Below are 72,089 nucleotides of genomic sequence, written 5' to 3' on the forward strand. Positions count from 1 at the left end.
AGGCTCACATCCCAGGTACGTAACACATATTCATATCTCTGCCTCTCTACTGTTTATAGACTGCAGATATCCATTTTAGTGATCAGCATGATATTTGCTTCAAAACAAGTCCACACATGACAGGTTTCCCATTTCAGGGTTACCTAGGAGGAGTAAGGGGTCCCAGTGGCTTCCCATATGACCTGACATAGGGGTGTCTGGACTTGAAATGTTAGGAATTATCTGAGGAAACTAAATATATCAATATTATGGCTATGCTATGATTACTTTGGAAGTTATAAGAAATGTTGAGGGGGGCGTGGCCGAACAGTGTAGCAGGGAGGACGTGTGGAAACAGAGCTCCGCACAGAAGGGTTGAATCCACCGCCATCCCTGCTCTAACTTCCGCGGGCGACGATAGCCACGACCGGGGGAAGCTTCAGTGACACCCGCTCTGCCATCCTGAACATTTTCTGCCGCTTAGAGCTCTCCCTCGCCGCCACGGCGATCCCGGAGGGGCCAGCCGCACAAAGCGCTCGGCGCCATCTTGCGGCCTACGCTCTGGCCGGACGCACACAACACCCGTGGCCTGTATGGATCTCCGATCTGGGGACCACTTTCTACCGCCTATCCTACATTAAAAGCCAGCGGCGGACATCCGACAGACACCGCCGGCAGGCGCTGACGGCCCGCTGACTGGAGCTGCTTTGCAGGCCTACGGACCAGGCCTTCTCCCCAGGACGCAGTGAGTAGGAGAGCTAACTCACCCCCCCCCCCAGATAGCGGTGGAGCCCACTTCTGTCCCCTGTCAGGATTACCGTATCTGAGCAAGGGCAGGGAACCCCTGAGTGGCTATAACCCCCAGGAAAGTCCGAGGCTTCGGCCTACCTCCCCATATCCGGCGGCCATCTTGGTACTCCTCCTACACCCAACCCTAACAGCAACTAATTATTTCCTCAGCAGCATAATTTGGTCTTAATCCATCCTTGAAATATCTGACTACCACCCCACTGCAAGAAAGGTGCAGAGTCTTCTGGTCTCAAAGCAGAATGGGGATGGGCAGATTGCCCTGGGTCCTGTGGTGGGACAGCCTCAAGGTGCCTCACAGACGGCGGTCCCACCACAGGACCCAGGGCAATCTGCCCATCCCCATTCTGCTTTGAGGATAATACACACCCTCTATCTATTGCTGCAGCCCTCAATCCCTACCGAGGTGGCTAATTGCATGGCACTCTAAAAATTTTGGAGGCCGTGGCTTGACACGCAGTGTACATAGCTATGATGTAACAACGCCCCGGTGTTCCGAGGAGCCTGAGAACTGAAAACAGACCGACAAAGGAGAATATGTCCACACACCTGAGGAGCAGCACACACAATCATACCCTTCGCTCCCTAGGGACTCCTAAAAGAAAACCCTCACCTGGGAACCTAAACAAATTTAGATACAGTGGCAACAACAAAACCCATAAGATGGCCCCACCACAGAGGAACAATATTGAGGATGACTTAGATGATGACGAAATCTCACTACCAGCATCTGAGGATTCGGTCGCCGGTAACAAACTCGACCAACCGCTAATGTATGCCGCTATGACAGATATCGCAGCTGACATTAAAAACTCTCTTTCTGCCGCAATCACAGACATGAAAACTGAATTGCTGAAAATAACAGAACAAATGGCATTAGCGGAACGTGCAGGGAAAAGAAGGGACAAAGCTCTGACCAGATTGGACACCATCACGAATTCGCATTCCCAACATCTGATCGATATGAACAGACAAATCGAAGACCTAGACAACCGCGGCAGGCAAAACAACATCAGAGTCAGGGGTGTGCCTGAAGCGGTTCCCCCTGACCAGATCAGACCAGCGCTTACTGCCATCTTCAACAGCCTCATTGAGAGGCCTGAACAGTCCCCTATTGACTTCGATAGAGCACATAGGGCTCTCAAACCTAGAGCACAAGATGGGAATGCCCCAAGAGATATCATTTGCTGTTTGCCCAATTATGGCCTGAAGGAAGACATTCTTCAAAAAGCGAGATCTAAAGCGAATCCTGTATGCGGACGCTTCAATACAACTTTTTCAAGACCTCTCACCTATCACACTCAAAAATAGAAGAGCTTTAAAACCCCTACTGGAAGTGCTAAGACAAAAAGGCATCAACTACAGATGGAAATTCCCCTTTGCACTACAAGCTAACTACTTGGGGAAACAACACCTGCTGAGAGTCCCTGATGACCTGCTAAAATTCTGTGAGGATCTACAGGTGGCACCGATAGACCTACCGGACTGGTACGCTGAATTCTGTACTCCACCTGAAATTAACAACCCCCAGGCCTCTCCAGGACCACCCCACGCACAATCTCCTTACCAGCGCGGAAAACATGCCAGACATACAGAACGAGGCAGCTTTGTTTCTCCAACCTCCTCTAAAGCCACTAAGGCCCCAAGAGCAAGGGAATCCTTAGGATATTGAATTACTTTGCGATATAACCAGTGACAACCTTATTTACCAAATATCTACATTGAGCACTTAAACCCACTTGTGTTTTTTGGCCTACCTCAAGATTGGATCAACCCACAGGCTGAAATGACAGTGAGGCCGGTTTAAGGCAACACTTGACATGAGCTCTCTGTTTTGCACTAAAGGGTTTTTTTTTTTTTTCCACCCCCGAAGCAATGGCCTCAAGATAGCTTACGGTAGGTTATGAACGCTGCTCCCCGGGATTGTTATCAGCTTGCACAGACTCTGATAAGACTTTCGTTTGGAGCCCTCACAGTGTAAGTAACCTGGCCTGACCACTATGCTACACTCAACACATAACTCAACACATTTTCTCTCTGCACCCAAATGGAAATGAGAAGCCAGAAACAGGTAGACTACCTATCCTTTTCCTGGCTGTACTAGTTCTCAACTCAAACACTGAGGGAACATATCTGTTGGGCTGTGCAAACACCCAGGCCTCAGGAGAGGATTGATACATTTCCACCCTTCTCCCCCCCCCCTTTTTTTTTTGCCACTGGACATTCTCAGGTTATGGGTTAAAGGTCAAAGTTGACCACTATGACAACTAATGTAAAGTTCAATGTTTAAGTTTAGCATTTTTTTTTTATGACAGGTTATAGAACTCTTGTAATGTTTATGCATCTTGTGAACTGCTTTGTAATATCCTCTGAGGCGTACCTCCCTCCAATACAGTGACAATCATATTTGCCCAAGATATGACATAACAGCATAAACGGTCTCAGACATACTAGTCACAATTGATACTACATAACTGTATACTCGGGCTCCTCTGGACCTGACGAACACCCCCCACAAAAGTATTTCCTACTGTTACAAATCATATGACGAGATTGCTTATCTTTATTACCACCATTGCCACCTACGTGTCTCCCACTACCTCTCCAAAAGGAAGGCAAAAACAGGCAAAAACAGGAAAAAAGAGGGGAAATAATACCTCAACCTTCCAAACTCTATATACTAGCATCATTCATTACTTATACACGGACAACAGACAACTATCCTACTTACCACCCTGCCGAGTACCTAACCCCTTTTATCACTCCCCTTCCAAATCCCCCCTATCGACCCTCCTTCATAACTTCCCCCTGCACCCCCCACTGACTATAACCTCTTCCTTGGTTATAAACCCCCCCGCCCCCGTAGCATACCCTACTGTAATTGGTTACAAAGACCTCTATCTGATCTAGATTTTCAAATCCCTGACCTCACCAGTCCCCTGTTTCAACCATGGCGTATGCCTTTTTGGGGAAAGCACCAACAATTATTTCCCATAATGTAAATGGCCTGAACATACCAGAGAAACGAACCAAGCTTCTGAGAGAACTCCAGAAAGTCCGCCCCTATGTCGTATTTCTTCAAGAAACCCATTTTAAAGACAAAAACATCCCCAGACTCATTGATAATGTCTACACGACTGCCTACCATGCTACCAATCCCCTTGCCAAAACCAAAGGTGTGTCCATATTAATCAATAAAGATGCTCCCTTTGAACTTAAACAGCAGCTTATTGACCCTGAAGGTCGATACATAATCCTCAAAGGCTCATGGGAAGGGACCCCAATCCCACTTGCAAATGTGTACTTCCCGAACACCGCCCACATCACATTTTGCAACAAAATAATAGAAGAGCTTAAATGGTTCACAGAAGGCTGCACCATCCTAGGAGGAGATTTTAACATCCCTCTCTCCCCACTTAAAGATACTTCCACAGGACACACATTCATCACTTATAAGATCCTCAAACGAATCAAATCCCTACTACAATCTCTAACACTGATCGATACATGGAGATCCACACATCCCACAGAGAAAGACTTCACGTTTTACTCTTCTCCACATAAAAGATACTCAAGAATTGACCTTATCTTTATCTCACAAAGAGACCTGAACAAACTAACTTCAGCTGAGATCCGCATTGTAGCCTTCTCTTAACCACACTCCCACGGCCATCTCATTGAAACTAGATACACCCCACCTCACCTCCTTCAATTGGAGACTCAATGCAGCACTTCTCACAGACCAAGAAATAAAAGATGAAATACACAGTGCTATAAATACCTACTTCAGCTACAACCCCGACGCCGATACAAACCCACTAAACAACTGGGAGGCACACAAAGCAGTTATAAGAGGCGAACTTATAAAGTGGGGCGCCAGGAAAAAGAGAGAAAGGGACAGAGAAATTGAAACACTATCCCAGCAAATTGCCAATCTGGAACTACAACACAAACAATCTCAATCAATCATACTGGAGGAAAAATTGACACAAAGCAGGTTATCCCTGAGACATATTCTAGATTTAAAAATCAAAAAATCCCTTTTCTTTAAAAAAAACATATTTTATGAACATGGAGACAAAAGTGGGAAACAATTAGCCAAATCTTTGAAAGACACAACTATAGCAGGTCACATTCATGCCATCAAAAACAAGGAAGGAACGCCAAAACACAAATCCCAAGAAATCGCAGACATCTTCCATAAATTTTACTCCAAATTGTATGATCTCCCATCTCAACATAAACCACCCCACCTAACACAATCTAAAAGGGACATAATACAATCCTTCTTGGAAGACAGCAAAATTCCCTCCCTATCAGCAAAGGACTCAAATAAACTAGAAGAACCCATATCCATAATTGAGATTACCGAAGCAATATCCGATTTAAAAACGGGGAAGAGCCCGGGCCCTGATGGCTTTACCTCACAATACTACAAAACTTATACTCACCTACTTGCAAAACCCCTCCAATCCACCTTTAATTATCTTGCAAAGAACAAAACCAATTCTAACTCCTTCCTCATGGCACACATAGCTGTAATCCCCAAACCCGACAAGGATCATACAGATTGCGCAAACTTTAGGCCTATCTCACTCCTAAATATTGACCTCAAACTCCTTGCCAAAATACTGGCTAATAGACTAAAACCCCTTCTAACAAAGATTATTGGCCCTGAACAGGTTGGGTTTATGCCTGGTAGAGAATCCCGCGATAACATTACGAAAGCCCTGAACTTAATTCACTTTGTCCAAAACTCTAAAACCCAAGGAATACTACTCTCCACGGACGCTGAAAAAGGCTTTTGACAGAGTCTCTTGGGACTACATGTTTTCCACTTGTACCCACATTGGTTTAAACGAAAACATGCTAACCTGGATCTCTGCCCTCTACCACAATCCCCAAGCAAAAATTAAAGTAAATAATACTCTCTCCGAACCCCTAAGGATCCACAACGGCACCCGCCAAGGCTGTCCACTTTCCCCCCTACTCTTTATTATAGCATTGGAACCCCTAATAAGGACAATTAACTTAAATAATGACATAAAAGGATTCACAGTAAACAGGGAATACAAAATGGCCGCATACGCGGACGACCTGCTATTCTTCGTATCCAACCCCCATATCTCCATACCTAATCTCCATAAAATCTTTGAAACTTTTGGATACATCTCTAACTTTAAAGTAAACCAATCGAAATCTGAAGCACTTAATCTCACCCTTCCCCAAGAACAATTAACGATGTTAAAAGATAACTACCCTTATAAGTGGGAACAAAATACACTTAAATATCTAGGGATATATTTAACAAACAACCTTGACTCATTATATAACACTAATTATAAGCCTTTACTAGTCGCCATAACGAAAGACCTACGTAGATGGACCCCAAAGATGTTCTCGTGGTTTGGTAGACTTTCAATCCTAAAGATGACAATACTCCCCAGACTCCTCTACCTGTTTTTAACGCCCTACCCATTAGAATCCCAGGAACCTTCTTCACAAAACTCCTCACGGTACAAAGAAATTTTCTCTGGGCAGACAAAAAAACCAAGAATTAATTTCCGTCTCCTAACATTACCCAAAAATAGAGGGGGTATAGGACTACCAGACTTCAAAAAATATCATCAGGCTTCGCATATCACCAGATTGATAGACTGGCATTGTCACGGCCCAAATAAAGACTGGGTTCAACTGGAAAACAACCTATCCCCATACCAACTCCTCTTCTATCCATGGACACTTCACTCCAAGACAAACAAACACATAAACCACCCACTAATTGCAAATACAATCTATATTTGGCACAAAATAGTAGGTCCATATAAAATTGCCTCCATACCGGGACCATTGACACCCATCGCTAACAATCCTGATTTTGCACCAGGCCTGCAGCATAATATACCAGGGAACCTTCTCACCTCACATTGCATGAATGGCCCGAACATTAAGTCATTTGCAGCACTCCGCTCTGAGGTAGGCGAATCATTTCCCGGCTTATGGTTCTATACACAACTGAAGGACTTCCTGATCAACGGCAAACACAAATCTCAATACCGCCTTCCATTGACACACTTAGAGTCCCTATGCCTCAAAGGATCACAGGTATCGAATACCACATCTCTTGCATATGCTTGGCTGAATCAGATAGCACATGCTGATAACTATAAACATAAGAGGAAATGGGAACAAGATCTCAAAATTAAGATCTCAGAGAAGCAATGGGAAAAGGCGTGTATTATGACACACAAATGCTCTCTGAGCTCTAGATATCAGGAAATATCCTACAAAATCCTTACGCAATGGTACATAACGCCACAGAGGGCCGGGAAGTGGTTCCGCTCAACCTCGGACATATGCTGGCGTTGTAAGACTCACACCGGATCCTTCTTGCACATCTGGTGGGAATGTCCATCCATTCGGGCATACTGGGATGAAATTACATTCTGGATAAAACACGTCACGGATACCAAACTTGAACTAAATGCGGCCGCATGTTTAATTAACTTAGTACCCACTACTTTAAGCAGATATAAAAAATCACTCTCACGACACCTACTTACTGCTGCCAAATCTCTCATACCCATTTACTGGAAATCCACAAAAGTCCCAGGAATCAAGGACTGGGTAAATAGAGTACAATATATCTTTAAAATGGAAGAAATTGTGGCCATGAAGAGAGAAAACAGCTTAAACTTCAATAAAACATGGCAACCTTGGTTGTTATTCACTCTATCTCCTGATTACCAATTACTTACCCAATGATTTACCTACCCCTATCAATTCCCAAGTTTACAATAAGGTCATAAATGAATGAGGTCTGAACAAGTTACCATAACCAAAAACCTTTGGTGCAATACACCCCCCCCCCATTCCATAAACTCCCCAATCTGTCAAGAACATCATTCCATATTCAGTCTTAATGACTCTGATGTTAACTGTATATATCATAACCTAGCATTTACTATGTCATTGTCCAGACTCTATATGACATTTGCAAGACTTGTACTTTTACCAATGTCACTATTTTCTTTGTTATTAAGGACGGCTATTTTTATATTCTTTATTGTAACACTGAATATGCTTCAATAAACCTTTGATTGAGAAAAAAAAAAAGAAATGTTGAAGTTTCAAAACTTTACTAATCTGTCTGCACTCTATGTGGTTTGAAGTATTTACGACGGGTATCTGTTGGTTCTCTGAATGGAGAGGGTGACAGTTTTATGACAGGCCTGAATATCTTGCCAGGCAACTTGAGCCTTGTTTATTGACCTAGCCTGGTTCTGCTTCCTCTGCTGAGATAACCTTTCTTTCCTTTTGAAAATTTTAAAAGCTTTGGATTCCTAAAACAGGGAGGGGGGAGTTCAGATTATTCTAAGGTTAGCCAAACTTTCATGGCTGCTTTCCAAACAACATGGAAACTAGTTACATCTCCTGTCCCGGACATGATATTGTTACAATATATATATATATATTGTAGACATGTCACTGGAGAAGTGGTTGAGGGGGTGTACATCTCACCTAGGTTGCTACACAGTGTGAGATGGTAAATCCAGGATGGATCAGTTTCTCAGCAGCGATATGCTGCTGAGTTGTTATTTAATTTTGCCGGGCCTGGGTTTATATGGAATGGCAGGTAGGTTTGGTAGAGGGACCTGTCATTCCACATCCCCCGATCCAGTTCTGGGTTTGGGATCAGGTGAGCTTTGATCCTAATTAGCCTGGGAAGCTAAAGGCACTGCAGGGTCTGCAGGTGGTTGCTCTCAGCCAGGGAATGAACAATCTGTGTGTTGAAGGAAGCTGCAAGCACAGCCACTGCTGAAGCTAAAACTCACCCTGCGATATCCAGGCGAAAGACGCTGTGTTTGTAAGTGTCAGATAGGTGAGCAGAACCTGTTAGTAAGCGCCCAGCCGGGCTAGGACTTTTATTTTTGTTGTACTTAGAAAGCACGGTGTTGCTGTATATTTTGTTTGCTGGACTGTTTGTACCACGAATAAACGCCAAGATCTGCTTTATAAATTCCAAGTCTGCTGTGAACTGTGTCCAAACACACCCTACCCCGGGAAGATCCCTTACAATATATATATATATATATATATATATATATATATTTAAGATAAGGACACACATGCAGGGAACAGGACTGGATGACAGGATAACAAATGGGGTGCTGGAACAAAAGCAGGTACTGGCAGGAACAAGGGCTAGCAGAGGAATTCTGAAGCACTGAGCATAGTTCAGGGCGGGTCTATATAGTCCAGCAGACCCATGACAGGTGTGCTTGATGGCATGTCTGAAGTCTGAGCAGGCAGACACCCGCTGGTGGCTACTGGAATTACACACTTTGGTCCAGAACGTAATAGTGCCACCAGCAGGTGAAACCAGAAATGACACCGTTCCTGACAGTTCCTCCTCCTAAAGGAGTGGCCTCCGGACGCTCCATTAAGCCCTGGGTACGACCATCAGAGTGGGTGCAGGAACACCCTAAAATGTTTTCCTACGGACTTAATCTCACTTCCAAGGCCAGAGTCTTTTAGTTCACTGGGGGACTTGCCACCAGAGTCTGAAAATAGGACACGCACCCCACCACCCGGGTCAGGAAGTTTGGATCCGGAGATGAAACTTAGCAGGGTAACGGGAAAGAAACCATCAGAGGCAGACCACACGGGGCATTACATTCAGGCTGGGTGACAAACAGGATTGACACAGCGGCAAGATGGGCATCAGTCAGGAACAGTTTTAGCAGGCACCATGTCATCAGGCTGGGAAAAGGGCACCAGGTCATCAGGCTGGGCAGAAGGCTCTGAGTCGTCAGGCTGGGCAGCAGGCAAAGGCACATCAAGCTGGACAGTGGCACATCAAGCTGGGCAGCGGGCAGAGGCACTTCAAGCTGGGCAGCGTGCAGAAGCACCTCAAGCTGGGCAGCAGGCAGAGGCACATCAGACTGGGAAGCTGGCACATCAGGCTGGGAAACAGGCAGGAACACCTCAGGCTGGGAAGCTGGCACATCAGACTGGGCAGCAGGCAGGAACACCTCAGGCTGGGAAGCTGGCACATCAGACTGGGAAGCTGGCACATCATTCTGGGCAGCATGCAGGAACACCTCTGGCTAGGCAGCAGGCAGGAACACCTCTGGCTGGGCAGCAGGCACATCAGACTGGAAGGACGGCACATCAGACTGGAAGGATGGCAGCGGGACGTTAGACTGGAAGACAGGCAGCGGGACGTTAGACTGGAACACAGGCAGTGGGACATCAGACCGGAAAGACGGCACATCAGACCGGAAAGACAGCACATCAGACTGGAAGGAAGGCACATCAGACTGGAAGACAGGCAGCGGGACATCAGACTGGAAGGACGGCACATCAGACTGAAAGGAAGGCAGCGGGACATCTGACTGGAAGGATGGCAACGGGACATCAGACTGGAAGGGTAGCAACAGGACATCAGACTGGAAGGATGGCACATCAGACTGGAAGACAGGCAGCGGGACATCAGACTGGAAGGACGGCAGCGGCACATCAGACTGGAAGGACGGCAGCGGCACATCAGACTGGAAGGCCGGCACATCAGACTGGAAGGACGGCACTGGGACATCAGACTGGAAGGCTGGGACGTCAGGCTGGACAGCAGGCACTGGGACGTCAGGCTGGACAGCAGGCAGAGACACTGGTACAACAGGCTGAACAGCAGGCATTGGAACATCAGGCGAGAGTGGATTAACTGGTGTGGAGGCAGGAGTGGATAATGACAGAATTGTATGGGTTGGGAAAAACGTCTGCTTCTTTTTGGTTTTAGCAACTGAATATTTGTATGTGGGTACAGGGCTGTAGGTAGTAGATGCAGCTGGTAAAAGCGAAGAGCGGAAGGATGGTAAAACAGAGGGAGCAGGTTGTAACAGTTTGATTCTAGGTTCTGGTCTCCCAAAATGCGATGGCATCTTTGGAGACCCTGTGAAGGTGTGTACTAGTTTGTGCAGTGCTGTACCCTATGCTAATACTCCACTAGTGTGTGGTAGCATTCAAAACATTCGCTAATGCAAAGACCAGGATGGTAAGGACAGAAGGGACAATAATAGCGAGTGTCACGCCTATATCCGCACTTTCTACAGACACAACATTTTCTTTGGGGGGCTCTTTGGGTAGGAGTACCAGGGAGGATATATGGAAAATGCCTCTCGTGCATGTAACTTACTGCATTTGGATTTGGATTGGGAAGTTGGGCCACAGCACCGTCTGGAAAAAGAAGGGCTGTGATGATCTCTTCTTGTAATTTAAGAAAGGATCCAGTATGTCCTGAAGCTTTGTATAGCACATTAGCATTCAGCAGAACCAATTGAAATAAAAATACAGACACTTTTTTGCACCAGCGTCTGGCGTTACGGCAAATAGGTACGGCACCAACAACTGGTCCCTGTGGTCCACCCCTCCCATATTAAGGTTATATTAGAGGGGTTTCTCACCAGACACCAGTCACCGTAGAAATTTGGACCGTCGTGTCTGCGTGAAGGGAGGAAAGAACTAAAACATTCTTATTATCCCTTCACTTTACAGCAAGCAAATGATTACACTTCAATAATAATGTAATAATTGTCCACATACAAGTGGTACCCCTTTCGGAATAAGGGTGACACCATGTCCCACACAATCTTACCAGCGCTCCCTATGTAGTCTGGGCAATTCTCCAGCTCTATATGCAATGCATATCTCTTCCCTCCTAAACCATAAAACTATATGTATAGCCTGTGGCCCTGTCACAAAGCTTATGCATCTTGACCCCATATCTGGCACGCTTGCTGGGAAGATGCTGTTTGAAAGACAAGCAGCCAGAAAACTTAATCAGGGACTTATCAATGCAGACAACTTGATCGGGAGTAAACAAGGCTGCAAAGTGTTGGTTGAAGTGGTTTACGAGGGTCCAAATTCTGTAGAGCCGATCATATGCAGGGTCACCCCGAGGACAACAGAGTTCATTATCATTAAAGTGCATGAACCACAAGATTTGCTCGTATCGTGCCCTGGCCATGGAGGCAGGGAACATGGCATATGGTGAATTGGGTCAGTGAAATTCTGGGTTGGCCAGTGAATGGGGGAAGTACGGGTGCTGTAGAAGTGGTGGGCTCCCAATTCGGATTGGCAAATGCAGCAGGAAGGGCACTATGAGTTTGATGGGCCTGTGTTGTCTTCTTGGTGGCTGGGGGACACTAGTTGTGCTAGCCACCTCACCAGCTTGAACTGCACTTATGGGACTCACCACGTGATACTGCAGTGCTGGTTTGACTACGACCAGGGGTGTACTAGGCCGCTGGTGCTTGCTAGTTCACCAAAGGATGAGCGGCACTAGTACTGGCTCTCTTCTCCATACAAGAGCCCTGCGGTTCTTGCACCTCAACAACAGCAGAAGAGTGGGGTTGGGTACCCCTGACCATGGCAGGGACCACAACTCCATCATCAGAGCTATCTGTCAGGGTGCTGCTGCTGTCTACTGGATTGTATTCTGAGCCTGAATCTGACAGAGGAGTGATTTCCTCTTCACTATCTGTCATGCTCAGAAACGTGTAGGCCTCTTCACTAGTGTACCTTCGATTTGACATTTTGGTCTCTAAATTTACTGGTACACAAGTGAAACTCACAGAAAAAAGAGCTCTTGACTGTCAGCGACTGACTCAAAAGCTACCAAAAAAACTGTTAGCGTTCACAGGAATCAGACCTGACTCTGCAAACGCTGCAGTTATGTGTGTTGTGTTTTTGTAAGCGAAAGTGATTGATTGATACTACACTTGGGTGGGCTGGGCTGGGCGGAATGGCTAAATGCAGGTGCTAGAAGGTATCTGGGCTGATTCCGCTAACGCTGTGTTTTTGGGAACCCTAAACTATTTGGGATACTAATATAGTTCTGATCAGATCAAATATATAAAATATAATCACACACATGGGTTGGACTTGATGGACTTGTGTCTTTTTTCAACCTCACCTACTATGTAATTATATCGATCCGTTCAGACACTATACTACTGAGGGAGGTGTATGGTGCGTGCGTGGGTGTTAGCGCTACTGGCACTAATCTGATGCTGCCTGGGGAGACGCAGACCCTGACTAATGCTAAAACGTAACTGATATCACCTGCCAGGCAATCAGGGGGTTAAATCTTTATTGGGTAATATACAGCGGGTTCCCTGATGCTATAAAAAACAAATGAACTAACCAGCGTCAACCATAACACTAATAAGGTGATCACTGGTGACAGGGGTGAAAGGGTTAACTAGGGGGCAGTCAGGGGGTTAAAACCTTTATTAGGTTATATATGGAGGTACCTGACACTATGAAAACCTGACGGTGAAACTAATCAACTAACTGGCTAACTAGCATTATCCGTGACACAAATACGGCGATCAGAAAAAAGATTGATTAGTGACACTGGTGACAGGGGGTAAAAGGGTTAACTGGGGGGTGATCAAGGGGTTAAACCTTTATTAGGGGGGTACCCTAGACATAACAGGGCCTATTACTAACTGCCCTAACACTTATTTCAGTCACAAATGACACCAATGCAGTGATCAGGGAAAAATCCGAAAAATGCAATTGGTGACACAGTGACAGGGAGTGAAGGGGTTAACTGGGGGGATCGGGGGTGATCGGGGGGTGGCAAGTATACCAGTGTGTACTGGTGTTAGTGTAGTGTTGTGCAACTCAATGTTAGATGTCTTCCCTTCTCTCACTGGAATCAAAAATACTCCACGAGGAGAGATGACATCACTTTCTCCTGTCTGTGTTTACACTTACACAGACGGGAAATCCATTTGAAATTCATTCGTTAGGACTGATCAGCAGGTCCAGGCCAGAAAACATTGGCCGGGACCCGACGCCGAGTTGCCCACCTGTGTCATTCTACCGACATAAATCGACATGCAGTGGTCGGCAACTTCTCAACCATCGTAGGTATACTAAGAATTACACCCCAAAACACATTCTTCTACAACTTCCAAGTATGGTGATAACACATGTGTGAGACTTTTTTTTCCAGCTGTGGCACACAGAGGGGCCCAAAATCCAAGGAGCACCTTCAGGCATTCTAGGGGCATTCCTGACTACCTATCACATCGTTGGAGGCCCTGAAGCACCAGGATAGTGGAAGCACACACAGAATGACCAAATTTTTAAAAGCATACACCTCAAGGTATTTATTAAAGAGGAAGTAAACCCTTCCAAACAACTTGGACCTATAGGTAAGCCTAGATTAAGGCTTACCTGTAGGTCCAAGCAATATCTCCTAAACCTATATGGTTTAGGAGATATTTGCCCGAAAATGGGCACCGCTGTCTACGGCGCATGCGCCGCAGACAGCGGCGCGCAGGCGCACTAAATGCGGCAAATCCAAGAATGGATTTGCCTAATTTGTCGACTCCCGTGCGCATGCGCGGGAGTGACGTCATCGCGGCTTCGCCGTATGGCAGCGGCGGAGCTGCGAGACGCGACTCCCGTGCGCATGCGCGGGAGTGACGTCATCGCGGCTGCGCCGCTGTGATTCGTCGGAGCTGCGAGACGCCACCAGCAACATGGATGCGGCGGACTACAGGGGACAGCGGCGACTTCGCTGGCTCCTGTGTCAGGTAAGTGACACATAATGAGCTACTATGCGATGCATAGTAGTCCATTATGCTTTACCTTTGCAGGGAAAAAAAGAGGAAGTAAACCCATCAGGGTTTACTTCCTCTTTAAGAGGCAAGGCAAGTCTTTTAAAGACTTCATTTTATTGCCACTAGTTCCTCCAAGGGGTCTCTGAATAAGTAAAAATGCAGTAAAGTAGAGACTATGAGGCTTTCATAGTTAACTAGTTAGTCTTTCTGAAAAAATACACAAATCCATTTAATTCAACCAATAACATGTGAACTGCTTTTAACAGCTATACAAAAGACACTTCCTCTCCTGTAGTGAAAACTACACAAAATAAAGAGAGAAAAAAAAAAGGAGAAAGTAGAGACACAAACTATTGTGAATGAGAGTGAAGATAAAACTATATTTTAGAATTGAGTTAGTCCTGTTTGCAATTACTCCAATTTAGAGGCTTCTCCTTAAAAAAAAAAAAAAAAAACCCGATGCTTTAACCACTTCAGCCCCAGAAGGTTTTACCCCCTTCCTGACCAGAGCACTTTTTAAAATTTGGCACAGTGTCACTTTAACTGGTAATTGCGCAGTCATGTAGAGCAAAAGGGGGTGCAACGGCGCTAGAGTGAACATTTTTAAAACACATGCAAAGAACAGCAGCAGCATATAGTGCGACAACACCAAAATACAGTAAGATAGAAACAGGCTGCGCTTATCCAGATTACATTAAAGTTCATGATTTCATAAAAGTCCCAAAAAGCGTCATTATTCAAATAATCGCAGGGGAAGAAGGATTATTGAAACCGCTAATTGCTGACACCACAGTGTGCATGCATAAACTCGAAACAGTGCCCGATCACCGTAGATATAAGTTGCACTTACCAGATGGCAAGCATTAAAAGCAGTTGGCTAAACCCAGCCTAGGGCCATTATGCTTGTAGATGTCCACACCAGGAAACAATACACACTAAGTCCGTCCGGAAATCCATATGCTTTCACATATTATTCAAAAAGTAATATGTGAAAGCATGCAGATTTCCAGACGGACCTAGTGTGTATTGTTCTATTATTATTCTTCCCCTGTGATTATTTGAATAATGTCGCTTTTTGGGACGTTTATGAAATCATGAACTTTAATGTAATATCTGGATAAGCGCAGCTTGTTTCTATCTAATTGCGCAGTCATGCAATGCTGTACCTAAACAAAATTTGCGTCCGGTTTGTCCCACAAATAGAGCTTTCTTTTGGTGGTATTTGATCACCTCTGCGGTTTTTATAAAAGAAAAAAAAACTGAAAATTTTGAAAAAAACATATTTTCTACTTTTTACACAATAAACTAAATTTTAGTCATACATTTAGGCCAAAATGTCTCCGGTAAATAAAAATTCAATAAGCGTATATTTCTTGGTTTGCGAAAAAGTTCAGTACAAACCCCTCCCCCAAATGATACCATTTTGGAAAGTAGACACCCCAAGGAATTTGCCGAGAGGCATGTTGAGCACATTGATTTTTTATTTTTTTTTCAAAATGATATATTGCTCAAACATGCCATGGGCATTAGACATGGATGCCGTCCAAAAATTTGTTTAGTTCCGTACGAAAAAAAATCGTATTTCGTAATTCATGTACGAAATTCAATTCGGATTCATACGAAATACAAATTTTCGATAGATTCGGAAACTTTTCGTTAAATAACAAAAGTTCATTATGATGAATTTATCATTATGAGGGGTTCCCACCATCCCTGTGCTGTGCTGACGTCATCTGATTGGTGAACAAAACACCATTCATGTTTCTGTTCATTTGGACCTGAAATTCATTAACAAAATTTTGTATTTTGTATGAAATTCATAAGCATAGAAATTCCCATAGGGTTCCCACCATCCCTGCGCTGAGTTCCCAGGTCTGTACACCTGCTGTGTGTCCGTTATGAGGAATTCCCATCATCCCTGTGCTGAGTTCCCGAGTCTAAGTGTACACCCGCTGTGCCCATTATGAGGGGTTCCCACCATCCCTGTGCTGACTTCCTGGGTTTTTAACCCTTTCATGACTAAGCCTATTTTTGACATTTGGTGTTTACAAGCTAAAATCCATATTTTTTGCTAGAAAATTACTAAGAACCCCCAAACATTTTATATATATATATATATATATATATATATATATATATATATATATATATATATATATATATATATATATATAGTGACAGAGCGAGGCTCTGTCCTTATGAAATTGGAGGAAAAAGAGACACAGACACAGAGTTTGCATATCTGCGGACTGCAAGACTACAGAGTGTAGCGTTTAAATGGAGAAAACTGATCTGTCAGTTTTCTCCAGGTTTTGCTAGCTCCAAATGGGATTCTGTAGTTTGGAGATCCCTGAGAGTCATGGGTGGGACGGGATCTCCAACCCTGTGTCCGGGTCTTGATGATAACGAGAAGGGTGTGTGCCCAGCTGCACACAGCCCATATAACGAGGGGCTGTTGGGAATAGCGTGGAGGATGGTGGAGTGTGAGCAGCTTGCTGCTGCTGTTTGAAGAGTGGGTTGCCCTGTGGGAGACTGTAGTCCATGTAAGGGACTGGGAAATGCTGACAGCCTTGAGAGTCAGGAAGACTAAGGAAGTCGGTGAATCCAAGGGGATGGAAAGAATTGATAAATCTGTTGGGAGCAAGCAGAGGAACTGCTGACAATTGAGAGCCAGGTGGCTCGGTATGTTTTCATTTGTATGCTGAATGAAGTTAAACCCCTGCGTGGAATTTCTGGATGGACTATTGTTTTGTTTTTCCTTTAATAAACGTGGGCTACCAGGCCCTTAACTATAAATACCTGCCTGATGTGGACTGAAAATGCATCTAACCACTTGAGCTAAACACTCCAATGTCACAATAAATATATATATATATATATATATATATATATATATATATATATATATATATATATATAAATTTTTTTAGCAGAGACTCTAGAGAATAAAACGTCTATTGTTGCAATATTTTATGTCACGCGGTATTTGCGCAGCAGTGTTTTAAACACCACTTTTTGGGAAAAGTGACACTTTCATGAATTAAAAAAAAACTAAACAATAAAATTAGCCCAATTTTTTTTTTGCATAATGTGAAAGTTAATGTTACACCGAGTAAATAGATACCAAACATGTCACACTTTATAATTGCACGCACTCGTGGAATGACGACAAACTACGGTACCTAAAAATCTCAATAGGCGACACTTTAAAAAAAAATTCCGGTTACCAGGTCAGAGTTACAGAGGAGGTCTAGTGCAAGAATTATTGCTCTCGCTCTGACAATCGCGGCGATACCTCACATGTGTGAGTTGAACACCGTTTACATATGTGGGCGCAACTTCCTATGCGTTTTCTTTGCTGCATGAGCTCGTGGTGACGGGGGGGGGGGGGCTTAAAAACATAATAAATTCTTATTTATTTTATTCATTTTTAAATTAATAAATGGTTAAAAAAAATAATAATAATTTGATCACTTTTATTGCTGTCACAAGGAATGTAAACATCCCTTGTGACAGTAATAGGTGGTGACAGGTACCCCGATCCCTCCTTTACACTTCAAAGTATTCAGATCCCTGAAAACTGCGATTCTGAATAGTGTATATTATTTTTAAATCCGGCGCCATTGGCAGCCGAGTAAACGGGAAGTGACGTCATGGTGCCGCTTCCGTGTTTACAATTAGGAGACTGGAATGACGCCACTTACGGCGTCATTCCAGTCCCTCCCTAGCAGCTGGAAGCGTCGGATGTGAGATCGGGGCTCCCGATTTGAGCGGGAGCACCGGTAAGAGCGACGGGAGGGGGGGGATGACCCCTCCCGCTCCTCCGGCATAACAGCCGAGCGGCTTTTAACCGCATCGGTTGTTATGGCTGGAAAGCCAATCGCCCGCTCAGAAACACGGTACCAGGATGATGCCTGCAGGTGCGGGCATCATCCCGGTATACCCCCCGGAAGCCGAGTACGCACATCTGTGTACGCTCGGCGGCACTTTTCGTTAAAATAACAAAAGTTCGTTATAATGAATTTATCATTATGAGGGGCTCCCACCATCCCTGTGCTATGCTGACTTCCTCTGATTGGTGAACAAAACACCATTCATGTTTCTGTTCATTTGGATCCGACATTTCATATTTTGTATGAAATTCCTAAGCATAGAAATTCCCATAGGGTTCCCACCATCCCTGTGCTGAGTTCCCAGATCTATACACCTGCTGTGTGTCTGTTATGAGGGGTTCCCACCATCCCTGTGCTGAGTTCCCATTTCTGAGTGTACACCCGCTGTGCCCATTATGAGGGGTTCTCTGTGCTGTGCTGACTTCCTCTGATTGGTGAACAAAAAGTCATGTTTCTGTTAATTTGTATCCGACATTCTGAAATTACGAAATTCATTAACGAAATTTCGTATGAAATTCGTAAGATAGAAATTCCCATAGGGTTACCACCATCCCTGTGCTGACTAACTGGGGTTTTACCTTTTTTAGGTTCATTAACTTTTCGTAACAATTACGAATTTTCGTTATGATGAATTTTATCATTATGAGGGGTTCCCACCATCCCTGTGCTGTGCCAACTTCCTGGGTTTTTAAATTTTAGGTTCGTTTAAATTTTCGTTAATTACGAATTTTCGTTATGAATTTGGATCTGAAATTCGTAAACAAAATTTTGGAATTTGTATGCATAAAAATTTGTATTTCGGATTCGTACGAATCGCACATGTCTAATGGGCATATGTGAGATTACGTCCCAAAATACATTCTGCTGCTTCTTCTGAGTATGGGGATACCACATGTGTGGGACTTTTTGGGAGCCTAGCCGCCTACAGGACCCGAAAACCAAGCACCAAGCTTTCAGGCTTTCTAAGGGCGTAAATTTTTTATATTTTTTGGACTCAGGATGCCTCTCAGCAAATACCCCAAAATTGGGTCATGGGGGGTTGTGCTATCTGGGCATTTCATGGCCTCCGAAACTGTAAGGCAGTGATTGGTTTTCGGGGTCCTATACATGGCTAGGCTCCCAAAAAGTCTCACACATGTGGTATCCCCGTATTCAGGAGAAGCAGCAAAATGTATTTTGGGGTATAATTTGTTGTATGCATATGCTGTGTGTCAGAAAAAACCTAATAATGACAATTTTGTAAAAAGAAATAAAAGTTAAAAAAAAAAAAAATTTTGCAAAGAATTGTGCAAAAAAAGCGACAACTTAAAAAATACATATATACCCATGATATGTTTGAGCAATATATCATTTAGTGAAAACTTTGTGAAGAAAAAAAAAAGCATATTGTAATTTTCCTGAAACTTGTGATAAATTACTCCATGGACTTAACATGCCTCTCAGCAAATAGCTTGGGGTGTCTACTTTCCAAAATGGGGGTCATTTGGGGGGGGGGGTGTTTGTGCTATATGGACATTTCATGGCCTCCGAAACTGTGACAGGTAGTGAGGAGTTAAATCAAAAATTTACGCCATTTTAGTCTGGTTCAGAAGGTATGGAACAAATCCAAGTAGCCACAGAATGCTGATGGCTGTACAAATTACAGCCCTATATAGCACAACGACACGTACACTGAACTGGCCAAACTGTATTCTGGAGCTAGGTGGAAGGCATTTGGAGTTGCTCATCTCAAGCAAATATTCAATGTGTTCCTTTGCAGATTTGAAGGAAACATATGGTTTACCCTCCTCGATGCACTTCTACTATATGCAACTTAGTCATGTGGTCGCAGCACAGGGTCTGTCCTCAGAGTGGCACCTGTCCCTGACTCCAGTATTTAGCCTTCTCTGGTATGCTGCTTCATCTAAAGGATTTATCTCCCAATGCTATGCCATCCTGTTGCAGCATCCCCTGAAGGTGAGGAAGAAATGGGAGATAGATGTAAGACAGTTGGATGGGGAACAATGGGAGGAGATCTTTCAGGCGGTGGGCATGTGCTCCTTAAAGAGGAGGGCCGATTTAAAGCTGAGACACTGTAGCTGCTGACTTTTAATAAGCACACTTACCTTTCCAGGGCGCCCGCGATGTTGGCCGCCCGAGGCTGACCCATCCCTCGGCTCTCGGGTCCCTGCGCCGCCATTTTGGCTAAGGGAAACAGGCAGTGGAGCCTTGCGGCTTCCCTGCCCATTTCCTACTGCGCATGCTCGAGTCGCGCAGTGCTTTGTGAATGGGGCGCGCTGTGTTCTGGGACACACAGTTCCCAGAACACAGCGCGACCCATTACCCAGAAGACGCCGCGTGGAGGAGGAAGAGGCAGATTAGGACGATGTGCCTAGCAACAGGCATTTCTGGTAAGTTAAAAAAAAAATTCATTTTTTCTCATATCGTCTTCCAGGACAGCCTTTGAGATATAGGGCTCCTCCCTCCGGGACAGGAAACACGTCAACCCAATCAAATAAAAGGTGTGGTCCTCCAGGCCCTCCTCAGTTTTTTGTGTTTCCTGCCGGACGGGAAGGAGCACGTTGGAACTTGTAAGGGGAGCTCCTTCTCAAGGGTTGGTCCTGGGGGGAGCACCTAGTGGACCTGACCCTTAGCACCCCTCGGTCCGTTTGGAGGGAGGAGAGCTTAGCTATCAGTCCCCGCTGTCATTTAAACGTTCGGAGAGAACGGGACCCCGATGGGCGGCAATCTCCCCCCTCTGTAGCGCTAACCGCTTGTACCTGGTCGGTCGGATGGCGGGCGAGAGACGTTCGTTTCACCGGCTGGCGTTCGGGTACTGTGAGCGGTGCGTTCGTAAGGAACGCACGGCGTCGGGGCGGAGTCTTTGCGTTCCGGCATCCGGAAGTGGGAGAGACGCACTTCCGCCGGATTCGCGTCATCAGGGGGCGCCGCAGGACCTGTTCCAGTCCTTTGGGCGCGGCGGTGTGACTACAGGGTTGCCTGGAGCGGTGTGAAGGCTCAGAGAGACTGAGTGAGACACAGGAACCATGGAGAGTGCAGTTGTGCAGGTGGACTCCGGTTCAACAGGCTTCAGTACCTCTCAGGTAAGCTTGGTGGGGGCAGACCAGGACTTACACTGGGGGGTGGAGGGGTCACTCTGACCTTAGTACCTTCCCGGGGTGGAGAACCTGCTGGTGAAGGGGGGCACTTCCTAGGCAGACCCTAGAAGCACAGTGGTGTGGTCAGGGGTGGTATTGTAATGGGACCCTGTTTTTTCGTTGTTTTTTAGGTTAAACAGGACAGAGCTCAGATACCTTTGCCCAGAAGGAAATGTGCCGTGTGCGGGGCTTAGTTAGGCACCGGTTGGGAGAAGCTGCTTTGCCCGGATTGTGTCAGTAGCCTGGTGAAAGAGGACTCAGTGGCAGCTTGTCACAATGTTTTGACGTCCGTAAAGGATGAGATAGCATCCACCTTCCAGTCATTTAAAAGCATGATAGATAGGGTGCAGGGTCCTTCTGTCTCTTTACCCAGGGCCGTGAGTATGCCCTCCTTATCCGAACCAAGTCAGGAGGTGGATAGGGAGAGGTTACCTAGGTCATTAGCCTCCTCTAGGACAGAATCTACTTCTGAGTCTGAGGGGGAGGAAGAATCCATTAGAACAGCCAGATACAAGCTGTCTATGGACGATGTGGGTGACCTCCTCAAGGCTATATATGACACTTTGGAGATCAGGGAAGAACAGGTCCAGCTTTCAAAACATGACATGATGTATCGGGGTCGAGTGTGCTGAAAGACAGGGTATTCCCCGTCCATAAATCGCTAGTTGAGGCGATTCTGCTGGAGTGGGAACAACCGGAAAAAAGGCAATTTTTTTCAGGTAGCCTTAGAAGGAGGTTCCCTTTTGAGATGGATGCGGTGCATCCCTGGAACAAGGTTCCCCAAATTGGATGCTCCCTTGGCTAAAGTCTCTAAGAAGACAGATTTGGCCTTTGATGATATGGGTTCACTCAGGGATCCTATGGCTAAGAGGGGAGACGTGCTGCTTAAGAGAGCCTGGGATGCCTCTTCCATTGGGCTTAAACCAGCCTTAGCGGCTACCTGTGTGGCCAGAAAGAGTGTTGGCTTACACAGTTACAATCGCATATTTTTGCGGGCACTTCTAGGCAACAGCTGTTGAAGTCCTTTCCGCTACTGTTCAAGGCTGTGGGGTTTTTGGCTGATGCCTCTGCAGAATCAGTCAAATTGGCTGCTAGATCTGCAGCACTAGTGAACGCTGCCAGAAGGGCCGTTTGGCTCAAAACCTGATCAGGGGACGCAGCTTCAAAATTGAAGCTATGTGGATTACCCTTTTCAGGGGACCATTTGTTCGGGCCCAGCCTGCAAGAGGCGTTAGAGCGCACGCAGGATAGGAAGAAAGCTTTCCCAGAAAGGAAAAAGAGACCTGAGGGGAAAACACCTTTTTCGAGGCCCTAGGCAGCAGAACCTGCAGGAAAGGGAGGTTCGCCCCAAAAAGCATTGGACGGGTCACAAGGGAAGGGGTAGAGGAGGAATCTTATTCAATCCTTCTCAACCCTCCCCTAAAACCCAGTGACTCCTGCGTCCCGGTGGGAGGAAGACTGGGGAAGTTCCTCCCACAATGGGATGCTTCAACCGAAAGTCCATTCATTCGAGATGTAATAAGGAACGGCTACAGGTTGGAGTTTGGTTCAGTTCCCCTCCCAAATTTTCAAGTAACAAGGTTACCAAGGGACCACGAGAAGGCAAAGGCTCTGGGTCTTCTTCTGGGGGATCTGGTGGACCAAGAAGTACTGGTGCAGGTGCCTCAGGAGGAGCGAGGCTTGGGGGTTTACTCCCACGTATTCGTGGTAAAGAAACCTTTGGGAAAGTTCAGGCTAATACTGAATCTCCGCCCCCTGAACAGATTCATAAAATACAAGCGGTTCCGGATGGAGTCAATCTTCTCGGTAACCAAGTTCCTGTTTCAGGGCTGTCACATGGCCACCGTGGATCTCAGGGATGCATATTTGCATATCCCGATTCATCTGGAATCTCAGAGATTTCTCAGGTTGGCGGTGAGGTTGAACACGGGTGTGTTACACCTCCAGTTTCGAGCTCTCCCTTTCGGGCTTTCAGCCTCACCAAGGATCTTTACAAAGGTTCTGGCAGAGGCACTGGCCCCATTAAGGCTCAAGGCTATAACAGTGATTCCATATCTGGACGATCTACTGTTCATAGCCCAGTCGGCCCAACAGCTGAAGAAGGATGTACAGGAGGCCTTGGGTTTCCTGCGCTCACTGGGGTGGCTAATAAACCAGGAAAAATCCCAGTTGACCCCCTCACAGAAGGTCCTGTATTTAGGATACAGGATTTCTTCGGTGGAGATGAGGGTATTTCTTCCTGCGGAGAAGATCAGCAAGCTAGAACAGGCGGTAGCCCAGCTTCAATCAGGTCGGGAAGCCCAGATCAGGGAGGTTATGAGAGTCCTGGGGTTGATGACATCATGCTTTCCAGCGGTGGCCTGGGCAAGGCATCATCAGCGTCCTTTACAGAGACTCATGCTCCATTATTGGGATGGCAGGCAGCAGAGCCTGGATCAGGTTATGCCCCTATCCTCGGTAGTCAGGAGGTCTGTGGTGGTGGCGGGCCCAGGTCAACCTAGACAGGGGTCTTCCCTGGTCCCCACAAGCTACGGTGGTGGTCACGACCGATGCCAGTGCGCTGGGTTGGGGTGCTCACCTAGAGGGAATCTTAGCCCAAGGTACCTGGTCGAATCTAGAGATAGGTCGTTCCTCAAACCAGAAGGAGCTTCTGGCGGTTTGGAAGGCTATAGAAACCTTCCAGTCCCAGTTACAGGGCAGGGACCTGCACGTTCGTTCAGACAATGTGGCAGCAGTAGCCTACCTGAACAAGCAAGGGGGAACCAGAAGCCCCGCGCTGCAGGTAATTGCGGACAGAATCTTCTGCTGGGCAGAGAAGAACTTGTCCTCTATATCAGCCATTCACCTGAAGGGAACTCAGAATTTGCTGGCCGACTTTCTCAGTCGTCAGAAGATAGGTCAGGACGAGTGGTCCCTCAACAAGGAGGTGTTCGAGGAGATTGTGTCATGCTGGGGAAGGCCAGAAATAGACCTATTTGCAACACAAGGCAACAGGAAGGTGACGCAATTTTTTTTTTCGGTTCACCCACAGGATCGGGCCAGGGGGATAGACGCCCTTGCCAATCCATGGCTGTTCGGCCTGTGTTATGCCTTTCCTCCGGTAAGGATGGTGGCGGAGGTCCTGCAGAAGTTCCGATCGGAAGCTACGGACCTCATTTTAGTGGCTCCTTTTTGGCCAAGGAGACCCTGGTTTGCCAGCATAAAGAGGTTGGCTGTTCATCCTCCGCTGTTTCTACCAGTCAGGGAGGATTTACTTTCCCAGGGGCCGATCCTGTATCCTGGGATAGAGAGGCTCAAGCTTGCGGCCTGGTATCTGAGGAACAGGTCTTAAGATCACAGGGTTTTTCAGAAAGAGTGGTTAAGACCTTGTTAGAATGCCGTAAACCAGTTACTAGGGCAAATTACGCCAAGATAGGAAAGAGGTTTAATTCCTGGTTGCGAGAACAGGGGATTGCAAGTCCTGGGGTCCCAGCAGTCCTAGATTTTCTACAAGCAGGGGTAGAGCTGGGCCTATCAGCACTCTAAAGGTACAGGTGGCGGCCTTAAGTGTTTTCCTTCAGTCCTCCCTTCAGCAGAATCCCTTTGTCAGGAACTTCTTCAAGGCTTTATCTAGATCCAGGCCTGTGAGAATGAAGACCTGTCCTACTTGGGATTTGGCCTTGGTTCTTAGGGCTTTGACCCAAGATCCATTTGAACCATTAGAGGGAGCATCACTTAAGTGGATGGTACTAAAGACTGTGTTTTTGATAGCGATCACGTCAGCTAGAAGGGTCAGTGATCTGCAGGCGCTCTCGGTCAGAGAGCCATTTCTGTTAATTTTAGAGGACAGGGTAGTACTTAAGACTGACCCTAGTTTTCTTCCTAAAGTTGTGTCCACTTTTCATAGGACACAGGATATTATTTTACCAACATTTTTCTCAACCTCAGGAGAGGATGAGGCGAGATCTTTAAGTTTGTTAGACGTCAGGAGAAGTCTATTAATTTTTTTAGAAGCCACTAGGGTCTTCAGGAAGTCAGACTCACTTTTTGTTAATTTTTCGGGCACCCGCAAGGGCTGCAAGGCGTCCAAATCGTCTATCGCCAGGTGGATACGAATGGCGATAGTTAAAGCCTATGAATTAGAGGGGAAGCAGGCACCCTTAGTTAAGGCACACTCTACAAGGGCGGTTTCCGCATCATGGGCAGAGAGGGCTGGAGCCTCTCCGGAGGAGATCTGCAAAGCAGCAACGTGGTCCAGCTACTCAACGTTTGCAAGACATTACCATCTGGATTTATGGTCTGATAAAGAGCAGACTTTTGGACGTAAGGTCCTCCAGGCAGTGGTCCCGCCCTGACAAGGTGAGCTCCTTGCTTATCATCTCAAAGGCTGTCCTGGAAGACGATATGAGAAAACCGGAGTTAGACTTACCGGTAACTCTTTTTCTAGGAGTCTTCCAGGACAGCCTGGTTTCCCACCCAAAGTTGTTTAAGTTGGACTAAGTGGTGAGGATGTGTACTAACGTGATTGTTAGTGTGTTATGTCTTTCAGAGCCTTCCGGCGGTTCTTGGAGTAAAACTGAGGAGGGCCTGGAGGACCACACCTTTTATTTGATTGGGTTGACGTGGCTGTCCTGGAAGACTCCTAGAAAAAGAGTTACCGGTAAGTCTAACTCCGGTTTTCTCCAGTCATCTTCCAGGACGGCAAACCTGAGAGATGACTGGTCCACCTGACAGGAAACACAATCAACAACAAGTTTAAAGTTCCCATCCCTCCCTCAGACCTTGATTGTGTTTCCCACAGGATGGCAGCGAAACCAAGTTTCTCCTTTTTGTTTTTTGCTGAGGGGTCTGGGACCCCGTTTTTCTCTAAACAGGATTATTTTCCCTGGGACTCAGACAGACAGGGTCTGTGAGTCTCGTGTAACCCCCAGGGGCACCTGGGGGGGCTAGGGTAATCCTCACTCAAGGTCTTTTCTCAGGAAAGCCTTGTTTTCAGCCACATGGGACAGGGGAGTTGTCCTAATTGTGCTGCTCCCCCATTTATGTTTGTGCCTACCTTGAACTGTGTTCGTTGGTGGAGTGCGGTGAGCTGCATCTTTCCAAACAGTGCTGAACGCGAATGGTGTGCGTTCCAGCACTACTGCGCATGTTCGGACGCGTCACTTCCGGGCATCGAGTTTCCGGATTGAGGAGATCTCGCTGGTGCAGTCTTGTCTGGACGCCGGTGTGCATTCCAGCATCACTGGGCAAGACCGGAAGTCCGGCGGGAGGGGTTGACATTTCCGGGCGACGGACCTCCCAAAAATGGCGCCAATCAGCGGTCATTTAAACGGCAGAGGGTGCAGTGGAAAGCACCCAGGCTGCATTTCTGGTGAAGCGTTTTATGCATTGCAGCATCTCCAAGACAAACAAGGGGAACGCTCAAGACAGCACCTGATCCAGCGATCCTGCAGGGCAGCTAAATCGCCATGGAAGTGGAAGGTCTGTCTGAGCAGACAGCCATTGAGGTCGCCACAGAGGGTGAGTGATCCAGCTGTGTTTTGTAGGGGCAGGGTACTCTCAGGCAGACCCCCCTTGCCCCTTTAGGACATGAGTAGCTAATTGTCTTTTTTTTTTTTTTTTTTTTACTATTTCCAGGGACTGAAGGCTCTGCCCAGGGGTTAGCCTGTAGGTCTAAAGGAAAGGCTACTTCGAAGTCCAGGCGTTGTGGTTATTGTTAGCACAAGACCACAGCAAGCCTTTCTGCGATAGATGTATCTTTAAGCTCGCAGGCAAGGAGACCGCCCAGGTTGTGAAAGAATGTAGGGCTTTACAGTCAGAGATGTTAGCCACCCTCCAGTCTTTCCAAACTACTCTAGTGAAGAGTCAGGATGAGGGTCCTTCTGGGCCTGGGGGACTTTTGTTCTCGACTGAGGACATGGAAGGCCTATTAAAGGCCATTTACACCTCGGAAGATATCCAGGTCCCCTCTGCTCAGGTTTCAGCACAGGATAGGGTGTATAGGGGCCTAGGAAGCTTACAGGCCAGAACCTTTCCCATCCACCAGTCTCTGAAGGATATAGTCCTCAAAGAATGGAAGGAACCTGAACGTAGGCTCCTCAAACTGAAAGCTTGGAAGAGAAGGTGTCCCTTTAAAGGATGAGGAGGAGGAGGAGACATTTTTTAAAACTCCTCGTTTGGATGCAGCCCTAGCACAGGTGTCTAAGAGGTCTGATTTATCCTTTGAAGACTCTGGAAACATCCAGGATCAGATGGATAAAAAGTCTGAGCAAAAGGGCCTGGGAGACAAATGCGGCAGCGATGGCGCCGGCCCTAGCCTCCGCCTGTGTAGCCAGAAATGCAGACGCCTGGCTTGGCAGATTGATGGATCACGTCTCCCGGAGTAAGGAGACTAAAGAAATTGTAGACTCGCTGGAGGTAATCAGTCGAGCGGTAGCGTATGTGGCAGATGCAGCGGTGGAGACTGTTAGGACCACAGCTAAGTCAGCAGCACTTCTAAACTCCGCCAGGAGGGCCCTATGGGTAAAGACCTGGGATGGAGATTTCACTTCCAAGTCTCGCTTATGCGGCATTCCCTTTGAGGGTTCCCTGTTTGGGTCAGGGCTAGATCAGGTACTGTCCCGGTCTACTGAAAAGGGAAAGAAGTTTCCTGTGAGGCCCAAGAGGGAAAGGGGTAAGAGATTTTTTCGAGGCCCCCACTCAAAGACTCATCATAAGGGGAAAGTTGAACAGAGGAAGAAGTGGAACCTTGGAAAAGGGAAAGAAAAAAGTGCAATTCTTTTCTCCAGTTCCGGAGCCTCTCAGAAAGAAGGCAAATGACGCCACCGTAAAGGTAGGCGCAGGACTCAGCGACTTCCTTCCCCAGTGGGAAAGGATTACGCAGAGTTCATATATTTTAAATCTCTTAAAGGAGGGGTACAGACTGGAATTTCAAAGTCTTCCCCCACAGAATTTTCTTGTTACTTTTCCTCCCAGGGACCCAGCCAAGGCAGAGGGGTTACTGGGAAATTTAAAGGAGCTGGCAGAGCAAGGGGTTATTGCTCCAGTACCAGCCAGTCAGTTGGCTCAGGGTTTTTACTCACACGTGTTTGGGGTTCCAAAACCCTCAGGCAAATTTCGGTTAATAATAAATTTGAGAGGACTCAACCGTTACTTACTTCACAAGAGGTTCAGAATGGAGAGTATTTACTCGGTAAGAAAACATCTTCAGGCAGGAGTTTTTATGGTCACTCTGGACCTGAAAGACGCATATCTACACGTACCCATTGCTCCCGAACACCAGAAGTACCTACGCTTTGCAATATGCATACAGCAGAAGGTACAACACTGGCAATTTCAGAGCTCTTCCCTTTGGGCTGGCGGCAAGCCCAAGGGTATTCACAAAAGTGATGGCCGAGGTCATAGCATACCTACACCTGCAGGGGATAGGGTGAACACCCTACCTGGACGACTTGCTGATCTACAGTGTGGATCAGAGGCAAGTGGTGATAGACAGAGACATCGTGTTAGAGACTCTGGAGACCTTGGGCTGGATCTTCAGTCGGGAGAAGTCCTCACTGACACCATCTCAGTCCAAACTATACCTAGGCTACCTGTTAGACACGCAGGCACAGAGGGTATTCTTACCAACAGAAAAGGTAGTGAAGGCCCAGAATGCGGTTGTCACCCTTCTCGAAAGAGAAGCCTCTCTGAGATCTATAATGAGACTATTGGGTCTCATGACCGCCTGCATACCGGCAGTAACCTGGGCACAACTACATTCTTGGCAGCTTCAGGCCTTCCTACTTGCCTCATGGGGAGGGAAAAGAGAAATATTGGAGAAGTCTCCCTCTCTCTCCCCATCTCTCCCTCTCTCTCCCTCTCTCTCCCTCTCTCTCCCTCTCTCTCCCTCTCTCTCCCTCATAATACAGGTCAACTTGTCAGAAGGCAGACGGCCTGCATGGCACACATATCCAAAGTGATACATAGGAAGGTGATGGAATGTGCCTGGGCCTTCCACTTTATGCTTGGCTATGGGCACCTTGAGGTTGTAAAACACCACTTTTAATTTGTCTAGGTCTACCGGGGGTATGTCTGACTGTTCGATGAGCAGAAAACCATTGAGGTAATGAATGGCCATCTGACATTGGGCCTGGTGCGATAGGATCCATATAAGAGACTCGGCGATAACATTGAACAGCCACAGGCTGCTCTTGGACCCAAAGGTCAACTTGGTAGGAAAGTAATAGGAATCCCTCCATTTAATGCCGTGCCATCGCCAGAGGGATGTCTCGATAGGCAGGAGTTTGAATGCATCTGAAATGTCTGCCTTAGACAGCGGTACCTATTTTAATGATGGCCTGGATGACCCCATAGACTGACGTGTACTTGAGGGAAAATTCCTCGTAAGGATTTAGGAAATTCAGACTTGGGATATGTGAAGAATTAGTCGTGGACAAATCATACACCAAGCAAAATTTATTGGAGAAGTTGCCCTTGACAAGCCCAATAGGGCTGACTCTTCAGGTCTGAAAAGGTGACTGTGAGAAAGGGCCGATGATGAACTCTGTCTAGTTCGGCCTGTAGCAGGGTGTCTATGGCCTGTTCATTGATAGCCACTGACTGGAAGTTCTTGCATTCGTGAGTGGAGTGGGGTAAAGTGAGGAGGCCAGTGTGGAATCCTGCCATAAAACCATGTACAAGGAATATGGTCAGTAAAGGGGTGGGGTGTGTGGAGAGGTAGAACCCCAACCAAAGGTCATCTACCCGGCTTAGTCAGGACTTGTTTAGCTGCTATGTGACCTTCAGGTGTGCCCTATGAAATGACATACAAATATACAGTAGCCAGCACTGGTTATAGGAGCATACGCCATAAATGAAGTCATTATATATGGCCATGCACCCCACTGATAGGACAGGCCATCCCAATTTGTCTATATTTCGCCGTTGTGCGGGGTATGGCAAGCCCTGACCGAGGTACAAGGTGAATTGAACGGGCTCCTTTTGGCTGACTGAGCACCAGTTTGCTGTGTGTGTGTGGTAGACTGTCAGCGCAGAGTGGGGAGCGTAGACTGGCAAAGTGGCGACAAAACAGTGTCTGTGACACTCCAGTCTGTCTTGGTCTGGAACTAGGCAAGCCTGGCTGCTGCTTTGGCTGAAAATGACCAATGATAGTCATAAAAGGAGTATCCTCCATACTTGTGAACTAAGTACGTCACTGTGTAGTAATATAAGTCCAGCTCCTTCCTCCTGCTGGGGGTGGCTGAACAAAGGACATCTCTGAACATCCTTGAAGCCAGGACGAACTCAATAACTGTCAGCTCGTGATTGAGCCTAGGGTTTTTTTGCTTAAAGACCACTGAGACGTCCCTCCAGGCATACGACTTATTTTCAGCCAGGTCGTAAACTGACATTAGAAGGGATGCCCGACTGACATCCTTGCCCTCCAAAATGTCCTTCCTGACACTGGCTGGGACAAGATGAGCAGGGAGGATTTTGGGTGTGGACCTTGGCGTACCTGCAGAAGGAGATGCTGGTATCGGGTGCGTGACTGGGTAAGGGAGGGCCGTATGTGGGCGCACTTCCAAAACTGTCACTCTGGTCTGGACATCAAAGACTGTTGTGGCTAAGGAAGAGACTAAGGAGTGTATCTGGGAAATGGCCCCGGAGATGGATTGCAGGGATGCCTGCTGGGTGCTGGGCCCAGATGCAGCTGTCAGAGGGGCCTGAAAGCTCTGCCTTCCTGGCCATAGTGGGGTAGGGAATGTCCCTGCACCTCAGCTCGGCTATGAGCTTGGGGATGGTTCATCCCCTGAAGAACTGCACACCTGCCCTCTCTGAGCCTGCGGAGGGTGACAGGGGGTGTATGTGAAGTCCTCACTGCTGGCCTGCGGCATGGCTCTCGCTCTGGCTAGACAAAAACAAGGGGGTACCAGTGTTAAGGGGAGTCGTAGCAGTAGGATAGTGAGCGGAGTGGGATAAAGAAAACTCAGACAAGAAGGAAAGAGGAGAAGTACAGGTAAAGGAACGACAGGCGCAGTTAAGAGCCAGCTGTGTTCTATTGAGTAGAACTCTGTTGATTGGAGATTTAGAAAACTCAAGAGTGCGTGGCAACCAAGGTGAGCCAGGAAGTGACTGTCTAGGTAACCGATAGCTCGGGTGTCTGTGCTTGGTATGGCCTACGTAGGAATGTTGCGGTCTGTAATTTGTGACGCATGCTCGATGTGCAAATATTTGCACTGTCAGCAAGCTCAACAATTAGCAAAAAGTAGAGGGCGCTACAGCTAAAAATTTCAATGTGTAGGATTGGATTGTAACCGTTGGCGATTGTAGATGTGTTTGAGAGAGTAAGAAAAAATGCATCCGATTTGAATCGGACTGTAGTAGGTGTGCAAAAAAACTATACGAATCGGTAGTACGGTAAGTGACATGAACCGATACGAATCGATTGGAGGATAAGTAACATGAAACCATATGAACTGTTTTGTAGGGTATGACATGAACCAATTCGAATCGGACTGTAGCAGGTATGCAAAAAAACTATACAAATCGGTAGTAGGGTAAGTGACATGAACCAATACGAATCGGCGTGTAATGTAGTTGATGCGAACCGTTGTGCCGCCAAGGTGACTAGGTTCAAACCGGACTGATGAGTATGAAATGAATCTGATATGAATTGTTTAGTAGGGTAAATGATATGAACAAAGTAAATTATATGAACTGATACGAGTCAGTTGGAAGGTAAGTAACATGAAACGATATATGAACCGTTTGTAGGGTATGACATGAACCGATACAAATCGGTGTGTGGAATGCAAACTGCTGTGCTGCCTACACTAGGTTAGACTAGGACTGTGTTAAGTATTTAATGAATCCAATATCAATCAAAGTATAACAATAGAACAGGCCTGTAACTGGCCATGTGGTGCAGTGATGTGCGTGATGCATTTTGGGAAATAACTCTGGGGTTGGCACATTGGGGAAATAACGACTGTGTACCGGAGACTTACGAACAATTCCTAAGTTCCACAACTGAACATATGAAATGGTGAACCTAACAAACGGAAAGATGATTGAACATGATACGAAAATGTAAAAAGGGGGAAAAAAATTGTGCTACAGTAAATGAAAAAAATCCCAATGCACTGGGAAAAAAAATCACAAAGTCAAATGGTCGGAAAATACTTGGAAAATAATCCTTATGGGAGCTGCAGTTCTATTGTGTAACAACAATGCAAACAAAGATAACGGGATATATGAAGGACCGCTCTCCCCCTAACAATGTTTAACCAAATAACTCTTTAAACTTGGTACTCTCCTTGAACCCTTAAAGTGTCAAAAGGGAAGGAGAGTATAATGGCATTTAAATATAATTAATATTGGATGGAGCAAAAGTTACCATAATAACATAAATTAATCATCATCGTATGTGCAGATTAAGTGATGAAACATATTCATATCACCTTATTCTTAACCACTTAAGGACCGCCGCATGGAGATGTACGTCGGCACAATGGCACCGACAGGCACAAGCACGTACATGTACGTGCTTGCCTTCCAGCGGGTGGGGGGTTCGATCGAACCCCCTCCCGCTGGTTGCGGCGGTCCGTTTCGCTTCAGGAGCGATCCGGAATGAGGGGATGGCCGTTGGTTTCTGGCCATCCCCTCTAGATCGCTCCTGGCGAATGAGACACTTCCCCCGTCTGTGTAGTGTAAACACAGGCAGGGAGGAAGTGATGTCACTCTCCTCGGGGTGGTCTTTTTGACCAGACTGCGAGAAGAGCAGAGCTAGTAAGTGCACCAACACTACACTGACATGTAGGTACACATAGGCACACAAATAACCCCCTCCCAGTCAGTGTCACTTATTTACTGATCACTGCATTTAGTGTCAGATGTGACAGTAAAAACTGTCAGGGCAGTAAGTGTTAGGTCCAGGGTAGCCCCCTACCCCACCAATAAAGGTTTAACCCCCTGATTGCCCCTAGAGTTAACCCTTTAACCCGCTTTTGCCAGTGTCACTAAGCAATCGTTTTTCTGATCGATGCATCAGTGTCACTGGTGCCAAATAAAGAAATATACACCAACAATATTGCGCAAATGGAGATAAAAAAGTGAAAAGAAAAAATAAAAAATAATAAAAAGATATAAGCGACCAGCTGCTGACACGCTAAAATTAGGGACTTTTTAGCTGAAAGACATGTCAAAAGTATAGTGTAAGCGCTCCACTTATATATATATATTCCTTATAGTGATACAAAATAGTATGTGCTCATGTGTATCAAAATATATAAAAATACCCCAAAGAAAGGGGGATGGTGCTGCGTGGCAACAAAACTTGAAAGTATATATAAAGTGACTTTCGAATATATATATATAAACAAAAAAATGAAAAAAATTATATGGTGACTGTGTGAATATTTATCCCAGTGGTGAAACAACCGGTAACTACAGATAGATAATCACAGTGATAAAGTCCATAAATAAATATATAGTCCAAATAAACGTGCAAGATGTCAATCCGGATGTGTTATGATAGCAAACAGAATTCTGTGATGTTGTGACCGAGGAAGATAATATTTTACCCTGTCACGATCCCACCACCTTATAGGGCACAAGCTTACCAGATCTATATGACCCTAGTAGACGTACGCCTCAGGGGTCAATCAAAGCTTGTGATCCCAGCCAACATGATCTTAAGAATTGGACGTATCAATCGTGGCATTTACGATCCCAACAAACGACTAGATGTAGTCACTGTTCTTCATGTACAAATCCAACAACAACTCAGGCATGGAAGATGAAGAAACAAGGCCAACATGGCATAATAACGTTTTTTTTAAAAACTCTTTAATAAAAATTTTTTTTGCTAAAACTCACATTTCCAAGATGGGCAATAAAGCATGTCAGAGAGAAAAGGTGGCAGTAGCGAAGTCCTCCCGACGCGTTTCGACCCACCGGTCATCATCTGGGGTGGGCTCCCGCTACTGCCATACTGCCTTATATAGGTACTCACACCATAAAATGAAATCATTCCCCCATATGTCGCAATTATGCCCACTTCCGGTGTATCCAAGATGGCGGACGGGCGTGCGTTCCACGCCTCGGTTATTATGCATTCCACCTATATGTCCAATCTATTTAAAACTAAAATTGGAAGTGGAAATAGGAAGTGATGATAGCCCCACTTCCGGTGCGGATGAAAATGGTGGCCTGGCGTGCGTTCCACGCCTCGGCCTGGCGTGCGTTCCATGCCTCACATTACATGCGTTCCACCCATTCACATCAGTGTATGAAGAAAAAAGGAAAAACCACTTCATACACTGCGGTATTAAATAACCAGCAAAGGGGGGACCAATCCTCTGTATAGATTTTTAGCCATTCAGATGGACGTGGAGGGATGTCTGAAACCCTTTCTCCCATTGTGAACCGGAACCGGAAGTGCGCATCAGCGAACACCGGAACCGGAAGTGAGTGAACATCACTTCCGGTGCGGAGAGGGAATGAAAACGAGGCCTGAGTCTCGAGAAAAAAAATTATTTCTTCTCTGATACTTCTAAAAAGGTGGCGTAATGACACCTAGTGGCCATTAATAAAATGAAACTTAATAATGCAAAACCAACACATAGACTATATCGCATTGTACATAATATACCATACAGTAGTGATTATGTGATCTGAATGACTGTTTTACCATAAAACATAAAGATAAAAAAATATGTATAAATAAAATGAATCTGATCATTAAAAATAAATGAATAAAATAAAATAAAGTAAAAAATAAAATTAAAAATACCTAATAGAATACCTGTAAATATACCCACAGATTTACATATGTGATGCCGGATAGCAAATTACCAATAGTGCTAAAAGATCCTATGAATCATCTATGAAAGCGTTAATGTCCCACTCCACATTCATACCGAATGGGGAGTGGGACTGAAGCTCATAGATCCAGAAAGTCTCGAGCCTGGAAACCCCACGAGTGAGAGGCCCCCCTCTCCAGGGTGGGGTATATCTATCTATCGCGATAAAATGTGTGCCACGTAAATCATTATTATGGCACTCCCTGTAGTGTTTCGGCACCGTGTGCTTGGACAATTTACTTCTGATCAAGGAGATATGTTCGCCGACCCTTGTGGAAAAAGTTCTGGTGGTACGACCAACATACTGCTTCCCACAAGGGCAGGTTATTAAATAAACCACATATTTAGTTTTACAGGTGCAGAAACATTTAATTGGATATCTTCTCCCAGTTACTGTAGATGTAAATTCTGAGATTTTGCGTTGTGTCAATGCATTATGTTGACACACGTTGCATTTTCTGCACGGGAAATAGCCTGTCAAATTGTGGAAAAAAGTAGGCTGGATTGGGGGATTAATGATGTTAGGGGCAATTTTGCCTTGCAGAGTTGGAGCCCCTCTAAATAAAACATTTGCTCTTTCAGGAAGATTGGGACCAAGCACAGGATCCTTTCTCAAAACCTCCCAATGTTTGCTAAAGATCTTTTTTACTTGCCTATATTGCATATTAAAAGTGGTTATAAAAGACCACTTAAATTTATCATTGTCGTTCCGAGGGATTTTAACCTGTAAAAGAGTGTCCCTATTTATATGTGCGACCTCCTGTAGTTGTTTTTCCAGAGTAGGTGCATGGTACCCCTTATCCAAGAACTGTTGTTTTAAGCAATTTGCCTGATCTAGGAATGTAAAATCGTCAGTACAGTTACGACGTAGTCTAATAAATTGACTACGAGGGACAGAGGTGAGCCAGCTTTTATGATGGCAGCTATCAATGGCAATATAGCTATTACGGTCGGTAGACTTAAAGTGGGTTTTAAAACTAAAACCCCGTGATGTAATTCCAATTTCTAAATCTAGAAATTGTATTTTTTCCATACTTGTCTGATAGGTTAAAGAAATTCCCCTGTCATTGTTGTTCAGACCGCTAAAAAATTCGCAAAGTGCCTCGGGGGTGCCCCCCCATAGGAGGAGGATGTCGTCTATGTACCGGACCCACAAAATCAATGATGGGCTCCGTTGGGCATAGACGACATCCTCCTCCCATTTGGCCATGAAAAGATTGGCCAGGCTGGGCGCAAATTTGGCCCCCATGGCCACGCCCCTTCGTTGGGAGTAATACTGACCATTAAACCAAAAATAGCTATGGCTGGTAGCAAATTCTAATAATTCTATAATGTAGTTACGTTGACAGGGGACTAACGTATGTTCTTGATCTAAAAAGAAACGTACCGCTTCAATTCCCTTATCCTGTGGAATGCAGGTGTATAGGGATGCAACATCCGCGGTAGCTATAATGTATTGTCCTTGGATTTGCATACCTTCCAGTTTTCTGATGGTATCCCCTGTGTCCTGTATGTATGAGGGCATCTTTCTAACCAGTGGTTGGAGGTAGAAATCTATGTATCTGCCTATACGTGCTGTGACAGAATTAATGCCACTCACGATTGGTCTGCCTGGGGGGGCCGTCAAGCTCTTATGGATTTTAGGCAGATAGTAGATGGTAGGTATTCTAGGGGATACCGGGACCAAAAAGGCTTTTTCTTTTTTATTCAAAATTTTTTGTTCAAAACCCTTATCGATAAGGGTTTTTAATTGTTTTTTGTAAACATTAGTAGGGTTGTTAGGTAATTTGCAATATGTGTCTGGCTCGCTTAAAATATTTTCCATTTCCTCCTCATATTTGATCTTGTCAAGTATAACTATGCCCCCTCCCTTGTCGGCGGGGCGTACTATAACTTGCTTCTGATCACAAAGAGACTTTAATGCGGCTTTTGGCAAAGACGTGGAGTAATGTTTTTTAACTGGTAATTTGGCTAAATCGCTGAGTACCAAATCTCTAAAAATTTTTACTGCGGGAGCCGTGGGTACTGGAGGAGAGAAGAGGGAGGGATTAGATAACCCTGAGTGGACAGTGCCTGACGTACTGGCATAATAATCTGTGCGATACGGATTAGATGTGAGATATCTTTGAATATTCATCTTCCGTGTAAATTTATGTATGTCTATAAAAGTGGAAAATTTGTTGAGTTTATTAGGAGGTGCAAATTTTAAGCCCTTGTCTAAAACTGACATCTCTTCGGATGTAAAAGACTTGGTGCTCAAATTGAAAACCCCCTGTCCTGTCAGAGCCTTCTTCTTTTTCCGTCTTTGTAATCTCCATCCCCCTCTACAACCTCTCTTCGTTCTTGGCCCCTTTTTTTGGGGTACGGGTCCTCGTGAAAACCCTGTTGTTCGTAATTAGTGTTGGGAGGGTTGTATGGATAGGGAGAAGGAGAATGCCTGGTATAAGTGTTGTCAGAATTTCTCATGTCACGCAAAGGTGCGAACCTATTCTGTGAAGGAGGTATGTCCTCGTAATGCTGGATTCCCCGGTTGAAATAATTAGGGGAATTTGGCTCTCGGGGGGGGGGGGGGTAATTTTGATGGTTAGAAGGATATGATGTTCGTGGTGAGGAATAATATGGTGAGTTGTTATAATTGTCAGGGACAGAGCTATTCCTATGATTGGAGTAACCCCTTTGGTTTCCACGTCCTCCTCTTTTGCCTCTTGGTCCACCCCTACCCCTTTTTTGGTTGTTCAACATATACGGGCTATAATGTTGAACATTTTGTGTTCCCTTATCGGGTCGCTTCTGAACAACCTCGCTATATGATCTAGGGAAAGACGTGTCCTGGGAGGAAGAAGTTCCAGGATATGGACTACTTTCCATACTCACAGCGGGAATAGTATGGTCAGTGGATGGTACTAGAAATAGTTTTTGCCATCCAAATACATTATTTGTTTTGTAGTCATTTGTATCTCGGAAGTATTTTTTCTGTTTTTTATTTTTTTGTTCTCGGTCCTCTTTTTCCAAATGGTTGAGTAAATTGGACGAAAGAGAGGTATATTCCGATGAACCTTTATAGATATTCAACTTATCTTTAATTTCCTTAATTTCCTTAATTTCTTTATCTATATTTGTTAAACGAGCCTTTTTCTTTAGAATAAGAAAAGAAAGAAGATTAGTTCCTGCCTCGTTGAAATATTTGAACCAAGAGTCTGGATCAGACTCTCCTTGCTGTGGGCAAACGTCCCATCTGAGGCTACGAGGAACCATCTGTTCCGTGATGTATTGTTGTAGAAACACCAAGTCCCACTGCAGATGTAATTCAGTGGACATGATGTTTTTCAACCTTATAAAAAGGCCCCCAATCTCAGTGTTGCTACTATCAGGGACAAATACACCATCAGTATTCACTTTATGTGAAGCTCTATAGTCGAATACATCCATTGTGACTATGGAAGATTTTTTGACCAATGCTGCAATATTAATCCACTAAAGCCAAATAAAGAAATATACACCAACAATATTGCGCAAATGGAGATAAAAAAGTGAAAAGAAAAAATAAAAAATAATAAAAAGATATAAGCGACCAGCTGCTGACACGCTAAAATTAGGGACTTTTTAGCTGAAAGACATGTCAAAAGTATAGTGTAAGCGCTCCACTTATATATATATATATTCCTTATAGTGATACAAAATAGTATGTGCTCATGTGTATCAAAATATATAAAAATACCCCAAAGAAAGGGGGATGGTGCTGCGTGGCAACAAAACTTGAAAGTATATATAAAGTGACTTTCGAATATATATATAAACAAAAAAATGAAAAAAATTATATGGTGACTGTGTGAATATTTATCCCAGTGGTGAAACAACCGGTAACTACAGATAGATAATCACAGTGATAAAGTCCATAACTAAATATATAGTCCAAATAAACGTGCAAGATGTCAATCCGGATGTGTTATGATGGCAACCAGAATTCTGTGATGTTGTGACCGAGGAAGATAATATTTCACCCTGTGACGATCCCACCACCTTATAGGGCACGAGCTTACCAGATCTATATGACCCTAGTAGACGTACGCCTCAGGGGTCAATCAAAGCTTGTGATCCCAGCCAACATGATCTTAAGAATTGGACGTATCAATCGTGGCATTTACGATCCCAACAAACGACTAGATGTAGTCACTGTTCTTCATGTACAAATCCGACAACAACTCAGGCATGGAAGATGAAGAAACAAGGCCAACATGGCATAATAACGTTTTTTTTAAAAACTCTTTAATAAAAAAATTTTTTGCTAAAACTCACATTTCCAAGATGGGCAATAAAGCATGTCAGAGAGAAAAGGTGGCAGTAGCGAAGTCCTCCCGACGCGTTTCGACCCACCGGTCATCATCTGGGGTGGGCTCCCGCTACTGCCATACTGCCTTATATAGGTACTCACACCATAAAATGAAATCATTCCCCCATATGTCGCAATTATGCCCACTTCCGGTGTATCCAAGATGGCGGACGGGCGTGCGTTCCACGCCTCGGTTATTATGCATTCCACCTATATGTCCAATCTATTTAAAACTAAAATTGGAAGTGGAAATAGGAAGTGATGATAGCCCCACTTCCGGTGCGGATGAAAATGGTGGCCTGGCGTGCGTTCCACGCCTCACATTACATGCGTTCCACCCATTCACATCAGTGTATGAAGAAAAAAGGAAAAACCACTTCATACACTGCGGTATTAAATAACCAGCAAAGGGGGGACCAATCCTCTGTATAGATTTTTAGCCATTCAGATGGACGTGGAGGGATGTCTGAAACCCTTTCTCCCATTGTGAACCGGAACCGGAAGTGCGCATCAGCGAACACCGGAACCGGAAGTGAGTGAACATCACTTCCGGTGCGGAGAGGGAATGAAAACGAGGCCTGAGTCTCGAGAAAAAAAATTATTTCTTCTCTGATACTTCTAAAAAGGTGGCGTAATGACACCTAGTGGCCATTAATAAAATGAAACTTAATAATGCAAAACCAACACATAGACTATATCGCATTGTACATAATATACCATACAGTAGTGATTATGTGATCTGAATGACTGTTTTGCCATAAAACATAAAGATAAAAAAATATGTATAAATAAAATGAATCTGATCATTAAAAATAAATGAATAAAATAAAGTAAAAAATAAAATGAAAAATACCTAATAGAATACCTGTAAATATACCCACATTCGACTATAGAGCTTCACATAAAGTAAATACTGATGGTGTATTTGTCCCTGATAGTAGCAACACTGAGATTGGGGGCCTTTTTATAAGGTTGAAAAACATCATGTCCACTGAATTACATCTGCAGTGGAACTTGGTGTTTCTACAACAATACATCACGGAACAGATGGTTCCTCGTAGCCTCAGATGGGACGTTTGCCCACAGCAAGGAGAGTCTGATCCAGACTCTTGGTTCAAATATTTCAACGAGGCAGGAACTAATCTTCTTTCTTTTCTTATTCTAAAGAAAAAGGCTCGTTTAACAAATATAGATAAAGAAATTAAGGAAATTAAAGATAAGTTGAATATCTATAAAGGTTCATCGGAATATACCTCTCTTTCGTCCAATTTACTCAACCATTTGGAAAAAGAGGACCGAGAACAAAAAAATAAAAAACAGAAAAAATACTTCCGAGATACAAATGACTACAAAACAAATAATGTATTTGGATGGCAAAAACTATTTCTAGTACCATCCACTGACCATACTATTCCCGCTGTGAGTATGGAAAGTAGTCCATATCCTGGAACTTCTTCCTCCCAGGACACGTCTTTCCCTAGATCATATAGCGAGGTTGTTCAGAAGCGACCCGATAAGGGAACACAAAATGTTCAACATTATAGCCCGTATATGTTGAACAACCAAAAAAGGGGTAGGGGTGGACCAAGAGGCAAAAGAGGAGGACGTGGAAACCAAAGGGGTTACTCCAATCATAGGAATAGCTCTGTCCCTGACAATTATAACAACTCACCATATTATTCCTCACCACGAACATCATATCCTTCTAACCATCAAAATTACCCCCCCCCCCCCCCGAGAGCCAAATTCCCCTAATTATTTCAACCGGGGAATCCAGCATTACGAGGACATACCTCCTTCACAGAATAGGTTCGCACCTTTGCGTGACATGAGAAATTCTGACAACACTTATACCAGGCATTCTCCTTCTCCCTATCCATACAACCCTCCCAACACTAATTACGAACAACAGGGTTTTCACGAGGACCCGTACCCCAAAAAAAGGGGCCAAGAACGAAGAGAGGTTGTAGAGGGGGATGGAGATTACAAAGACGGAAAAAGAAGAAGGCTCTGACAGGACAGGGGGTTTTCAATTTGAGCACCAAGTCTTTTACATCCGAAGAGATGTCAGTTTTAGACAAGGGCTTAAAATTTGCACCTCCTAATAAACTCAACAAATTTTCCACTTTTATAGACATACATAAATTTACACGGAAGATGAATATTCAAAGATATCTCACATCTAATCCGTATCGCACAGATTATTATGCCAGTACGTCAGGCACTGTCCACTCAGGGTTATCTAATCCCTCCCTCTTCTCTCCTCCAGTACCCACGGCTCCCGCAGTAAAAATTTTTAGAGATTTGGTACTCAGCGATTTAGCCAAATTACCAGTTAAAAAACATTACTCCACGTCTTTGCCAAAAGCCGCATTAAAGTCTCTTTGTGATCAGAAGCAAGTTATAGTACGCCCCGCCGACAAGGGAGGGGGCATAGTTATACTTGACAAGATCAAATATGAGGAGGAAATGGAAAATATTTTAAGCGAGCCAGACACATATTGCAAATTACCTAACAACCCTACTAATGTTTACAAAAAACAATTAAAAACCCTTATCGATAAGGGTTTTGAACAAAAAATTTTGAATAAAAAAGAAAAAGCCTTTTTGGTCCCGGTATCCCCTAGAATACCTACCATCTACTATCTGCCTAAAATCCATAAGAGCTTGACGGCCCCCCCAGGCAGACCAATCGTGAGTGGCATTAATTCTGTCACAGCACGTATAGGCAGATACATAGATTTCTACCTCCAACCACTGGTTAGAAAGATGCCCTCATACATACAGGACACAGGGGATACCATCAGAAAACTGGAAGGTATGCAAATCCAAGGACAATACATTATAGCTACCGCGGATGTTGCATCCCTATACACCTGCATTCCACAGGATAAGGGAATTGAAGCGGTACGTTTCTTTTTAGATCAAGAACATACGTTAGTCCCCTGTCAACGTAACTACATTATAGAATCATTAGAATTTGCTACCAGCCATAGCTATTTTTGGTTTAATGGTCAGTATTACTCCCAACGAAGGGGCGTGGCCATGGGGGCCAAATTTGCGCCCAGCCTGGCCAATCTTTTCATGGCCAAATGGGAGGAGGATGTCGTCTATGCCCAACGGAGCCCATCATTGATTTTGTGGGTCCGGTACATAGACGACATCCTCCTCCTATGGGGGGGCACCCCCGAGGCACTTTGCGAATTTTTTAGCGGTCTGAACAACAATGACAGGGGAATTTCTTTAACCTATCAGACTAGTATGGAAAAAATACAATTTCTAGATTTAGAAATTGGAATTACATCACGGGGTTTTAGTTTTAAAACCCACTTTAAGTCTACCGACCGTAATAGCTATATTGCCATTGATAGCTGCCATCATAAAAGCTGGCTCACCTCTGTCCCTCGTAGTCAATTTATTAGACTACGTCGTAACTGTACTGACGATTTTACATTCCTAGATCAGGCAAATTGCTTAAAACAACAGTTCTTGGATAAGGGGTATCATGCACCTACTCTGGAAAAACAACTACAGGAGGTCGCACATATAAATAGGGACACTCTTTTACAGGTTAAAATCCCTCGGAACGACAATGATAAATTTAAGTGGTCTTTTATAACCACTTTTAATATGCAATATAGGCAAGTAAAAAAGATCTTTAGCAAACATTGGGAGGTTTTGAGAAAGGATCCTGTGCTTGGTCCCAATCTTCCTGAAAGAGCAAATGTTTTATTTAGAGGGGCTCCAACTCTGCAAGGCAAAATTGCCCCTAACATCATTAATCCCCCAATCCAGCCTACTTTTTTCCACAATTTGACAGGCTATTTCCCGTGCAGAAAATGCAACGTGTGTCAACATAATGCATTGACACAACGCAAAATCTCAGAATTTACATCTACAGTAACTGGGAGAAGATATCCAATTAAATGTTTCTGTACCTGTAAAACTAAATATGTGGTTTATTTAATAACCTGCCCTTGTGGGAAGCAGTATGTTGGTCGTACCACCAGAACTTTTTCCACAAGGGTCGGCGAACATATCTCCTTGATCAGAAGTAAATTGTCCAAGCACACGGTGCCGAAACACTACAGGGAGTGCCATAATAATGATTTACGTGGCACACATTTTATCGCGATAGATAGATATACCCCACCCTGGAGAGGGGGGCCTCTCACTCGTGGGGTTTCCAGGCTCGAGACTTTCTGGATCTATGAGCTTCAGTCCCACTCCCCATTCGGTATGAATGTGGAGTGGGACATTAACGCTTTCATAGATGATTCATAGGATCTTTTAGCACTATTGGTAATTTGCTATCCGGCATCACATATGTAAATCTGTGGGTATATTTACAGGTATTCTATTAGGTATTTTTAATTTTATTTTTTACTTTATTTTATTTTATTCATTTATTTTTAATGATCAGATTCATTTTATTTATACATATTTTTTTATCTTTATGTTTTATGGCAAAACAGTCATTCAGATCACATAATCACTACTGTATGGTATATTATGTACAATGCGATATAGTCTATGTGTTGGTTTTGCATTATTAAGTTTCATTTTATTAATGGCCACTAGGTGTCATTACGCCACCTTTTTAGAAGTATCAGAGAAGAAATAATTTTTTTTCTCGAGACTCAGGCCTCGTTTTCATTCCCTCTCCGCACCGGAAGTGATGTTCACTCACTTCCGGTTCCGGTGTTCGCTGATGCGCACTTCCGGTTCCGGTTCACAATGGGAGAAAGGGTTTCAGACATCCCTCCACGTCCATCTGAATGGCTAAAAATCTATACAGAGGATTGGTCCCCCCTTTGCTGGTTATTTAATACCGCAGTGTATGAAGTGGTTTTTCCTTTTTTCTTCATACACTGATGTGAATGGGTGGAACGCATGTAATGTGAGGCGTGGAACGCACGCCAGGCCGAGGCGTGGAACGCACGCCAGGCCACCATTTTCATCCGCACCGGAAGTGGGGCTATCATCACTTCCTATTTCCACTTCCAATTTTAGTTTTAAATAGATTGGACATATAGGTGGAATGCATAATAACCGAGGCGTGGAACGCACGCCCGTCCGCCATCTTGGATACACCGGAAGTGGGCATAATTGCGACATATGGGGGAATGATTTCATTTTATGGTGTGAGTACCTATATAAGGCAGTATGGCAGTAGCGGGAGCCCACCCCAGATGATGACCGGTGGGTCGAAACGCGTCGGGAGGACTTCGCTACTGCCACCTTTTCTCTCTGACATGCTTTATTGCCCATCTTGGAAATGTGAGTTTTAGCAAAAATTTTTTTTATTAAAGAGTTTTTAAAAAAAACGTTATTATGCCATGTTGGCCTTGTTTCTTCATCTTCCATGCCTGAGTTGTTGTCGGATTTGTACATGAAGAACAGTGACTACATCTAGTCGTTTGTTGGGATCGTAAATGCCACGATTGATACGTCCAATTCTTAAGATCATGTTGGCTGGGATCACAAGCTTTGATTGACCCCTGAGGCGTACGTCTACTAGGGTCATATAGATCTGGTAAGCTCGTGCCCTATAAGGTGGTGGGATCGTCACAGGGTGAAATATTATCTTCCTCGGTCACAACATCACAGAATTCTGGTTGCCATCATAACACATCCGGATTGACATCTTGCACGTTTATTTGGACTATATATTTATTTATGGACTTTATCACTGTGATTATCTATCTGTAGTTACCGGTTGTTTCACCACTGGGATAAATATTCACACAGTCACCATATAATTTTTTTCATTTTTTTGTTTATATATATATTCGAAAGTCACTTTATATATACTTTCAAGTTTTGTTGCCACGCAGCACCATCCCCCTTTCTTTGGGGTATTTTTATATATTTTGATACACATGAGCACATACTATTTTGTATCACTATAAGGAATATATATATATAAGTGGAGCGCTTACACTATACTTTTGACATTAGTGTCACTGGTGCCGCTAGGTAGCCAGGTTTTTATAGCATTAGGTACCCCCATATACTACCCAATAAAGGTTTTAACCCCCTGATTGCCCCTAGAGTTAACCCTTTCACCAGCGATCACCGTATAAGTGTCACTGGTGACGCTGGTTAGCCAGTTCGTTATTTAGGTTCCCGTCAGGTTTTTATATAGCGTCAGGAACCCCCATATACTACCTAATAAAGATTTTAACCCCCGATAGCCTCTAGTTAACCCTTTCACCAGTGATCACCGTATAAGTGTTACAGGTCACTCTGGTTAGTTAGTTTGCTTTTTATAGCATCAGGGCACCCACCATTTATTACCCAATAAAGGTTTAACCCCCTGATCCCCCGGCGGGTGATATCAATTAGTAGCGTTAGCTTAGTGCCAGTACCGTTAACACCCACGTGCAAAGCATACACCTCCTGTAGTGGTATAGAATCTGAACAGATCAATATCTGATCTGATCTGATCAGATCTATACTAGCGTCCCCAGCAGTTTAGGGTTCCAAAAAAACGCATTGTTAGCGGGATCAGCCCAGATGCCTGCTAGCACCTGCATTTTGCCCCTCTGCCCAGCCCACCCAAGTGCAGTATCGATCGATCACTGTCACTTACAATACACTAAACGCATAACTGCAGCGTTCGCAGAGTCAGGCCTGATCCCTGCGATCGCTAACAGTTTTTTTTGGTAGCGTTTTATATTTAAATCCTGAAGGTGGTGCTTGGTTTTCGGGGTCCCGTACGTGGCTAGGCTCCCAAAAAGTCCCCCACATGTGGTATCCCCGTACTCGAGAGAAGCAGCAGAATTTATCTTGGGGTGCAATTTCCCTTATGCCCATAGCATGTGTGAGCAATATATCATTTAGTGACAACTTTGTGCAAAAAGAAAAAAAAAAGTTTGTAATATTCCCGCAACTTGTGGCAAAATATAAAATATTTCATGGACTCAACATGCCTCTCAGTAAATAGCTTGGAGTATCTACTTTCCAAAATGGGGTCATTTTGGGGGGGGGGGGGGTTTGTGCTATTTTGGCATTTTATGGCCTTCAAAACTGTGATAGGTAGTGAGGAGTGAAATCAAAAATTTGCACCCTTAGAAATCCTGAAGGCAGTGATTGGTTTTCGGGGTGCCGTACGCGGCTAGGCTCCCAAAAAGTCCCACACATGTGGTATCCCCGTACTCGGGAGAAGCAGCAGAATATATTTTGGGGTGCAATTCCACATATAACTATGGCATGTGTGAACAATATATAATTTAGTGACAACTTTTAGTAAACTTTTTATTTTATTTTATTTTTTTGTGTCATTATTCAATCACTTGGGACAAAAAAAAAAAAAAAATATTCAATGGGCTCAACATGCCTCTCAGCAATTTCCTTAGGGTGTCTACTTTCCAAAATGGGGTCATTGGGGGGGGGGGGGTTTGTACTTCCCTGCCATTTTAGCACCTCAAGAAATGAGATAGGCAGTCATAAATTAATAAATATAAATTCCAGAAAATGTACTCTAGTTTGTAGACGCTATAACTTTTGTGCAAACCAATAAATATATATGCTTATTGACATTTTTTTTTTTTTTTTTTTTACTAAAGACACGTGGCTGAATATATATTGGCCTAAATATATGACTAAAATTTAGTTTATTCGATTTTTCTTATAACAAAAAGTAGAAAAGGGTCTTTTTCCCTTTTATATCGTAAAAAATAAAAATCACAGAGGCAAACCGCATGACACACCACGGTTTTCACCTCGTTTTTCCTGCTAATTGATAAGTCTGTGGGGGTATACATACGGCCGGCGCTACACACTTTTGATGCCTTAATCTTGTCTACATGTCTGTAAGTGCAATTTTAATTTGTTTTAAATAAAAAAAAAGATTTTACACTATCGTAGCTCCTTTTCTTCCCTTTTATGGCCAATCACTGATCAAATATTCACCGAGATTGGGATCTCTAGTGTGTTACGGGTTGCAGTGGATTGCATAGGAGAATTGGGAGGTCTGGACCAAACTGAGTTGCCTATATGCCATTTACTCTTGAGCATCTGGTAAGGAGCCATTTTTTACCTAGGTGGTGGTGAAGTTTCCTGCACAAAGCACTTAGCGAATATGGATATGGATTAAAGGATGTTCTACAGTGATATTCACGGTTCTGTCACGTGGTGGAATTGATTTTGGACTTTTTAAAGTTGGACTGTTATGAGGATTAATTTAATGAAATTCATGAATTTTTAAAAATGTATTTAATTTTCACAATAATAATCTGGACATTTATGATATTAATCCTTTTTTTTGCACATTAAGAGTAAGGTGATATGAATGTTTCATCACTTGATCTGCACATATGATGATTAATTTATGTTCTTATGGTAACTTTTGCTCCATCCAATATTAAAGCGGGAGTCCGCCTTTTTTTTTTTTTTTTAAAAGGCCACACAGCTACAAATACTGCAGCTGCTGACTTTTAAAATGACACTTACCCGCCCAGCGCGCCTGCGATGTCGGCACCCGAAGCCGATCTCTCGATCGTCTCTCGGGTGCTGCCGCCGCCATCTTGGGTATGGGAATCAGGAAGTGGAGCCTTGCAGCTTAATTTCCCGGTTCCCTACTGCGCATGCGCGAGTCGCGCTATGCAATAAGGATGGTCCTCGCTGTCTCTGGGATCAGTGTGTTTCCCACCAGGCAGCGGGGGACCTTCGGAAAGGGGCGTAGATTCTGCGGAAAGGGGCGTACCTTCAGCAGAATCTACGCGGGTGCAGATACCTGTACTGTACAGGTACCTGCACCCCCCCTCCCCCTGAAAGGTGCCAATTGTGGCGCCGGAGGGGGGAGGGTTCCAATGAGCGGAAGGTCCACTTTAGGGTGGACCTCCGCTTTAATTGTATTTAAATGCTATTATACTCCTCCTTCCCTTTTGACACTTTAAGGGTTCAAGGAGAGTAGCAAGTTTAAAGAGTTATTTGGTTAAACATTGTTAGGGGGAGCGCGGTCCTTCATATATCCCATGATACGAAAATGGTTACAAATTCTACCTGCGACAATGAGCGAGACTCAATCGACAAAACCACGAATAGATCAACCGCAACACACTAAATTCTGGAACAACAGAGTTACGAACACAACGTGAACTGGGAAGAGTCAGCCTGGTGACCTAACGAAACGCACACACTGGAACCGACAAAGAGCATGGGCGAGTGGACTGCTTAAATACCCCCCAGGCTCCTCCCATAAATTCAGGGCACCATACTGACCTTCTATATAGATAGCTCTCAAATTTTTTCACTCGGTGCTAAAATGAGCGGGGGGGGGGGGCAAGCACCGCCAGCAGGCGGGGATGAATGGGAGCTCTTCTCTCAGTGATCGTCCAGAGGAAGAAAGATGAGAAGAGGAGAGAGCTGACTGGATCATCAGCGCGCAGAACATCACTGTAACAGCTTTCATTTTCCTCTTCTCTTTTCCCCTGCACGGGTAGGCTGCATTGATGGGCACGGGTAGGCTGCATTGATGGGCACGGGTAGGCTGCACTAATGGGCACTGCTATAGTTGTTGTTAATATTTATTTTTATAACTTAATTCTGCATAAAATATTTAAGTGTCATTTCATGAGATAATTTGAGGGAGTGTTTAGGGGTGGAATTAGGGACGGACAAGGTAGGGGGTTGGGTGGGGCAACTGGTGGCAAGTAACCCTTAAATCCTGGCTAGTACCTCAGGACCTAAAATTTTGATTCCTGATAGATATATATATACCTCTCCCTCAGTGCTCATGGAATCTTACACCAGTGATTCAAAACATAAGCAGCCACTATAACAATAAATCAATAATCCCAAAAATATGTTACAGAAAACATTATAACATTAGTAGTGCTAATCAGTTACAATATAAATGATACTTGTGATAATAAAGTCCAATTTATGGATATACTGTGAGTAATGTGTCCATCAACACAAGTTCATACTGGGTTAAATCTAGTTGAATACCATCACCACACCGTGTGAAATACTCCACCAGGGTAATGAACTTACCAGACAACAATAGATGTCACGCTTGTATTTTAACAATCACTGTCTCCATCTAAGGTATTGCTCACCGCAAGCAAAAGAAAAGAGTGCACATGGCGTAATCCAGTAACATTTATTTAATAGTAAAAAGTAATCCCCTTTCGGATTTGCACTTACAATGTTAAAAAGTAAAGAAAGCATGTAACAGGCTTCAAAGTATCTCGTCACTGTCTTGTGTCTACCTCTCACTGCTCAGCTAATTTGTCCTACAGCGGTGTTCTCGGGCTAGGTAAACAGACGATACGATGATGTGGGTTGCTGCGTGGTCACTCTCTAACGTGATTCATCATCACTTTGTCAGAGAGAGTGGCCACACAGCGCATTTTTAAATACACCTACGAGCGCCGTGGAATTAATTTGATCCACGGCACCTGCCGCTTTTCATCTGAAACACTTATGTGTTCTAACAGCATCATGTTTAAACTCTCCGACGGTATATTATAAAGACATAATTATTTTGTGGTGCGGTATTCCCCCATTATATAACGAGATAGTACATTCAAATAGCCACCTTATATATTGGAATCAGATCGGTGAAATCACTCCCGATCTCACCCCATTGTTACATGTATGGTAACATTTTAGAAAATTACAGATCAACAGCCAAACTGGGTGTCACGATTCAGATCCCAGTTCTATTCCACCATCGATCACGCACCTTTTCGATTGCTATTATTCTTCTAGTTCACCACACATATAATATCATATCTCAATCCCTAAAATCACATTAAATGTTAATTAATTAGTCCAATATGACCACTATACATATAACAAAGGGGAATTTTCATCCAAAACATATATATACACTACCGTTCAAAAGTTTGGGGTCACATTGAAATGTCCTTATTTTTGAAGGAAAAGCACTGTACTTTTCAATGAAGCTAACTTTAAACTAGTCCTAACTTTAAACAAATATACTCTATACATTGCTAATGTGGTAAATGACTATTCTAACTGCAAATGTCTAGTTTTTGGTGCAATATCTACATAGGTGTATAGAGGCCCATTTCCAGCAACTATCACTCCAGTGTTCTAATGGTACAATGTGTTTGCTCATTGGCTCAGAAGGCTAATTGATGATTAGCAAACCCTTGTGCAATCATGTTCACACATCTAAAAACAGTCTAGCTCCTTCCAGAAGCTACAAAACTGACCTTCCTGTGAGCAGATTGAGTTTCTGGAGCATCACATTTGTGGGGTCAATTAAACGCTCAAAATGGCCAGAAAAAGAGAACTTTCATCTGAAACTCGACAGTCTATTCTTGTTCTTAGAAATGAAGGCTATTCCATGCGAGAAATTGCAAAGAAATTGAAGATTTCCTACAACGGTGTGTACTACTCCCTTCAGAGGACAGCACAAACAGGCTCTAACCAGAGTAGAAAAAGAAGTGGGAGGCCGCGTTGCACAACTAAGCAAGAAGATAAGCACATTAGAGTCTCTAGTTTGAGAAACAGACGCCTCACAGGTCCCCAACTGGCATCTTCATTAAATAGTACCCGCAAAACACCAGTGTCAACATCTACAGTGAAGAGGCGGCTGCGGGATTTTGGGCTTCAGGGCAGAGTGGCAAAGAAAAAGCCATATCTGAGACTGGCCAATAAAAGAAAAAGATTAAGATGGGCAAAAGAACACAGACATTGGACAGAGGAAGACTGGAAAAAAGTGTTGTGGACGGATGAATCCAAGTTTGAGGTGTTTGGATCACAAAGAAGAACGTTTGTGAGACGCAGAACAAATGAAAAGATGCTGGAAGAATGCCTGACGCCATCTGTTAAGCATGGTGGAGGTAATGTGATGGTCTGGGGTTTCTTTGGTGCTGGTAAGGTGGGAGCTTTGTACAGGGTAAAAGGGATTCTGAATAAGGAAGGCTATCACTCCTCCATTTTGCAACGCCATGCCATACCCAGTGGACAGCGCTTGATTGGAGCCAATTTCATCCTACAACAGGACAATGACCCTAAACACACCTCCAAATTGTGCAAGAACTATTTACAGCAGAAGCAGGCAGCTGGTATTCTATCGGTAATGGAGTGGCCAGCACAGTCACCAGATCTGAACCCCATTGAGCTGTTGTGGGAGCAGCTTGACCGTATGGTACGCCAGAAGTGCCCATCCAACCAATCCAACTTGTGGGAGCTGCTTCTAGAAGCGTGGGGTGCAATTTCTCCAGCTTACCTCAATAAATTAACAGCTAGAATGCCAAAGGTGTGCAATGCTGTAATTGCTGCAAAAGGAGGATTCTTTGACGAAAGCAAAGTTTGATGTAAAAACAATGTTATTTCAAATACAAATCATTATTTCTAACCTTGTCAATGTCTTGACTCTATTTTCTATTCATTTCACAACGTATGGTGGTGAATAAGTGTGACTTTTCATGGAAAACACAAAATTGTTTGGGTGACCCCAAACTTTTGAACGGTAGTGTATATATGTATATATATATATATATATATATATATATATATATATATATATATATATATATATATATAAACATGTTAAAAAGTCATTAGTACATCTTATTGTAAATATAAAAAAAATTGCATTTTATATAAAAGTACATCATAAAATTCATATCATAAAATACCATAAAATGAATGTAATTCAGTAGTCACTAAAAAAATTATTTGAATCCAACTCAATGTTCATTCCCTTGGGACATAAAGTGTCAGTTAAATAAATCCATCTGGTCTCACATTTTGATAATTCCCTTACCCTATTACTTCCTCTCCAATCTGGGTACATTTTTTCTATTCCCCAAAATTTTAACCTCCAGGGATCCCTATTGTGTTTGCATCTAAAATGCATTGATACACTATCATCTTTGCAGCTGATCTTAATGTTGTTAATGTGCTCAGATTCAGACCCATTTGCCCAACGTGCATTTGGTGGGACCGATGTACATCAAACCGCATGGGCACTGAAGCATATACACAACATGAGTAGAATTACATGAAATAAAATCTTTTTTTTAAATGTTTTAGAGTTAGCAGTAGACTGAAACTCCATTAAGCCTCTTAGTCGAGTATTTACTCGTCAGCATGATATAGATCTGCGTCATGCATAGAATCCAGGTCTGTCCAAGAACATAGAGGGTCTAGTTGGTGGGATAAGATTTTTTAAATTACTTTATCACCGAACGATTGTCCTTTTCTATATATAAATACTGGATTCTCCGGAATGGCTTTCATCAAGATTTTATTTCTTAAAAATCATTTCAACTTTATGTTGTGCGTGATACCTGCTAATAAATCCCCATTCATGTTTAGTATCTTTTTGTTTTACTTTTATCCCTCATGCAGCTACTTTGTGGAGCTTGATATACTTCATTAATGGCATTATCCAACACTGCTGGTTTATAACCCTTTTCTACAAATCTTTTTTATTATTTGTACTTGTACTAAGTAGTCTTCATCTTGTGAACAGTTTCTCCTAAATCTTGTAAATTGACCCTTTGGAATATTTTTCAACTATAAAGGGTGATGGGCACTATAAATAGGTAAGTAGCTATTCCGATCCTTTGGTTTAAAAAAACTTTTTGTCACCAATTGTCAGTTTATTACAGTACAGTAACAGCCGTAGCATTACTGTAACATCCAAATAATTTATTGATTCCCAGCTCCGTTGGCATTCTAATTTAATTGTTATTGTTCCTATTGAGCTCCTCAACAAATAAGATTAAAGATGAAATAAGGTCATCGATAAACCTTTTGTAAAATAGGAGTTCTATTTTTTTGCTGTGCATATATAAATGTATCCTCCCAGGCACTCATAAAGAGATTTGCTAGACCTGGTGCAAATGTTGCGCCCATTGCTGTGCCTTTTATTTGAGTGAAAAATTGGCCTGCCTATAAAAAATTAATTATGGGCCTGACAGTAATCTAAAGCCATTCCTAAAAATTTCTTTGAACGAATGGCAAGTCTTCCCTTTTACTTAATGCCTAATTTAAAGATATTAGAGCATCGTCATGCTGTATTACTGTGTACAGCAACGCTACATCAGCTGTAACAAGGAATAATTCTGGGACACCTGGAATATTTGTAAGGGTAGGGAGAGTCACCCTTTAAGTTTATGCTCATTTTATTATACTAGGAACTGCTTACAAATATATATACATATTTGATATATATGTTTTATAAAGGAAATGGCTTCACCTGCAAAGCTTTTGCAAGTTTCTTCTGAAGTGCAAAATCACTTGGGAAAACAAGACGCACTTGTGGTCGCAGCTGGCATTAAGGTTTACAGATTTAGAACATTGTAAGGGGAAATGAAATATTGTGGTTTTATGTTCAAATTATGATAGACAGCTTAAGGTCATGAAAACATATTTATATATATATATATATATATATATATATATATATATATATATATATATATATATATATATATATATATGTCTGGGGGCCTTTTCTTATCAAAAATTCCCCTAAAAAATTCCGCTTAATGTATGACGAACATAAATGTGGATGTATATGATTGGCCATTCAAAAGGCCATTGTGTCTTGTGTGTCTTGTATAATTTTGATTGGCTGACAAGAGGCCTTCCCTCTGTCTTTATGCAATGTTTGAAGCACATAAAAGTGGTATACAGGAAATAAAGAACTCATATTCATGATAATCCATTCAATGCCTATGGTTGTCTGGTTGGGTAAATCAGACAATCGATTGAGAGGGCTTTCCAGTGACCACTAAAGTCCAGCTCGAGCTAATCAAGGAGGGGCGCACCTTTACAATATTAATATTATTTAACCATCCCCTTCCTGTCCAGACCAATTTTCAGCTTTAAGCGTTCTCAGTTTGAATGACAATTACTCAGTCATGCAACACTGTACCCATATGAAACTTGCGTCCTTTTTCCACACAAATAGAGCTTTCTTTTAGTGGTATTTAATCACTAGTGGGGTTTTTCTTTTTTGCGCTAAACATACATTTTGTGAAAAAAATGCCATATTCTTTGTTTCTGTCATAAAATTTTGCTAATTTAGTAATTTTTCTTCATAAATTTTGGCCAACATTTATACTGCTACATATCTTTGGTAAAAATAGCCTAAATTCGTGTATATTATTTGGTCTTTGTGAAAGTTATAGAGTCTACAAACTATGGTGCCAATCACTGAAAATTGATCACATCTGATCAGGCCTTCAGTACAGGAGTATCTCATTTCTTGAGACACTAACAAGTCAGGAAAGTACAAATACCCCCCAAATTACCCCTTTTTAGAAAGTAGACATTCCAAGTAGCATGGAGAGTTTAAGTTGTCATTTTTTCCCACAATTCTTTGCAAAATTAAGATATAGCTATATATATTCTTTTTACAAAATTGTCATATTATCAGGTTATTTCTGACACGCAGCATATGCATACAACAAATTTACACCCCAAAATACATTCTGCTACTCTTCCCGAGTATAGCGATACTACACGTGTAAGACTTTTACACTACTTGGCCACATAACGAGCACCAACATTGAAGTAGCACCTTCAGGCGTTCTACGAGCAAAAAATGACACATCTCATTTCACAACCACCTATTACAATTTTGAAGGCCCTGAAGCACCAGGACAATGGAATTCCCCACAAAATTACCCCATTTTGGAAAGCAAACACCCCAACGTATAATCAATGAGGCAGAATGAGTCTTTTGAATGGTTCATTTTTTTTTCCAGAAGTTTTTGGAAAATGTGGGGGGAAAAATAAACGTTTTTTTTTTATTTTATTTTTTTTTTTACACAAAGATTCCATTTATAAGATATCTCTAACACGTGTATATAGCAAAAAATTACACCCCAAAACACATTTTGCTACTCTTCCTGAGTATGACGATACCACATGTGTGATACTTTTACACAGCCTGACCACATACAGAGGCCCAACATTGAAGTAGTACCTGCAGGCGTTCTACGAGCATGAATTACACATCTCATTTCATTCCTACCTATCACACTTTTTTGAAGGTCCAGGAGCACCAGGACAGTGAAACTACCCACAAAATGACCCCATTTTGGAAAGCAAACATCATATGATGCCCTCCCGCCACAAGAGCCACCTGGCCGTCATTTGACAGCTGGCGGTCGGCAACCAGTTAAAAGCTGTAAAAAGTGCCTACTGTCCTTTAAATAGTCTCTAGTATGTGTCACACTTTCTTGTAAGTAATTGGCTAAGTATTGACATACTCTGGCTGACACAGAGATAATACTATTTTACTATAGGTCTTGCAGGAGGATTCTGAGAATCTTTATGGATTTTAGGTAATGTATATATCGTAAACCAACTGAAACTTGGAACCTGATAACTCTTTTCTTTAATACCCTCATATTATATCTGTGCTCAACCAAATTAATCAGATCTTTTCTATAATTCTCAGTGGGATCATTGATCAATTGTACATACTTATTTCCATCTGACAACATATTACTTAATTGGGAATGATACAAATTACTATAAAAAACACACTACCCCCCCTTTGTCTGCTGGTCTGGCAATAATATCCTTTTAAGTCTACAAAGATTTTAAGACATTCTATATATATATATATATATATATATATATATATATATATATATATATAATATAAATAAATATAATATAATATAATATAAATTTTGGATTAACACTCTTTCTGGGTGCTAAATTATCTACATCTTTTAAAACCATTTTTTTAAGACTTCCACGTTTATTAGAAGGTTGTAGAGGGTTAAACAATATATTTTTTAGACCATTGTCCACACCTACAGTTGTATTATCAATACTATTTGTTGGACCTGGTTTAATTCCCAGGAAGTAACTTTTTTCATGTTTATATTCCTTTTTATATTTCTCAACGTCTACGTAAACAAGACATTGATTACTGGAACCATGTCCTGTGGTCTGATGAGACCAAGATAAACGTATATTTGTTTCAGATGGTGTCAAGCACATGTGGCAGCGACCAGGTAAGAAGTACAAAGACAAGTGTGTCTTGGCTACAGTCAAGCATGGTGATGGGAGTGTCATGGCCTGGGGCTGCATGAGTGCTGTCGGCATTGGGGAGCTACAGTTCATTGAGGGAACCATGAATGCCAACATGTACTGTGACATAGTGAAGCAGAGCATGATCCCCCTCCCTTCGGAGACTGGACCACATGGCTGTATTCCAACATGCAAACGACCCCAAACACACCTCCAAGAAGACCACTGCCTTGCTAAAGAAGCTGAGGGTAAAGGTGATGGACTGGCTAAGCATGTCTCCAGACCTAAACCCTATTGAGCATCTGTGGGGCATCCTCAAACGCAAGGTGGAGGAGTACAAGGTCTCTAACATCCACCAGCTCCGTGATGTCATCATGGAGGAGTGGAAGAGAACTCCAGTAGCCACCCGTGAAGCTCTGGTGAACTCCATGCTTAAGAGGGTTAAGGCAGTGCTGGAAAATAATGGTGGCCACACAAAATATTGACACTTCCAAATTTGGACATTTTCACTTAGGGGTGTACTCACTTTTGTTGCCAGGGGTTTCGACATTAATGGCTGTGCGAAAAATATGATAAAACACACACCCTACTAATCTGTGAAAACATATATCAACATAAATTATAATTTGACGCAATATCATTAACGACCACTAGATCAACGACCGCTAGCTGTCTCTAGTGGATAACGTGAATTAACTATTTGTCTGCGCTATAGCCAAATGACAGTTACAGCGTGGACCTGAATTTCCGGGAGGCAGTCATAGGACGTCCTCACCTTTTACGCTGCCACTGCAGGGCGCGCGCAGTGTGTGCTGTGATCAGAGTCACCGAGACTCGGGGGATCACCAGTCTGAGTAAAGGGCCGATCCTGGCCCCTTATCACGTGATCAGCTGTCAGCCAATGACAGCTGATCATGTGTGTAAACAAAAGCTTGGTAATCTTTTTTTTTTTTTTTTTCTTTTTTTTTTTCCCCTCACACTGACAGCGTGAGGAGAAAAAAAGCCAATCACTGGCCTATGTTCAAGGGACATCAGTCCCGGAGAGGTAGGAGGCACATCTGCCTCCTCTGTGCCAATCAGTACCCACTGCCAGTGCCACCTATCAATGCCCATGAATACCACCTATCAATGCCCACCAGTGGTGCCAATCAGTGCCACCTAGAAGTAATGCCTTCAGTGCAACCTGCCACACATCAGTGCCCATCACTGCCAGCTATCAGTGCCACCTATTAGTGCCACTTCTCAGTGCCCACAAATGCCACCTATCAATGCCCTTCAGTGCCACCCATCGGTGCCCACCAGTGCGGCCCTATCGGTGCCCACCAGTGCAGCCTCATCAGCGTACATCAATGAAGGAGAAAAACTACCTGTTTGCAAAAATTTATAACAACATCTAAAAATATATTATATAATATACATTTTTTTTAACAAAAAATAAAAACCACAGATGTGATCAAATACCCCCAAAATAAAGCTCTATTTGTGGTGAATAAAAATCATAAAAATTTCACTTGAGTACAGTGTTGTATGACCGCGCAATTGTCATTCAAAGTGCGACAGCGCTGAAAGCTGAAAATTGGTCTGGACGGGAGGTGGGTTTAAGTGCCCAGTAAGCAAGTGGCAGGGGCGGACTGGCCCAGCGGTCACTCGGACACGGACCGAGGGCCTGTGCTGCTAGGGGGCCCGTGAGACTCTGCACTTGCAATTCATAATGCAGTCTAACAGGAATTCAGCAGGAGGCGGCTGTGATAACGTCTCACAGCGCGCTGCTCCTTGCTGGCTCCTCCTTCCCTCCCGTCCACCCCAGATGCTTGTACATGACATCACCTGGGAGTCGACGGATGAGAGGAGAGGAGGAGTCGGCAAGGAGCTGTAGTATCACAGCCGCGTCCTGCTGAAACCCTTGTTAAACTGCATTATGTATTAAGGCATCGGGTGAGGTGCTGTTTTTGCTGAAGGTACCATGGATGATTGCCGCGGGGCAGCAGACAATACAGGTCCCAGGCCCCACCAGGAATGCAGGCGGCCCCTAGTCTCCCGAGCCCCCCTGTCCTCCACCCCTGCACAGTGTGTGTTCCCCTGTGACTTACTACACCCCCCAGTGTCCCCCTGTGCCTTACTACAACCCCCTGGTGTCCCCTTGTGCCTTACTACACCCCCCAGTGTCAACCTGTGCCTTATTACAACCCCCACGGTGTCTCCCTGTGCCTTACTACACCACCACAGTGTCTCCCTGTGCCTTATACCCCCACTGTCACCTGTGCCTTACACCGCCCCAACTTGTCCCCCTGTGTCCTCATTCACCCACGTGTCCCCCTCATCTACCCACCATGTCCCCCTGTGTCTTACATCCCCCACTGTGTCCCCTGTCCCTTACACCCCCCATGGTGCCCCCCCCCACAACTGCCCTGCATGCCTCCTGGCCTGTGATGTGCCCTGCTGTGTACTCCTCAGATGTGTCATAATGTATGCCCCATGCTCTGTGATGTGCCCCCCATGCCCTGCTGTGTACCGCCTGATGTGCTCTACTGTGTGCCCCATGCCCTGTGATATGCCCTGCTGTGTACCGCCTAATGTGCACTGTGACCCGTGATGTGACCTACTGTGTGTCCCATACCTTGTGATGTGCTCTGTGCCCTGCTGCGTACTCCCTGATGTGCCCTGTGCTTTGCAGTGTACTATACTGTGTGCCCCATGCCCTGTAGTGTGTCCTGTGTACCACCAGATGTGCCCTGTTTCCGGTGATGTGCCCTACTGTGTGCCCTACTGTGTGCCCTACTATGTGCCACATTCCCTGTGATGCATGCCCTGCTGTGTACCTCCTGATGTGCTTGGTTGTGTACCCCATGATGTGCCTACTGTGTGCCCCATGCCCTGCTGTGTACACCCTGATGTTCCCTGTGCCCCCTGTGATGCACCATGCTGTGCTTAATAATGTGACCTGCTGTATACAGCATAATAAACCCTGCTGTGTGTCCTATGATGTGCCCCATGCCCTGCTGTGTACAACCTGATGTGCCCTGCTGTGTGTCCTGTGATGTGCCCCATGCCCTGTGATGTTCTCAGTGCCATGCTGTATGTCCTGTGATGTGCCCCATGCCCTGTGATGTTCTCAGCGCTCTGCTGTTTACCCCTTGATGTGCCCTGCTGTGAGCCCCATGCCCTGTGTTGTGTCTGTGCCCTGCTGTATGCCTTACGGTGTGCCCCATGATTTACGTAGGTGAGGCTTTGTGTAGGTGTGGCTTGCGTGTGGGTGGGGACACCGGGGGCCCCATGATCTTCTATTGCCGGGGGCCTCATGAGTTGTCAGTCCGCCCCTGGCAAGGGGTTAATTATCATAAATATACGTACAATCTCATAAAATTCTAAAGTGCATACAAATATACATGTAACTGCCCCCAGATTTTTCCAGTGGGTATCAAGGTTGAGAGTGCAGTGTCCAAGAAATCGTATAAAAGTACAGTGTCCAAAGACTTCCATCAAGTGATTTCCTTCCATAAAGTTGTACTGATCTAGCAATAAGATGACTATGGATGTTCCTCCGCCAACACCTGTCACCCAGCCTACTCATCGGATCTATATGACTCCCATTACCGGAGTCACATACAGCAGATTATCTTCCAAACGATTCAGCAAAAGAAGCTCATTGGTAGGGCATTGGAAGAAAGAAACAGCCTCCCATAGTGAAATCTGTACAGTTTATTTATAAACTATAGCGCTACAATAGCACTTAAACGAGTACAGTTCAAAACAATGAAAGTTGACCAGAGACCTGGTGATTTGATCAAGCTTGTTTTTGGAGCTTCTTTTGCTGAATCGTTACAAACGATCATTGGGAAATCACTTGATGGAAGTCTTTGGACACTGCACTTTTATATGATTTCTTGGACACTGCACTCTTAACCTTGATACCCACTGGAGGAGCCCAGGGTTGGTTACATGTATATTTGTATTGTATGCACTTATGCACTTTATAATTTTATGAGTTTGCATGTATATTTATGGTAATTAATGTTAGTCATGTAGCACTGACTCCCAAAGGAGTGGCTGATTTAATTATCGTTACCTTCTTCACCCCGTGTGTGTCTAGGGGTTTCCCGAGGTTGTAGAACACTTGGAGAACTCTCGTATGGCACCACACGAGACCAGATTTACTTGGGGTCTTTCAACTTGTCCAGGCACTGAAGAAGCCAACCTTTGCATGGCCTTCTCCAGTAGAGTCCTCCCCTGGATACCTTCACAGTTGCTGGGCCTCTCCACAAACCGAGACAGCACCAGACCCCCTTTGAATCCTTCTTTCAGTTTCTTTGCCTCGGGCTAGCCAGCCCCAAGACCTGTAGTCGGGTGGATCTGCACCCCAGGCCATGAGAGTCCTGGGGGCTGGTCAGGAGGCCCAGGACCATCAGCCAGAAAGCACTTCTGGACCGGAAACCCCCAAAAAACGTGATGTTAGCACCTTAAGTACCCTCTCCCAGAATGCACAGCAAGAATGATACTCCCACTGGGCTGGTTCTGAGATAGAGTAAACCCTTAATGCACCCAACTAGACTACGTTCTGGACCCTGCCAGGGATGACAGCGCCACCCATTGTCAGGCAGAACACCATCCAGTCCAGCCAGACTGGTACTGAGGTCAAAATTTAGAATAATTAAACCCAAAACCAAACTGCAGTTCCAGGAAAAAGTTAAATGACAAAACACATAGCTCGTGCGCTTCAGGAGCCGGCGCTACATTCACTAGAGACATCTAGTGGTCGTTAATGATATTGCACAAAATTGTAATTTTATATTGATATGTTTTCACATATTAGTAGGGTGCTCAGTTTATAATTTTCACATATTAAAGGTATCACCCTTACAACGAGCAGCCCCTATCATTAAATCAGATTAAAATTAACTTTTGCGCAGGTAAGGGAATTTAAATACAATTTTCCACTTTAACTCTTTTAATGGCTGTGTGTTGAGTTATTTTGAGAGGACAGCAAATTTCCACTGTTATACAAGTTAAAATAGAAGCTAGAATAGATATTTACAAAGATGTGAAGGGTGTACTCACTTTTGTGATATACTGTATGTATGTGTATATATGTGTGTGTGTGTGTGTATGTGTGTTCCGGCAGTGTTAATTATAGTTATATTACTGTGTGTACAGTTTCTAATACACTTCAGGCGGTGTACACATTATATACTACAGTGCAGCCGGTGTACAGTTTCTAATACAGTGTAGTACAGTGTTAAAAAAAAACATCAAGGCCACCAAAGAGGCAGATGCTCACAGGCCACTAAAAGAGGGCAAGCAGCCTCTGTGTCTACAGTGAACAGTGGTGGTCGTGAACATGGCGCATCCTCTGCAGGCGGGTCACGCTTGTGCTTTTTTTTTTTTTTTTTTTTTTTTTCCTCTGCTGCTGGCCATGTTATTGAGCCACAACATGCAGAAGAGTTGGTGGAGTGGATAGCAAAGCCGTCCTCATCCTCCATCACCCAGGCTCATAGTAGTTTGCTTTCCAATGCAGCTGCCAAAGCGGCGTATTCCACCGGCTCCTTGTCCACAGTTACGCCTTCCATAGCCCCCCCATCATGCACAGAGTAGTCACCAGAATTTTTCAACCATAGTGTCAGTTACATGCTGCTCCGATGTTGGTTTCCAGGTTGAGGAAGGGAGTAATGTGAGCCTAGAGAGAGGGAGTGTCACAGAAGAAGAAACTGGCAGTCATGTTCTCCCAGCTGCAGCATACTGCTAAGTTTGCTCCAGTGACGAGGAGGGAGGGGATGATGAGGTCACTGACTGTACTTGGGTGCCTTAAAGAAGAGCGGAGGAAAGTGAGGAGGAGGAGCCACAACTCCAATGAGGCAGTATGTCCTCCAGGGGTCAGCTTAAGAGCAGCCACCCACATAGCTCCGCAGGTGCAGGGGCACTGTTGACTCCCTGCTGACTTGCAAAATTCCTTAGTGTGGGCATTTTTTGACACGTGTGCAGCAGATCACACTGGTGCTTTTTGCAATCTATGTCTGAAGCGGATCAAGCGTGGCCAGAACAGCAGCCTCTTGGGCACCCCATGCTTTATCAGACATATGACGACCTGCCATGCAGTCTGTTGCCAACAGCACCTGAAAGACCCACATCATAGAAAAAGGTGGACTTTTCCTTGCTCCTCATGTGTCTCAAACCCTACTATACCTCCAGTCCTCTCAAAAACCTGCATTGAGAGGAATGAAGGTATAGCAATAGGTGCCACAATTACTTGCAGCCAATCTGCAGGCAAATTTCGCTTCCCTAATTGCTGAATCGTAAAAAAAAATCTGTCCCAGCCATCCACATGCTCAGTGTCTAAATGCTAGCTTGGCTAAATTGCTAGCACTGCAACTGCTGTCTTTTCAGCTGGTAGACTCAGCCCCCTTTCGTAAATTTGTAGAATTTTCTGTACCAAAGTGGCAGATTACAAAACAATTTTTCTTTTCAGGTAAGGCCATTCCATCTCTCTACTGTCATGTGGAAGGCAATGTTTTGGCCTCGTTGGACAGGGTGATCAGCAGCAAGTTCATATTACCGCTGACTCGTGGTCTGGCAGACATGTGCAGGGACATTTATTTTTCCTTCACAGCACACTGGGTAACTCTGCTCGCAGCTGGGAAGGATGCAGGACAGGGTTCAGTGTTGGAGCTTGTTCCACCACCACACCTCCAAAAAGCTAGTGGTGATTCTGCCACAACATCTGTATGCTCCCTTCCCTCCTCTTCTTCTTCCTCTATGGCCTCTTCTGCAGAATTATCCTCTGAACCAACAGTTCTCCCTAAGCGTGCAAGGGGCTACGTAAGCAGTAAGGCTAAGAGATGCCATGCAGTGCTTCAGTTGATCTGCCTAGGGAACAGAAGCCACACTGGAGCAGAGATTCTGTCAATTCTGGAGGGGCAGACAGAGGTGCTTGATGCCATGCCAGCATGAGCCAGGAATGGTTGTAGGCGACAATGGCACCTACCTTCTCTCCACCCTCCGACAGGGACACTTCACTTGACCCATGTTCCATGCTTGGAACACATCCTGAATTTGGTGGTGCATCATTTCTTGACCAGGTACCCAGGCTTCCAGGAACTTCTGAGGCAGGCCAGAAAAGTCTGTGGCCATTTCTGGTGGTAATAGAATGCCAGAGCTCGGCTGGCTGAAATTCAATGGGAATTCAACCTGCCCACCAAGTGCCTCATTTGTGACATGCCCACCAGGTGGAACGCAACACTGGTAATGCTGCAGCAGCTGCACACACAGCAGAGGGCCATAAATGAGTAACTGTTTGAGTATGGCACCAGGACAGGCTCAGGGGAGCTTTGCTTCTTTTCCCTATGCCAGTGGCTACTGATTAAGGATGCATGCACTGTCCTGTCACCATTTGAGGAGGCCACAAGTTTGTTGAGCAGTGACAATGCATGCATCAGTGATACTGTCCCTTTAGTCTTCCTGCTGGAGCACACACTTTGTGGAATCATGGACAGGGCACTTGAGGTATAACAGTGGGAGGAGAAGGAGGACTTCCTTTCTCTCAAGCCCCCCTTTATGCAGGTAACATTCCTGTGGGGATGCCAAACACACAGGACGAAGAGGAGGTGGAGGATTGTGTCAGCATGGATATGGAGGATAACACGCAGCAGTCTTCAAGGAATGGTTTTCAGTCCCTAGAAACCCAAGGAATTGTACGTGGCTGGGAGGAGGTAGTGCCCGACAATGTCATCCTCAGCGACCCAGAGGACTCAGAATTGGATGCCTCTCCAAACTTATACTGCATGGGCTACCTGATTCTGCAAAGCCTGCGAAAGCACCCTAGGATTCGTGGTATCAAGGAGAGGGACCATTACTGGCTGGCAACCCTTCTTGATCCACGTTACAAGGGTAAAGTTGCAGAACTCATCCTGCCTTCACAGAGGGAGCAGAGGAGGAAACCTCTTCAGGAGGCCTTGAAGAAAAGTTTGTATAATGCCTTTCCAGACCCTGGGAGGTTACCATATCCTGGTGCTGGACAACGTGTTTCTGAGGCTTCGTTCGGTCAGAGGAAGAGCGGTGAATAAGGTGGCCGGCTGCCCGATGCCTTTAAACAATTTTTCAGTCCTCAGCGCCAAGGGCTGATAGGTTCAAGCAACCATTGCCAGCATCTGCATTATATGGTGCAGGAATATGTAAGTGCAAGAGTAGACCTGGAGACCTTTCCAACAGAGCATCCACTGGGTTGCAGGATCTTGAGGATGGACCACTGGCTCAATATGCAATTCAAAAGAGAGGGTTCCCCTAAATAGACTTTTTAGGCAATTGATAGTATCATGTATAAAAATAGACAATAGTAATGTGGTAACAATAAGTTTTATTAAAGATTAAACATGATTAAAAATTAGAACGAAGCATTGATTATTCTGAACACAGTCAGGTAATAACACCATAACAAGAGGGTATATGAAAGGACCTCCTTACACCCAACGCTTTTTGGGATACATTTTTGGTCCTCCTTCAGGGCTGCAAAGAAAGGAGCAATTCATCTAAAGTATGATTTGAGATATAGATATATATATATATATATATCTATATCAATATCTTTTAAGTGGAACATCACAAACATTGAATACATAATAAAATATTACATTGTTACAGTACTCCACTTACATGCTATTGAATGGTGAAGTCGTTTTCAATGTTTCGTTATGTAGCATTAAAAATGTAGACAAACAGCAGAAGGTAGGTGTGCCGGTGGGGCTGCAATTTCAAGGCCAGAGGGGCATCAGAAAAAAATATAGGAATAGCTTAATGTTGCTCTCCTCAAAGGGAGGGGTCTACCTGCATTCTAAGGAAGCAGAAAGGGCAGAAGAATATACCGTACTAGGATCAGATAGTGGAAAACCCTGAAAATGAAAAGAGGTTTACTGGATTATAATTCCAGATTCAAAATAATACAACCTATCGTAATATTAAATGCTTGATGCATGCATGGTAAACTAAAATAAAATAAAGGTACCTACCAGGGGCGTAACTATAGGGGGTGCAGCAGTTGCGACCGCAACTGGGCCCTGTGCTGCAGGGGGCCCATGCAGCCCCCTCTACATATGGCCAGCAGCAGCATAGGCAGCTAGGGGTACGGTGCACCATGCACACGGGTGGCTGGAGGTGGAGAGTGACTAGCGGAGCTCCATGCTCGACTATCGCACAGGCTGCTCTTTAGTTGTGCATTCTCTGCATGACCTGTGTCCTCGGCCGGCTCCTCAGAGTACCCCTCTCCTGCTCCATGCATTGCCGCTCAGTCCGATGTCTGTTCTCCCCAGCCAGATGGGGCACCTAAAAAAAAAAAAAAAAAAAAAAAACTACTGATGCCAGTGGTGGAACTACAGGGCTCACAAAAGGTCATACCTGTGACCACGCCATGGAGTTCCACCGCCGGACTCAGAGGGAAGGGCCCTGGCTGGGGTTCAGGGGGGCCCTTCATGGTTTCTTGCATCGGGGCCCTGAAGGTTCTAGTTACGCCACTGGTACCTACTAGTAATGGGAGTACAATGGTGGAGCTGGCAGCCAGGCGAAGTAGAAAGCCAACTACAAAAATAAACAAACCGTCACAAGAGTGTGTTTCTAATGGTAACCTTACATATTAATAAATAATATGTAAAACAAGTCTGTTTGTTACTGGGCTTACAACGTTGATATGGCAGATATCAAAATAGAGGTATAGTACTAAATGCCAAGTAAGGTGAAAGATTTTGTATGAAATGTAAATCTTTTCTCAACAAGAGGCCTCATACACCCAGAAAAGACTCAAAAAAGAATCAAGAGCAGATGAGGGACATTCAAATTGGATCGTGGAAAATATATTGGCCTTGTCATAATAAAGAGAGAAAGGGAAAATCAATGAGTAGTATGCAAAGAGAACGTATTTTTGATCTATATCTACCATATGTACATTATTTATATAATTTAGAAAATGGTTGAATAAAAGAGGTATAATAAGCATATCACCAAGGGTTTTTAAATAATCATGGAAGAGGTCTTAAACGGTCTGCGCAGTCAATTGTATGCATAGGTTAGAGTGTCATAGAGTAGCATTAGGTAATGTTTACCTGAGATGAAGAGAGATTTTGAAGCCAGCCGCATACCCCGATGTTCAGCAGGCAAGTGCTAGACTTGGGGGTGTGCTGGCTCCATATTTAAGGTAGTAAAACCCCAATCAGCTGGCGCAACGAATTGCGAACAGCTGAGAGTGGGGAAGAGAATGACAGGAGATCCTCTGATTGCCCCCCGGGCTGAGTGTGCATGGTGCAGCCCCCACCGTGCTTGCACGAACGCACGCACATCAGAGCAGTGTCGCACACACCCAGTTCACCGACACAATCGAGCTACTGGCCTGTCCTGCATCAAGTGTACTTTCTGTATGGACTTTCAGCACTGCTGGAGGGTTTGCAACAAATCAAAGAGTGCACCTGTCCACAGACACCGTTGATAGGCTCACTTTTATAAAAATGAATTAGCCCTGGATAAGCAGCTATCAAGCACCTGATGCTGATGTAACTGATTGAAGTGGCTAGGGATCTGGGATCCCTTGAAGACTGCCTATGCTGCCTATCCTATTCCTCCTGAATCTTGATGATTCTAGCTTCCAACAATATTTTTGGTTTGGGCCACCACCAACACCCAAGGCCCAATTATTCTGCCCCTGTTTAACAGGGGCATGTAATTTAAATTTTTTAACAAATTTTTAACAGCAGGGCCCATTCCTGCACCTGGCAAGAGTAATTGTGAGGGGGTACAGTGTTCTTGCACCACCAACACCCAATTTTTCTGCAGCTGTTTGACTGGGGCATGTAATTAAAATTTTTGAAATATTTAACAGCAGGGCCCGTTCCTACATCCAACAAGAGTAACTGTTAAGGGTTTACAGCATTCTGGCACCACCAACACCTAAGGCCCAATTTTTCTGCAGAGTATATAGTGCAGTCCGTATAGTATATATACGGCAGTTCAGAGTATATAGTGCAGTTCGTATAGTATATATAATGCAGTCAATGTAGTATATATAATACAGTGCAGAGTATATACTGCAGTGTACAGTATATAATATAGTGTATTGAAGTAGTTAAGGGGAAGTCTTTGGGTCTGGCATGGATTTTCAGGGGAACTCCATGCCAAAATTAAAAAAAAATTGGCGTGGGATCCCCTCCAAAATCCATCCCAGACCCTTATCTGAGCAAGCAGCCTGGCTGGCCAGGATAGGGAAGGGAAAAGCAAGCATCCCCCCCCCCTCCTGAACCATACCAGGCTGCTTGCCCTTAACATGGGGAGGGTGCATGTTGATGGGGACAAGGACCTCATCCCCGCAATCCTGGCCCGGTGGTTGTGGGGGTCTGCGGCAGGGGGCTTATCAGAATCTGGACGCCCCCTTTAATAAGGGGGCCCCCAGATCCTGCCCCCCCCATTTAGATGGGTAGGGGTACATTGTCCATCCATCTTTTAATCATGCTGCCTATCAGATCCGAAAAATATTTAAAAATAAACCTCCATCTCAATGGGAGGAGTCCCTCTGACTGCTGTCTGTTGGCTGTGACAGCTGTTATATAGGCAAGGGCAGGGCCACCGGGTGATGTTACCAAGTGACCCCGTCCCTTCTAATATGTGCCATCAAAGGGGGCAGGTCGTCCGGTTACATCAGCGGGTGGCCCCGCCCATGCCTATGTAAGAGCTGTCACGGCGAAAATACAGCAGTCGGTGGGACGCCACCCCAATTTTTTTTTTTTTGGTCGTGGAGTTCCCCTGAAGATCCAGACCAATCCCAAAGGGCCTGGCATGGATTTTGGGGGGACCCCACGCAGTTTTAAAAAAAAAAATTGGCGCGGAGTTCCCCTTAATATCCATACCAAACCTGAAGGGCCTGGTATGGACTGGGGGGGGGGGGGGCCATGCAAATTCTTTTTAATTATATTTATCTATATTTTCAATTACATTTTTTCCTTTAGAAATTTCATTTTACAGACAGACTAAGGGGACCCCTCAGGCAGGGGCGTAACTAGAAATCACAGGGCCCCATAGCAAAATGTTGTATGGGGCCCCCCCCCCACAAAAAAATTATTAACTAATGCCATTGAACAACAGACTACCACATCCATGTGGCACAGTACCCAGGCAACGGCTTATATAATTTTTTAATAACAAAGTATGCAGTATACTGTATGCAGCCCCTGAAGGGAACACGTTGTTGTGAATTCATTAAGAAAAAAATAATAATAATACATTCATATTTACTGTCAAAGAGGTGAGATTGTTTAGGCTTTAGGAACAGATGAACTACAATGTTGATATTATTGGACTATGACCTCTTGGAGAACTTTAAAATGCAAAGTACAAGATCTCACAGGTTTTCTAAATGTTAAAGGGATTAGCTATCTTTTAAAATTTTACAAGTCTGTACTGAGAAATGTGTGGCCTGAACAAAAGGGATGTTTGGTCACAAACACCAGAGGAAATCTTATCTACCTCATTTAATGGCCAAGGAAGGCCATGCAAATATATATGGCAAGGTTTGGGCTATACTCAGGAGTACCTGTGACCAACAGCCATTAAACCTGAATGACCAGAACAAATATCCCATTGTCTCAGAAAGTGAGAGATCAATAAGCCAAGTAGTCAGTATTGTCCTAGCTTCTCATGAAACAATGGCAGGAGAGATTCACACGCTAGGATGATAACATCTATAAAAACCGAGAGTGGAATGACAGGTGCATATATCTGGGGTGTTGTGTCAAAATGTTGGAGACAGATTCATATACCAGTAACATAAATATTTTTCTAAGCCATTCAAATTATATATATATAGGTCACAAAAAGGAGATATTGTGGTTTGGTATCTAATGATCTGGGGAACTTTGTCATGGAGAAATTATATATGAAAGTGTGATTATAAGTAGAAGTGTTTTAGCAACAAATTAGTATTATAAAAAAACATAAATCATGATTAGAATTGTATAAGAATTTAACCTATGTTTAGATAAACAAATATTGATTGGATACCCAAATTATACATGGATCCATATAGATAATAATTGTATGTGATCTTGTTTGTGATATATCTAACCTGTGTCCTTTCTAAACGGACTAAAAATTAACAGATATACATTGATATACATATATATATCAACAATTTATGCAAGTGATTATTGAAATTTATGTTAAAGAGTATTTTATATTATGCCATAATTCGTGAACACTCAAAATATATTCGTTAGAACATATATAAATAACGAGCGCACATTACAGAAATAGAAAAATATTAACTTAAAGAAATAAAACACCAAACACAGGTGAAGACACCTGGTGGTGGAAGGTGCTATTACCTTAAAATCACGAGACTCCCGGGAAAGCTAACCATTAAGTCTGCCGGCCAATGAGGAGGGACCACATACCCTCTGGGCAGAACTTAGTATAATTTTATGATCCTTTTGTTTAAGAGGATATTTAAGAACTAAAAAGATGGAGAGAAAAGAGGGAGGAAGAAAAGCTCAGGGAGAGCTGGGGGGAGAGAGTCAGGGGGAAGCTTAGGGACCCCCCCTGAGAAGGGACACTGGAAGACATGCATGAATACATATTTTTACATTCATGAAGATCCCTGCTCCTTGGAACTCGGAGGTTACACAAAGTAATTCCTCTGTAAGAGAATCCATGTTGAAAGCCACGGCAGCCATCTTAAAATTCCTGGTAACCAACACTCCACACTAATAGCCATATTGGAAATGGGTAAATATATGTTTATCATTTATTCTATGTTCTCTTAAATATTGATTTTTGAATGTTCTATTATTGAAAATATTTCTCCCGAATCAATAACCGCCTTTTAGATTTTCTCTAAATTTATTTTTCATTATAAATTTCTTTTTGCATAGATGCCAATTTTATTGACAAACAAATGTCTAATTTATTTCACATTGTTAACCACTTACTTACCTGCAGTATAGTAACGGTTGGACGTGTGAAATACAGACATTCTGTTTAATTGTCAAGTATCAAAAGGTTATTGATTCTACTGAGAAGTGATAATGGTGATAATTTGTGTCCAAGGTACTACTACGCCCAGTTTGAGGGTGTTCCCAGTAATTGTCAAAATGATCAAGTAATGCAATCTGTATTTTAATATTTCATGTAAATATTTGTTTTCTGTCAACCAATAAATGTAGCTATTTTGTATGATCACTCGTCTCCGTGAATACGTTTCACATATATAGACTGTGTCATATAGACTGATTCTGTATCTTAAAAATATCTTCGTTAAAAATTACTTAGTAAATATTGTGCGGGAAAATGTCCTTAAAAGCACAACAACGTTGCTGACCTCCAGGCCTTCTAACCAATTTCTGTTCTGTTATATAAAACAAAATAGTTCAACTCACCATAATGCAAAATCAGTGGGATCCCTGAGTGTGTCACTTGCCATCATCGCCTGCCACCAGATGCAGATTTTAACTTGTCACACGTTGCAGAATGTCACCTGCCACATCCCAGATTGTCACTTGCCACGTCACTTGCCATGCATTATGGATTGTCACTTGCCACGTCCTGGATTGTCACTTGCCACACATTAAGGATTGTCACTTGCCACGTCCTAGATTGTCACTTGCCACACATTATGGATTGTCACTTGCCACATCCCGGGTTGTCACTTGCCACGTCACCTGCCACACATTACGGATTGTCACTTGCCACGTCACCTGCCACACATTACGGATTGTTACTTGCCATGTCACAGATTTTCACTTGCCATGTCACCTGCCACATATTACGGATTGTCACTTGCCACATCCAGGTTGTCACTTACCACATCACCTGCCACACATTACGGATTGTCACTTGCCACGTCACCTGCCACACATTATGGATTGTCACTTGCCACGTTACCTGCCACACATTACGGATTGTCACTTGCCACGTTACGGATTTTCACTTGCCACGTTACCTGCCACACATCACAGATTGTCACTTGTCATGTCCCAGTTGTCACTTGCCACGTCGCCTGCCACACATTATGGATTGTCACTTGCTCTGTCACTTTCCTGCTGTGTCACAGAGTCGGGCAGCAGATAGTCAGGCAGCAGAGAGATAATGTCATCTCTCTGCTTCCTGGCTGCCTGCACAGTGAGGGGGAAACTGCACGGCAGGGATGCAGGGCGGGCGCCGGGCAGTGAGAGATGATGTCATCTCTATGGTCCCCCGCCCATCAGCTCCCTGTTTGGCCAGCCCGCTCACGCCCACTCTCACCCGCGGAGCCGCCCGCTCTCGCCCGCGGACCACCCGCGGACCGCCCGCTCACACCCACGGAGCCGCCCGCTCTCGCCCGCGGACCACCCGCGGAGCCGCGGGCCGCCCGCTATCACCCACGGAGCCGCCCGTGGACCACCCACGGAGCCGCGCTGCCTGTCCTCACCTGGTCCCACTTGACTGCGGGCCCCATAGCGCCCGCATGTGTTGCTATGGCGGTAGTTCCGCCACTG

This window comes from Lithobates pipiens, unplaced genomic scaffold, assembly GCF_037356315.1.
Source record: "Lithobates pipiens isolate NorthernLeopardFrog02 unplaced genomic scaffold, aLitPip1_a1.2 Scaffold_23, whole genome shotgun sequence".
NCBI lineage: Eukaryota > Metazoa > Chordata > Amphibia > Anura > Ranidae > Lithobates > Lithobates pipiens.